Source organism: Ruditapes philippinarum, unplaced genomic scaffold (genome assembly GCF_026571515.1).
Source record: "Ruditapes philippinarum isolate M1 unplaced genomic scaffold, ASM2657151v2 ctg7946_1_1_1_1, whole genome shotgun sequence".
In the NCBI taxonomy this organism is placed as follows: Eukaryota; Metazoa; Mollusca; class Bivalvia; order Venerida; family Veneridae; genus Ruditapes; species Ruditapes philippinarum.
In genome coordinates, this window is record NW_026852257.1 from 1,626 (window position 1) to 73,714 (window position 72,089).

The window sequence follows — 72,089 nt, forward strand, 5'->3', positions numbered from 1 at the left end:
ATAACCTTCAATTTCCTACAAAAAATAAAAAATTGATACATATATATTTAGTAAAGGTATGCAACTCGCCGCTCAATTTTTCAGCACTCATCTTAATATGAACTCCATAACTTCAACATTTTTTCACCAATTTTCAATATATTTTGGTACCAAATGGTAGGGAATTGATTACTCTTAAAGGAATTAAAGTTGTCATTACAATCATTTCAAGTTATAAGAAGATATGTAATCTCGAAGTCACCGCAAGTGTAACTCGACAGTGATCTGACCGCTGGGTTTTCTTCAAAATTACCCGACTAAACGGCAGTTTATTCGAAATGAATGCATATTTCATTGTATAGCGCATATAAATATGATCAAATTATATTATTATTTGTAAAAACTGTTCAATCAAAACATCTTATAAAACTATAACAAACCTTTTTTCCTATATGTTAAATTCCAAATTATAATGAAAGTAATAGTTCTACAGAGTGCTCTCCCCTTCATTTTTTGTACGGAGTATTTTCATTGGTCTCAGGTTTTCATATGACCAATGAAAATACTCCATACGAATGCTTCCGTTTATACATGTGTACTTTCATTTTGGATTGGAGAATTTGGCATAACGGAAAAAAAGGTTTGTTATAGCTTTATAAGCTGTTTTGATTGAACAGTTATTACAAATAATAATATAATTTGATCATATTTATATGCGCAATACAATGAAATATGCATTCATTTCGAATAAACTGCCGTTTAGTCGGGTAATTTTGAAGAAAACCCAGCGGTCAGATCACTGTCGAGTTACACTTGCGGTGACTTCGAGATTACATATCTTCTTATAACTTGAAATGATTGTAATGACAACTTTAATTCCTTTAAGAGTAATCAATTCCCTACCATTTGGTACCAAAATATTGAAAATTGGTGAAAAAATGTTGAAGTTATGGAGTTCATATTAAGATGAGTGCTGAAAATTGAGCGGCGAGTTGCATACCTTTACTAAATATATACATGTGTATGTATCAATTTTTTATTTTTTGTAGGAAATGAAGGTTATTGAATTAAAAGCATAAACCAAATATTAAAACATGTTTCAAATGAAAAATATTGTATTTTACATGGTTTTGAGAGGTAGGAGGGCTGTAGAGTGGGTGTGGGGGGGGGAGGGGGCTGCGGGGGTAGTGACCAATCAACGCGCCGATTACCTATGGTCACGACCACCAAGCCATACCGATGTCAGCAAGTACCTGTTACAAAAAATATACCTGTCACAGGAAGTGTTCAATGCGCATGCACAATACACGTTTTACAGGAAATGAAACACCTGGACATTTTATCAATTATCAATTGTTTATAATATTTTTTAAACTTTTTCGTATATAAATATCTTTTCTACTCTTATCATACATATAATTCTGTTAAATTTTATACCTTAAAGTTTTTCTAATTAATATTCTTAAAATAATTTGTTCTTTGAAAATTGTTAACTTATTTGTTTGTTTTTTATGTTTTCTTGATCTCTAGAAATTAACTTTTTTTTCTTTTTTTTTATGATGAAATAAAGGAAATTTAATATTTATTGAAAAACTTATAAAGCTATAATATTTACCTTATGTCACTTTAATATTATTTGTAGAATAACAGTTATATTAACTGATTAAAAATTTCGAAAAGATTATCTTTACATTTAACAATAATTATTTTTTTTACTTATTAAAAACATTACAAAATTGTTGAAGTAAATTATAACTTACCTACGGAAGAGCATTAGTGCCAGGTGTATGTTTTTTATTAACTCGAAATTTCGAGTTACTAACTCGAAATTTCGAGTTACTAACTCGAAATTTCGAGTTACTAACTCGAAATTTCGACTTACTAACTCGAAATTTCGAGTTACTTATCTCGAAATTTCGAGTTACTAACTTGAAATTTCGACTTACTAACTCGAAATTTCGACTTAGTAACTCGAAATTTCGACTTACTAACTCGAAATTTCGACTTACTAACTCGAAATTTCGAGTTACTAAGTCGAAATTTCGGGTTAGTAACTCGAAATTTCGAGTTACTTATCTCGAAATTTCGACTTAGTAACTCGAAATTTCGAGTTATTAACATTACAAGAATGGCCAAAGTTATTAGTTAGATGGTATAAGATATAGTAGGCAGTGCCTTTGAACGATGGAGATGGAGAAACGAGTGCCTGGACAAAAACTATTGAAATTTAACTTAAACTTAGTAATGGCATGTACACACCCGACCTAAAAAAAACAAGGCTTCCTTTAATTTGTACGTTCAGGCGTTCTTCAGACGTTGTATTGTATCTCATCTGTTCGAACATATCTTTTCACTAATCATATTCTTCTCATCCCTGTAAATAACCGATCCTATACTTCACGTGTGGGACATCTGAGGAAAGTATCGCGGCGTGGCCAAAATAGGGCGTGCTGAGGCCTTTGTCAAAATTGTTGGACTGACTATATTTCTTGTAAAATCGGATGCTTTTAAATTTAAATTATTCCCAACATATATATAACAACAAGTATCACTTTTATCAACTTTTATCAACACAATATCAAAGTATTAGTAAATAATGAATAATGTTACAAAAACATTATTAGTATAAAGAAACGTGACAGACTAACTGGCGTTTACACGCCAATTAAAACTTATTTAACACATGATATTGCACAGTTTACAATAGGGTGGGTTTTGGACTTGTTGTTTCTCCACATGATGGTTGTATGTGTGCTTAAGAAAAAGAAACACCCGGTTAACACAGAAATGTGGAAAGTGTGATTTTACAAAGCCCCCCCCCCCCTCCACAAAAAAGCGAAGGATATGTTCAGTATGTGTGGACAATTTGACCCTATAAAATTGTTCTGTTAAATAAATGTTAAAAGTGCTCTGTCAATGTGCAACAGCTACACACGAAAGAAAGTATCTTGAATTCAATCCTTGCTTTCACCGGCAACCAATGAAAGTCGTGCAATGTAAGTCGAAATTTCGAGTTAGTAAGTCGAAATTTCGAGTTACTAACTCGAAATTTCGAGTTAGTAAGTCGAAATTTCGAGTTAGTAAGTCGAAATTTCGAGTTAGTAACTCGAAATTTCGAGATAAGTAACTCGAAATTTCGAGTTAGTAACTCGAAATTTCGAGTTAATAAGTCGAAATTTCGAGTTAGTAAGTCGAAATTTCGAGTTAGTAACTCGAAATTTCGAGATAAGTAACTCGAAATTTCGAGTTAGTAAGTCGAAATTTCGAGTTAGTAAGTCGAAATTTCGAGTTAGTAACTCGAAATTTCGAGATAAGTAACTCGAAATTTCGAGTTAGTAAGTCGAAATTTCGAGTTAGTAACTCGAAATTTCGAGTTAATAAAAAACATACACCTGGCACTAATGCTCTTCCGTACTTACCCGACTGCAGTATCCGAAAACTTTTTAAAAAGTGACAAGAAAATATATTGAGCGAATATTTCCGAATATTGTTTCCTAAGGCGTTTTTCTTTTTCAAAATAAAGTAACAAAAGTCGTTAGATAACATCTCTGACCGGACATCTCTGACCGGATATTACCTTAAGGATAAAACAGATGTCAAGTTGATTTTAGATTTTAGATTTTTATAATTTGTTAGAACGAGTTTGAAATGTTTGATATTAAATAATAACTTGTTCAATACTTTTTTTTTAAATATTTTTTTTATAAGTAATGGAGGAATTGTCGTATAGCTGGTTGCACAGGCTAATGAGTCATACACGCTATATTCAAAAAGAATGACAAGTCAACATGTATATACATATAATAAGGTTTTTATTTCATAATGTGCACTATGGAACATGACATGATTTATGAGTATTATAGTTCAGGATGCATACGGACTGACCTAATGTCAGGATGATTAAAATATGTAACTCTAAAACGTGTGTATTTATATACATTATAAAATGTCCTTAGGACAGGTTGATATTATATATACTATTCTCAAATGTCAGAGTGGGGAGTTCGGCTTTGGTATTCCACTCGTTCACATGTGTGTTTGTATTTGTATATTAAAAGTATGTAACATCCGTGACTTCTTCCTACGTTATACGACAAATACGAGGTAATGTAAGAACAGATTGGTACCTAAGAAATTTTTACATGTGGTCATTTACTCTATATTATCATCAATGTATAACCGCCGTGGGTTCGAATTCCGACAGGAACTTTGGATTCTTTCATGTGAGTGTGTCGGTGTGACGTAAAACCTAATCAAACAAAAAAAAAATCACTAATGTATATCGTGTAATAAGCAGCCACAATGTAAATCTTTTGATCACTTTACCGTTAAGCCATGACGTCGACACCAGTGTAGATGTACGCCTGCCTCAACTTTCGCATGAATAATTAAGCATTTTAATACTGTTCAAATTGTCTTGATTTAGTAAATGACCGTTCAAAAGTCAATAGTGGTGAAGTTCATTACTGTAGAACAGAAAATGTAAGATTGTTTTGAAAATGGTTAAAGGAATTTTATTCTTTTTAAAATATATGTATTTATAAGAATTTATTTGATAGAAGTAACAAAAAACAACAACAAAAAAAACCCCCAAAAACATGCACATTATGTAGATGGATGAGTAATTATTGCATTGTATCGTTTTAATCAGCCTATGACACTGTTAGGGTCAGGCTGTTTTCTGAGTGTAACAATGGTCTTACAGTTGGGATTTCCGTCTTTAAATTCGTTTTGGAATTTCAATACAAGGCAGATGGTGTAATACGTCCCCGAAGATAACTGGTAAAATGTGAAACTCTTCTGTTCTATCCCTAGATATGTTGTCTTTGTCCTCCATTCATTGCTAATTATCTCAAATTTTATTTCTGAAATGAAATTTAAATCGTCGATTGTCCATGTTACTTCTATAAAGTTTTCACCTACGTTATTGATAATGAGTTCAAATTGCGGCAATGATTGTGTAGTCAAGATGTTAGAAGTGGCGGACGTTGTTACTGGTATTGTTGATGAACTTGAGCCGTTCACAGTAGGTACATCTGGGCAGGCTTTTGCAGGTTGAGTCCCTGAGCACATTTCGTTCCTACTGAATTGATTAAAAAATTTGTTAGCAAGCGTTGTCGGTGAAGTACACTTTCCCATATCTAGTGCTAGGTGGTCTGGTTTGTTTTGTGAACTATACCAATCATATAGCCATACTAGATCACAATCACAGACAAGGGGATTTCCGTACAGTGTAAATGTTGGTATAGAGGGGAAATCGTTCACTACACATTTATCAATACTTTGTAACGCATTACCTCTTAGGTTTATTGTTTGAAGAAAGAGTCTTGGTCCGTGGAATGTGTTTTGTTTTAAAGATGATATGTTATTACCGGATAGTATTAGTGAATTCAATTCTGTATTTCCTTTAAATGCGTTATCTGGCAGATTGTTTATACCCGTGTTAGAGATATCTAACACTTTCAGGTTTGTAAGCCTTGTAAGATCTTTCCAAAACTGGTCCAAATCAAATCTATTGTTATTAATGTTTAAAATTTCTACCGATGCTTCAATTCCGAAGAATGAATTATTCTGAAAATGTATACGCGTATTATGCGTATTCTGATCATTTATTCGAAGGTCTACGAGAAACGGCATGTTCTGAAAAGCCCGGGTTGTGACAGAGTTTATTTGGTTAAAAGACAGATCGAGCGTATGAAGATTTGATAGGCCAACAAACATATTCTTGTCAATTCTTGTAAGACCGATATCCTGACAGTTTATATACCTTAAAGCAGGGGTTTCGCGAAATATACCAGGAATAAATGTTCTTATTTCAAAATTATAACCTATATTTAGCTGATATAAACTTGTCCAAAGGGCGCCTCTAAGGAAGTCGATGTTATCCAAGCTGTTGCTACTAATATCCAAGAAGACAATTGTATCTTTCACTCCATTAAATGCGTTACGAGCAATTGATTTTAAATGTATATTATTTAGTATATTCACTTCTTTCAAACCGTTCAATGGAGCGAATGAGTCTCCGAAAATGTGATCTATTCCTGTGTCGATAATATATAAAGATGACAGTTTTTGAAAAGTTTGTAATGCTGGTACAGGTAAAAATGTTAATGAAGGCATCTTTTCCAGACGGAATCTAGTTACGTTCTGCATTATACGTAATATATCCGGTTGAATAGACGTCAAATGTTTCCAGTTTATCAGGGATAAAGATTCCAAGTTTGGGAAAGGTAACACAACTGGGATTTGCAAGACAGCGGATCCGTAATTCTCCAGATGTAAAGATTTGAGATATACATCCAGCTGGGCAAGTGCTTGGTACGGCATTGTGTTCGAGCCATCTCCCTCTAGTAGAAGTGACGTCAATGTTGGTACCAGTGAGTTAAAAGCCGACATATCCACATCTGATATTGGGTTATTTCTCAGGTCAATTGTTTTAACCTTCAATTTAGCGAAAGCGTTCGCGTGTAAGCGCCTTATGTTGTTACATTTTGCGAATGGCTGACAGGTCCCAGTGTTTTCCAACGAGGTAAATCTAATCTCGTCGTAAATCAAGTGTGTGTCAGTAAATGTTGGTATCTCTGTTAGGTTTTTATACCTACAATTTATTATTTTCTTCCCTTCTGTCTCAAAACAGTCACATTTTGGTGTCGGCGAAACACATGTCTGGGAGAACACACAACAATGCATCAAGAGAACGAGTAAGCTGGAGATTTCCAAAGTCACAGAAACCATGTTAGTCTGTAACGAATGAAAAACGTGTAGTTCACTGTAATATCCAATATATATGCGATTATTTTCTATATAACACAGTTTATTAAACAACTTTTAATATCTATGACGATGTAATGGTTGCTATACTCGTATATTTTGAAAGTTTTCTTATCAGTGAATCCATGATAATAAATTGTGACACTGTCACTCACGTTAACAACAAGGGATGTTACAAAAGTATACAGTTTATGTTGTCATTTTGCTTAATATTTGTGTGTGCAAATAAGTATAAATGTTCCTTAAAAAAAATATGTTGTACAAATTGTGTTATGAACAGATGATTTTTTTCTATCTTAAATGTTAATGTTTCACATTTTGCTCCGTCCGCCTTCGTAAAAAGGAAAATGTAAAATATATCGACCTATTCTATATTCAAGTAATTTGTCGTATTTTTAAAGTGAACACAACTAAAAATACTTATTACATTGTACGAATTAACTCATCAAAAACTCAATTACGCTGTTAATGACCACAGACACTTGGGATTTGGAGCTCAAAACGCCTTTAAAATCCAAATAAAATGCATATTTGTCAATCCCAGCACATGTACTGATCATATATATCAAAAAAACTTAATATAAGCCGTTTTGAAAAAAATTCATATTTCAACATCTCATAGATGGATCGTCAACGTTTAGACGTGCAATAATTGGAGTACATCTTAATATTAAACTTTCAATACAAAAATTGAGCAGACACTTTTATAGGACCCACTTTTTGTCTTCTCTTCCAGGATATCCTTAAACTTAATAAGTTTTATATGACAGGTGATTAATTAACACATTAAATTAAAGCTGAAAGTACTATCCCTGAACCATCTAAGGATAAGGATTCTCCCGTTTGTTTGGTCACCAGTTTATATTGTCTCGCTTTTATTTGTTGTACTACTGTAGGTCTATGTCTGCACCAGTATAACTGTATCATTATGATGAACTTTATACAGTGAATTTTTATCATTTTCATAGAAATATTGGTGTATGTTTTTCATATCCGGCTTACCGTTATATATCACTGTTATTTTCTCACCACGACAAATATGTAAGCGACACACCTTTGTTGTTTGTTTATTTACTCATGACAAAGTGTTGTTCAATTTATCTCGTGAAACAAAATCAAAATCCACATGCTTATAAATATCATAGAAAATTTTTAATTAATGTTTGTATTAAAGCTGCACGCCTCCAGATGAGCCAAAATATTTCAAGAAAATCAATATTGAGAAAAAAGCACTAAACTTTTAAGAAAGGTAAAAACATTCAAAATCCAAGTTATATTTTACATGTGTGGTTTAAGACTGATTTGGCAGTATTACCATAATTCTACTACGTTACTAACCAGTAAGGGCTGTTTTTTGCACATGCTGAGCACGTTTTGTTTATTTTCGTGGATTGTAAGTGCCGATCATAACATAATGTTAACATTTTGTATAGCAATTTAATATACACGTTATTAATCATGGCATACAAATTTGCATATAAAATAGAGAAAAACAGAATCCCTAAAGAAAGCCCAACACGACAAAATTGAAAATGTTGCTGGCTCGGTTTGATTGAGCCTGTTCATGGACGGTAATGGAGAGTGCAAGTTACCGTCCACGTCCCCTAGCACCGGCTTAAGCAGAATTCAACATTTAGCACGAGAATGGCAAAATTTTGAATTTAGAAAAACATCCGCAGATGTGTTCATACGGCGGTTATCATAGAACCTTCAATTTGACACAATAGTGTCATTCCATGAAAAGCGGCATATGGTTCCCAAGTAAAAGAATGCTTGTGCCCTAAACGAGAAAACAATGGGCGGAACTAAATAAAATGGAATTTTGAAAGGGGATCTGAGGTTATGAAGCCTGCATATCACAGATAAGACGTCAAAAGACAAATTTAAAAAGCAGGCAACATATCCTAAGGGTGATTATACAGTATTCAAATTGGAATACTGGAACCACCCAAGTTGAAAAAGGCCAAATAGAAGAAACTAAAAGTACCACATGACATGTATACACAACAATAATGTCGTGCTGAACGATCTTCAAGGATCGAAAATATAACATCATTGATTAAATGTACGGGGAGACTTTTTACAGCCGCCACACGGCACAAATAACACGGATGTGACAATGAAATAGAGAAAAACATAATCCCTAAAGAGCCTAAAAATTGAAAATGTTGCAGGCTCGGTTAGATTGAGCCTGTTCATGGACGGTAATGGAAAGTGCAAGTTACCGTCCACGCCCCCTAGCACCGGCTTAAACAGAATTCAACATTTAACACGAGAAATTCATTTTTGCCATGCCTTTATCAATTGGACTTATGAATGATATATGTTTTGAAAGACAATAAATCAAAATAAATTTAATAAACAATAAAATCCGTATCCATTCATTTTTGTTTTGCATCCAAAATAACATAAACAACGTGTTTTACTTTATTACTTATTTTCTGTCAAACGTAGTTGATTTTTGCCTGTTATGATGTAATGAAATACTTGTAGTGAATAACGTTTCTTAGTGTATGTTCATGTGGAATTAGACAGAATAAAATGATGACGTGAAACAAGCGAAAACATACGCTTCCATTTCAAATTAGATTGCAACAATTAATTTATCTTGTATATTATTTTAAACAGTATGAAATTGTATGTGTTATTTTGTCAATGATATCACAATGAATGATTTTCCGGCAGATGTTCTCATAAACAACAACAATACATTCAATTCACGTAGGGCACAAAATGGGCGCAATTTAACGAAACACTTGCCATTTGTTACAAGCGTAACACTAAGTAACACCTATGTAACGCATGTGAATTGAGTATCACTTGTAACAAGTTAATTCTGATTTCTTACAATTTTAAAGGCTTGTGCTGTAATACTTGTAACAACCTGTAAAATTTGTAACAATCATGTGTGAAATTTTCATTTCATTCTCAACTCTCGTAACATGTGTAACAATGCTGTAACAACAATGTAACAAACTTGTAACATCTATAACCCCCAAAAAGGGATATCACTGTGGGTTGTGTCAGCTTGACTGTGTTCCCTGAAGCTATAACTGCCGGTGTTATTTTCATAAGGACACGCGAAAAAACATATCACCGTGGTTTCTGTTAGCTTGACTGTGTTCCCTAAGGCTATACCTGCCGTTGTTTTTGCCGTAAGGATCCCCCAAAAGGCATATCACCATGTGTTGTGTCAGCTTGACTGTGTTCCCTGAAGCTATAACTGCCGGTGTTATTTTCATAAGGACACGCGAAAAGGCATATCACCGTGGTTTCTGTTAGCTTGACTGTGTTCCCTAAGGCTATACCTGCCGTTGTTTTTGCCGTAAGGATCCCCCAAAAGGCATATCACCATGTGTTGTGTCAGCTTGACTGTGTTCCCTGAAGCTATAACTGCCGGTGTTATTTTCATAAGGACACGCGAAAAGGCATATCACCGTGGTTTCTGTTAGCTTGACTGTGTTCCCTAAGGCTATACCTGCCGTTGTTTTTGCTGTAAAGATCCCCAAAAGGCATATCACCATGTGTTGTGTCAGCTTGACTGTGTTCCCTGAAGCTATAACTGCCGGTGTTATTTCCATCAGGAAACGCCATTTTTCCTGATACAACCGTTTAAACATCATTTGTCTGATTTTAATGCGGATTCAATTTTGTACATGTTTTGAGGGTCTACTGTGCACAGTATAAAGCTCAAAGCCCTAACACAAGAAATACGTCCTAGAGATTTCCGCGTGGCATGGTCGTTTTTGATATCGGCGATTTGTTCTTTCTCTATATAATTGTATAAAAAAACACCATTTTCCTAAGCCAAACGTTTAAACACCATTGGTCTGATTCCAATGCGGATTCGATTTTGTACAAGTTTCGAGGGTCTTCTGTGTACAGTTTAAAGCCCAAAACCCAAGTAATATGTCCTAGAGATTTCCGCATGGCATGGTCGTTTTTGGTTTCGGCGATTTGTTCTTTCTCTATATAAATTGTATAAAAAACACCATTTTCCTGAGCCATGACCATGCCTTTTTAGACAAATATGTAATCTTTTATTCACATAGCATCAACTTTATAACTGACAATACGTAAATGTCTTTCAATTAATATAATTTCTGACAACTTAATATGTGTATTTAGCCTTTAACTTGGTTTTCAGCGTTACATTTATATATTTGAACAGCCTGGGGTTCGTTTCTTTGATTGGGTTTTATGTAACACCGACACAGTATAGGTCATATGGCGACGTTCCAGCTTTACTGGTGGGGGAAGACCTTAAGTGCCCTTCTGTGCATTATTTCAGGCACGAATGAACACCTGAGTAGAACCACCGACGTTCCGTAAGCTGAAGTTTATGTGCGCCGACTGTTAGGCTGCTAAATCGTTACTCTCTTATAAAACTTGGATTTTTATTGGAAGTAGTGCTTGTAGAGATTTGATTTTTGTTGTGGAAATCTATGAATATGTACTAATCATAGATATGATCTTAATTATTTGGATATTTATTACGTTTTTGGATTGTCTGTGTTTGAAACAATTCGAATACAACAAAGTAGTGTGTTGTAACTGGGTGAACACCATCTCAGTATATACCATGGATTATCCCGAGGGCACGATTAGACGATCATATAGTGCAAGTGAACTGATGAGATTTCGTTCACTCCCTAGGCAATGGATTATACCTAATCAAGAAGTATTGTCAAAATTAAAATATCTAGGAATATTAAACTTTAGAAGAGCGCGAGCAGGGATTAAAACACACAATGGACACCGAAGAATTAAAAAGCAAACTTGTGTAAATCTCTCAAATCTTATATATCCAAAACGATGTAATACTCTAAGCAATTTTACAGAGAATGTTACCTGCTTGACTGTAAATTGCCGATCATTAGTCAGAAAAGATGTACTTGTTGGACAACTGCTCCGTGAACAGAAAGTTGACTTTGCCATTCTGACCGAAACCTGGTATTCTGATGAAAAACAATATCAATTTGAGACCTCGGATCTGAACCAAAATGGTTACAAAATCAGTGTTTCAAACCGTCAAAACAGAATTGGCGGTGGTGTTGCCCTTACATGTCGTAGTGGTGTTAACATGCGTAGACTGCTTTCCGGTGCAAAATCAAGCTTTGAGTACGGAGTGTGGCAATTAATCTTCAAAAGCATTACAATTCACTGTGTTGGTATATATAGACCTCCATCTTTGGCAACACCAAATCAATTTGTGACAGAATTCTTTCAGTTCCTAGAAGACATAGTTCCGAAGTATTTAAATCTAATGATTATGGGAGATTTTAACTTACACATTCATGATGACAGTAGCGCTGTTTCAGAGTTCAATAATTCCCTGTTTGCTCTCGGTTTGCTACAACATGTTGACTTTCCAACTCATGTGCACGGCCATAGTCTTGATCTAGTGATCACCGAACTCGCAAATGGCGTTGATCTACTCTCATGTGAACCAGGTCCGTTTTTGTCAGACCACTGTGCTGTTAAAGTAGTCACGAGGGTAAAAAAGGAGAACATTGTGAGCAAATCTATTTCTTTCCGGCACTTTAAAGATATGGACAACGAGGGTTTCGCTAACGACCTTAATCAAATGGCAATATGTACTGATTCTGTGGAAAATTTTGTTGACCAGTTTGAGACTGAGATCGAGAAACTCCTTAATACACATGCACCTATGAAAGAGAAAATTCAAATATGTAGAGCACCGAAGCCCTGGTTCAGTGAAAGTATTATGTCCCTGAAACGAGTGATGCGTCGATCAGAGAGACTTTGGCGCAAACATCGGCAACCCAAGGACTATGAAATTTATAAGTCCGCACTTCACAAATATCACTATGAACTTAGAAATGTGAAACAATTAACACTTAGTCAGAAGGTAATTGAATCAAAAGGTAACTCTAAAAAGCTTTATCAATTTGTGAAAGATCTTACCGGAAGCAAGTCAGAAAACCCAATGCCACCCGTGGAAGATGAAAACACCCTTGCGGATAAATTCGCAGACCATTTTATGGACAAGATCAAGAAGATACGCGAGTCTCTGAAAGATTTTGAAAACTATAAACCTTTGGTCAAAGACGTACCACCGTTTGGATCTTTCGAAAGTCTTTCAGAGGATGAGATTAAAATGCTCATAAGTCAGTTACAAACTAAATCTTGTGAGCTTGACATTTCTGCCCACCAAAGTATTGAAATCATTTCTCAATGAACTTTTGCCTATGATTACCCAGCTTGTGAATCTTTCTCTGACGCAAGGTGTTTTTCCAGCTAAATGGAAAAAGGCAATAGTCAGGCCTCTGTTGAAAAAAATCTGGTCTTGAACTCACATTTGCCAACTATCGACCCGTCAGCAACTTGTCATTCTTGTCCAAATTGATTGAAAAAGCCGCCCTTCAACGACTAAACAAACATGTAAACGGAAACGATCTCCTTCCAACGAATCAGTCGGCCTATCGTCAGTTTCACTCTTGTGAGTCAGCCCTTCTTAGACTCGTAAACGACATTCTTGATGCAATGGAGCATCAAGAGGTCACTGCACTGATAGCTCTAGATTTAAGTGCTGCTTTTGATACTGTTGACCATAACATACTGTTAAATGTTCTTGAAAGTCAATATGGCGTCTTTGGATCTGCGCTGGAATGGATAGATTCATATTTGAGGCCGCGTAGCTGTCGAGTGAGTGTTAACTCGAATGTGTCATCAGAACGGGAACTTGACTGTAGTGTCCCCCAGGGAAGCTGTTTGGGCCCTTGGCTCTACTTGACGTACGCAGGAACTATCTTTGACATTGTACCTCCCTCCATTTCCGTGCACGGATTTGCCGACGACCACGTTGCGAATAAACGTTTTAAACCATCACCTACCGCAGAAGCAAGCGCAATTCGGGACCTCCAGGACTGTGCAGTGCATATAAATGAGTGGATGAACAGCAACAAGTTAAAAATGAACAATTCAAAGACAGAGTTTATTCTTTTCGGAAGTCGTCCACAGCTGAATAAGTGTAACACCAAAGAAATCAATATCTGTGGTAATGTTATTGAATCACAACATTGTATACGTTATCTTGGTGCTTTTTTGGATGAGTCTCTAAATTTCAAAGATCACATTAAAAGAAAGTGTAGAACTGCTATGTTAAACTATTTCAAGATCAAGAGCATTCGAAAGTATCTGACAAAGGAAGCCGCTGAAACACTTGTTTTATCTTTAGTAATATCCCATTTAGATTATTGCAACATCATTCTGTACGGCATATCTCAAAATGAATTAGCAAAACTTCAACGTATTCAAAATATGTGTGCCAAACTGGTGTTAGGTCGTTCCAAGTATGATAGTTCTAAACAGGCATTATTCGATCTGCACTGGCTTCCGATTAAAGCACGAATCAGTTTCATGATACTGACATACATGTATAACTGTTCGGTAGGAAACGCACCATCATATTTAATAGAGCTTTTGGTTCATCAAGTGTCAAAACGAACCTTAAGATCATCTGAATCCTCAGTTGGTTGTTATGTTGTTCCTTTTAATAAGAAGAGGACTTTTTCTGACAGAGCTTTTAGCACGATAGGACCAAAATTGTGGAATGAACTACCTATTAATATGAGAAAATGTGAATCTGTTGAAATTTTCAAAAGACAACTGAAATCATTTTACTTCAAGGACTTTTTTGCACTTTTTTAAGTGACGCTGAAGGCATTGTCTGTTCCTAATTGTTGTGTGCATGTTTGTATATTTCTAGTGTTTTTATTATTTTCATTTTATAATAATATAATAAAGTCTAGCCCATGTGTTATCATGTGCAGGGGTGTAGATTGTTACATGTTGGTGGGGATTGACCCAATCACTGTGACCGTCGCACTGCTGGGAGTATTGTGTATGGTAGCACTGGGAGTAGCACATTTAAGGTATATAGCTGTACAACGCCATTGAATATGTATTTTATATGTAGAAATAGGCGTTAAATCAAGTTTTCAAGTTTCAAGCTAGCTGGATAGCTTCCTCACATGAATGAATCCTAAGCACATGTAGGGATTCGAACTCACAGCGGTGAGGGGCAAGTTGTTTGAAGTCAACAACCTTAACCACTCGGCCACGACGCCCCACCCTGGGATTCAGAAACTCGAATCACACACATTTGGATTTCTTCCAGATGCATTTGCATCTCTGTGTCATTACTTCAAAATGTTTATTAAACTGTAATAAATTATCATGTTACATATAAGACAACAAAATATTTGATAGATAAGATATTCTTCTTTAATCATGATCATCAAGTATTGGTACAGATGGTAATGTATAGATAATACAGGTATAATTCAATCTCCATACTGTGTAGATTGGACAATTACATAGAAATTACAAGATACATGTACTAAAAATAATTATATAAAATATCACAGATACTTAGAACACTGCCTTTGATATAATATACAGAGAAAATAGTAACAAGATCTGTCTACCGTACAGTGAACTCGACTTTTCTTAACATATCATAGAAGGGTAAATGTGACTTTCATGTCTGTCTTTTGAAATGGTCTTAAAGGGGGGAATTATCCTGTTAAGATCCATGACAGATTGATTATCATGTTCTATTATCTTTAAAAGGGGGTAATGATCATTAGTTAGTATTCCAGGTTTCGAAGACGTTTCAACATCTGGTGCTTCAAAAACCTGTGCTGTAATTGCAAGGAAAAAGCTAGTGCAACTTTGTTATAATCAAAGCTCTTGCTTTCAAATGGAGATACGTGTAGCTATCTTGAGCATTTCAAAGTATAACCATAATGAGTTCAGAGAAAAAGTAGTGGTACAATAAAAACTTAACCAAGGTGTGACGCTAACATGAGCGCGTATATCAACGAGAGTAAGATAGCTCTTGGAAATTATTCCTGGTAAATGACTTGATATAAAACTGTTGTATCTCATACATCAATATAGGAGATAAAAGCTTTCTTGCATCAAGCCTACCATTTATGTATACATTTGCATATACAAAAATACTGATAAATGTAACATTTGTAGCAAGAACAAATCCCATGAGAAGAATCCCTGATAACATAGAAATATTTTCTTGAACACTAGTTATAAACTCTTGAATTTGACTGGTTATAAATAGACCAAAGGCGGAGCTCTATTTTAAGCTTCTTTACTGGTTTTTATCTAATTTATAATAATGACCACTAAAGTTAACAGATATATTAAATTAATAGACATATTAAAGCAAGTGGAAAAACAGTATTTTTTGCTCTGAAAACTGTATTAAATGACACTGGAAAACATGCGATTTTTGACCAAATTTTCATGAAAAGTATTGTCATAATTCAACAATATAAAAAATAAACAACACAAATACATGTATGAAAGTTGAGCATTTGAGCAAATGTGTAAAATATACATGGAAAAAAAAACACTAAAAAAGTTCAATTAAAAAAATCAAATTATTGAAAACTATCAAAAAAACAAGAGTGATAAAACAGCTTTGGAGCCACTCTTGGATTAACAGACTTAAAATTCTGATATGCAAACTACTATATTATAAAACTTATAACAAAAGTAACAACTTAATTGTACTTAATCATTAATTAATATCTGTTACTATACCTCACATAAACTTTTTACTATTTAACTGAATGTGACGTCACAGGTGTAATCTGATCTATCATTCTGGAAATGAATTTCACCCAATCAATAATGTTTTCCAATATTCCCAAGGGGCGAGTAATCTATATAGACTTAAGAAAACAATGTTTAGTTATCTTCCCTGGCCACACTGCTCACATGAACTTTTTACTGTATATTTTAGTTTTACTGTATAAAAATGTTGGTTTGGTAATATAAAAAAATAACACATGTCTCTAGGGGTAATACTGCATATTGGCAACCTTTGAACTGAAATAATACCGTCGGTGGTTATTTTCTTTGAACTATACCCTCGGTGGTTATTTCCTTTGAACTGAAATAATACCCTCAGTGGTTATTTCCTTTGAACTGAAATAATACCCTCGGTAGTTATTTCCTTTAAACTATACCCTCGGTGGTTATTTCCTTTGAAATGAAATAATACCCTCAGTGGTTATTTCCTTTGAACTGAAATAATACCCTCAGTGGTTATTTCCTTTGAACTGAAATAATACCCTCAGTGGTTATTTCCATTTGAACTGAAATAATACCACCCTTGGTGGTTATTTCCTTTGAACTGAAATAACACCCTCGGTGGTTATTTCCTTTGAACTATACCCTCAGTGGTTATTTCCTTTGAACTGAAATAATACCCTCGGTGGTTATTTCCTTTGAACTTTACCCTCGGTGGTTATTTCCTTTGAAATGAAATAATACCCTTAGTGGTTATTTCCTTTGAACTGAAATAATACCCTCAGTGGTTATTTCCTTTGAACTGAAATAATACCCTCGGTGGTTATTTCCATTTGAACTGAAATAATACCACCCTTGGTGGTTATTTCCTTTGAAATGAAATAATACCCTCGGTGGTTATTATCTTTTGAAATGAAATAATACCCTCGGTGGTTATTTCCTTTGAACTGAAATAATACCCTCGGTGGTTATTTCCTTTGAACTGAAATAATACCCTCGGTGGTTATTTACATTGAACTGAAATAATACCCTCGGTGGTTATTTCCATTTGAACTGAAATAATACCCTCAGTGGTTATTTCCTTTGAACTGAAATAATACCCTCGGTGGTTATTTCCTTTAACTGAAATAATACCCTCGGTGGTTATTTCCTTTGAAATGAAATAATACCCTCGGTGGTTATTTCCTTTGAAATGAAATAATACCCTCGGTGGTTATTTCCATTTGAACTGAAATAATACCACCCTTGGTGGTTATTTCCTTTGAACTGAAATAACACCCTCGGTGGTTATTTCCTTTGAACTATACCCTCAGTGGTTATTTCCTTTGAACTGAAATAATACCCTCATTGGTTATTTCCTTTGAACTTTACCCTCGGTGGTTATTTCCTTTGAAATGAAATAATACCCTCGGTGGTTATTTCCTTTGAAATGAAATAATACCCTCGGTGGTTATTTCCATTTGAACTGAAATAATACCACCCTTGGTGGTTATTTCCTTTGAACTGAAATAATACCCTCGGTGGTTATTTCCTTTGAACTTTACCCTCGGTGGTTATTTCCTTTCAAATGAAATAATACCCTTGGTGGTTATTTCCTTTGAAATGAAATAATACCCTCGGTGGTTATTTCCATTTGAACTGAAATAATACCACCCTTGGTGGTTATTTCCTTTGAACTGAAATAACACCCTCGGTGGTTATTTCCTTTGAACTATACCCTCAGTGGTTATTTCCTTTGAAATGAAATAATACCCTCAGTGGTTATTTCCTTTGAATGAAATAATACCCTCGGTGGTTATTTCCTTTGAAATGAAATAATACCCTCGGTGGTTATTTCCTTTGAAATGAAATAATACCCTCGGTGGTTATTTCCATTTGAACTGAAATAATACCACCCTTGGTGGTTATTTCCTTTGAAATGAAATAATACCCTCGGTGGTTATTTCCTTTGAAATGAAATAATACCCTCGGTGGTTATTTCCTTTGAACTGAAATAATACCCTCGGTGGTTATTTCCTTTGAACTGAAATAATACCCTCGGTGGTAATTTCCTTTGAACTGAAATAATACCCTCGGTGGTTATTTACATTGAACTGAAATAATACCCTCAGTGGTTATTTCCTTTGAACTGAAATAATACCCCTCGGTGGTTATTTACATTGAACTGAAATAATACCCTTGGTGGTTATTTCCTTTGAAATGAAATAATACCCTCGGTGGTTATTTCAGTATTCGTGCACCTCGAGTGTTATTTCATGTCTGGAGTCACTAATAAGCACTATTTCCCTTTGAGACATGTGATATTTTTATAATAACTACGTCTTCATATTTATGACAACTACTCGATCATAAATTCTCTTTAACAAGCATTTCTGTCATCAATTAATTAGAAGTCTTAGTCAAATGTGTTATATTTACCATAATTAAAAAGCTGCAAAATTTGTGTCAAATAAAAGCAACAAACGTTGATACAAAATAAAATATGTTTGAGATTTTAAAAAAACATATTCAACATAATGAAATGTGTCGTGCCAAAATTAATAGCGAACTCTTTTTCTACTCCTAAACAATGCATAGAAAATAAATCAAACTAATAAAAGTTCCATAACAGTATGTGTAAATTGTTTATCAAGTGGGTAAGGCTTTTATAGCATGGTCCATCCACTCACAGAAATTTTCCATTCATGTGCTTTGTTATAATATATGTTAGGTAACCAATAATTATTCTAATATTACCAACAGATAAATATAGTTAAACATCCTTTGTTATAAATACTTGAACACAATAGCTTATGTCTCAGTTAAATGTAAATATTTCAATGATATGATTATATTCTTCGAATAATTTTATACATTTCCTCAATTCAAACGTCTTTGGGGTTTATTTGATCAATTTCTTGCAGCAAAAAATTTCAATACCTTGAACAAAAATTAAATGTAAGAAATAAGAAATGCTTTATTTTCCTGCTATTTTCTTCAAAGATAGGAAAGACAATGTGAAAAATTATACTATGTATATAAATTATAAAGATATTTTAATGTAACAGTGTTAATATATCTCCTGAAGTAACATTTGATCAACATCATATCACAGTATATCTGTCTTATGTTGCTTTGGCAAACCCTGGAACCTTCTGCAGTATTTTGGATGCCCAGCTTAGAACCATGTTCCACAAGAGACGAGCAACTGTCACTCTCTTCACCAATAGTCTCCACACAATGACAAACACCAGGACGTTGAAAGCCAGGTGGATTCTTTGTAACCTAAGAGATATAAATTCAATGAAATAAATGCACATTAACTTTTTATGCATATATCATACACTAATGTTACCAGTACTGGTGTCAAATGAGGACTCAAAATTTTCTCCCTAAAAGCGAGGATCATATCAAAACTACTTGGCTAAAGATTACCTTACACATGAATGAAAAGTTTAAAAGATGAATATTTCATTCCAGTTCTTAATTAGTTAATCAACATCTTGCAGGCTAGTCTGCAGCCTTCATTTTCAAGTAATTTTGTTGTGAATAATGCTTCCAAGGGATCACTTTGTTTCCAGATTTCTATACTTCACAACAGCAGGTGTCAACTGCTGTGTGGCAGCTGTTAAAAGTTGCACCATACTTAATTTCAGTGTTGTTATATTTGTCTGGTCCTTCGGAATCATTGATGTCAGCACTATTAAGTGTTGAGAATTAAGTACCCCTCAAGCCAGTGCTAGTGTTGAACATATTCATTATCCCTCATGTACAGACTGAATCAAACCAAGTCTGCAATTTTCATGTAATTTTGTTATGATTAATGCTTCCGAGGGATCACTTTGTTTCCAGATTTTCAGTTTATAACTCGGATGGTGAATTCTTCAGGGTCTTGGCAAGCTTTTTGACATAAAAAGAATTCACTAAAATAGTTATACAGAATAAAAGAAAACAAAAATAAACATGTAACTGATTTATTAAAATACTAATATACCTGGCTAGTGCTTTCCTTGCATGAGGAAGTTTGGACAATTCTTCCTTCAGTACAAATTGTTTTGTTCCTAGACAAAATGCCTCCATATATGTGGGCCAGTGTATCACTTTGGGATTGAATGTGAAATTCTAAAATTAGAATAAAGTATAAATAATCTAGCATTTGATACAATATAAGCCATGAATAAAAAAAGTATTAAAAAAACCCATAAAAACATGCATATTATGAACCGCGTCACGACAAAACTAACATAGTGCGTTTGCGACCAGCATGGATCCAGACCAGCCTGCCCATTCGCGCAGTCTGATAAGGATCCATGCTGTTTGCTTACCAACCCTATTACAAGTAGAGAAACTGATAATGAACAGCATGGATCCTGATCAGACTGCGTGGATGCGCTATGTTGGTTTTGTCGTGACGCGGCTCATATGTAAGTTGTTTGAAATAAATCTTTATTGGATCACATAAATCTTCAAGATCACTAATGAAAACGAGTTTATACTTGACATATTTACTATCTTAAAGAAATTAATATAGGTTTGTCTGTGTAGTTATTACACCAATTTCTATTCGACCAGAGTGTTTGGTCTATCAAACCAGCTTTCCTGGACAACTAACCAGTAACAGCCAATTTCTCCACAAGTGACTCAATGTTCAATAATATGATTTCTAAATCAGGTGTGACAGACAAAAACTAGAACTGCCACTATGATGGCCTGAATACCCCCGCATACCACTTTGTCAGAATCAACAGTGGCCATTTAGAGCTCAAGGACAATCTCCCTGCCAAATCTGAGGTTACTAAGCCAGTGCAATGCTTCAAATGTGAAAATGTCAAAATCAATACATTGCGGACAGGACATTTACTTTAGCAATTGAGAAGAAAAGCTTTTTTTTTGTCAAGGTCCCTGTGACCTTGAACTTTGACCCAGTGACCTCAAAATCAATAGGGGTCACCTTATAGTCATGATCAACATCCATGCCAAATATGAAGACTGTGGGTCATAGGAATCTAAAGTTATTGGGCAGACAAACTTTTTGAAGTCAAAGTCCCTGTGACCTTGACCTTTGACCTGGTGACCTCAAAATCAATAGGGGTCATCTACTTATCATGACTAACCTCCATTCCAAATATGAAGACTGTGGGTCAAAGGAATCTTAAGTTATTGGGCGGACAAGCTTTTTCAAGTCAAGGCCCCTGTGACCTTGACCTTTGACCTGGTGACCTCAAAATCAATAGGGGTCATCTACTAATCATGACTAACCTTCATTCCAAATATGAAGACTGTGGGTCAAAGGAATCTTAAGCTATTGGGCGGACAAGCTTTTTGAAGTGAAGGCCCCTGTGACCTTGACCTTTGACCTGGTGACATCAAAATCAATAGGGGTCATCTACTAATCATGACTAACCTCGATGCCAAATATGAAGACTTTGGGTCAAATGAATCTTAAGTTATTGGGCGGACAAGCTTTTTGAAGTCAAGGCCCCTGTGACCTTGACCTTTGACCTGGTGACCTTAAAATCAATAGGGGTCATCTACTAATCATGACTAACCTCCATGCCAAATATGAAGACTGTAGGTCAAAGGAATCTTAAGTTATTGGGCGGACAAGCTTTTTGAAGTCAAGGCCCCTGTGACCTTGACCTTTGACCTAGTGACCTCAAAATCAATAGGGGTCATCTTCTAATCATGACTAACCTCCATGCCAAATATGAAGACTAAGGGTCAAAGGAATCTTAAGTTATTGGGCGGACAAGAAAAAACCGACGGACGGCCGGACAGCCGGATGGCCGGACGGACAAGCTGATTCCAGTATACTCCCCTTACAACTTTGTTGTGCGGGGGTATAATTACCATTAGACTAAATAAGCTGTGTCACAACAAAACCAACATAATGCGTTTGCAACCAGCATGGATCCAGACCTGATCAGGATCCATGCTGTTCGCTTACCAACCCTTTTACAAGTAGAGAAACTGATAGCGAACAGCATGGATCCTGATCAGACCGCGCAGCTGCACAGACTGGTCTGGATCCATGCTGGTCACAAACGCATTATGTTGGGTTTGTTGTGACGCGGCTCAAATGTGCAAGATTAAATGTCACAGAGAAATGTCACCTTGCCCTAGGATTAAACCAGTGACCATTGTATTACAAATCATCTATCTCTCCAGTGATCTAAGCAGTTTAATTAAGGCAAACAATGACAGAAATGTTCACTTACCTTCCTATCTTCAGGTGTTAATGCTTTCTCCAGTAAGTACATGTTGTCGTTGGAAAATGTCCATCCTTTACTTGTGAAGAAATCAAGACTGCTTACTGCCTTCTGCAGTTTACCCTGGATTCTCACAAACCTGAAATAAAAAATCATTTAATCCATAACCTGCTTCAAACAAAATAAGTTAGCATTTGCCACCAGTATAGAGCCAGGGGAGCCTGCACATCTGTGCAGTCTGACCAGGTTCAATACAGTTGACAGCTAATTTTTGTATTTTGATATTGTAATCATTTGAAGACTTCAATGGAATGTTCCAATTTTAAAGCAGGGAAAACCTATATCACATAATTATTATTCAAATGGGTTTAGAGTTAATTAACTTACCCTGCTTTAATTTTGACACTGTCCCAAAGTAATATGTAGTGAATACAATACAACGAAAAACTTAATTCACATCAACATCAACCAAAATAAACAATTATTACTAAGCTTTGATAAAGCAGAACATTCTTGCAAATATAAAAAGGGATTATCTAGAATCTTGTATCCAATAATCCTTCACATCATCTAGTGGTAAGGTAGATGCAGTTTTAATTTGGTACCCTAAAGTACAGAATTTAACCATACTAGTGGTCTTTAAAGGAGGCAAATCATTATCTGGGAACTTTTGGAAACAGAAACATGGTTTAGAGAGAAATGCCGTTACAATTCAGTTACAATATACAGAGAGTTATACATATAGTCAGTAATACAGGAGTTCTAGTCCGTAGAGATAAATGAGATAGTGATTGCTTTGTGTCTGCAGTATTATAAAAGAGGTATGCAATTTAAATGTTCAATATGAATATACTTACATGCGTCGTCTACCAGATATCCACATATAGAAGTCCATCATGTATGCTGGTAGCATATGGTCAAATAACACGTTCATGTCATGCCATAATCTGTACAGATACAAAACTTTTCTCAGAAAATGTTTCATATCAACCATTTCATAAACTAGGAAGGAAAAATCTTAACTTACCATATTTCTACAGTTTTCAGTTTAAAAGATGTTTTGAATGTTATTTGAACAACTTAATTGCAGGAAATATTGTTATTATGGTAAATGCTAAGCGTAGCAAAATATATTTGTAAACAATTTCATTTTCCCCACACAAAGACATGAAACATTTTCAGTTTATTACTGCATCACTGAATATAGTTTACTATCCAAACAATATTGCTACCATGTATGGACAACAGGTATACAGGTATAGAATACCAATGTTATTTACTATTTCAAAACCCCCTTCCTCCTTCTGCTAGTAGAACGCAGATGTTCAGAAAGCAGTGTAGAAATTATAATATTATAATATCATGTGAAAAAGATTTGAAAGCAATGATTTATTTTTTCAAACCTTTAACAGTTACATTCCTCCATTTACGGGGCATCTGTCTATTTAAAACCATACTTGTGGGGTTTATATTTAATGTGGGCCATACATAAGACCTCGCAACTCTACCATGTTTAAAATGACGTATGGGGGTGTAGGCTACCCTTCTAAAATAGTGCCCGTAAGCTGGTTTTAATAGTTAATGCTATATGCACCACAAATGTATATATTTTTATGGGGTTTTATGTTTCTTGTCAAAATGTTTTCACCTATTGTAAAATTAAATATATAGTTGATATATATAACTTAGTAACCCTTAGTTCTGTTGTTTGGAAATGTTCATTATATGCCAACATAGTGGCATATATAAAAACTGACTGTATGAAATAATGCCACTCAAGTCGGTCTTATATATGGGCCCCGTAAGTGACGGTATGTGTGAATATATAGACAGACTTTAATTCAGAGCTAATTCTAACTGCATGTATATGCTATTTAGCATTAAATATCCCTTAACACCATACTGATGCCTCAATGTATTACAATATAAAGAAACAGACATAACTTACACACTCTTGGTAAATCTTGGGTTAGGAATTCTTGCAACATTCTCTAGCGGATTTTTCATGAGATATTCATATGACATTCTCTCTGTAATACAACATGAAAAACAAAAATTAAATCTGACTACCCTAACACTGTATAATGAACTAGTCCTGTTGAAATTAAGAATAGCTTATTATAACTTCTAAGGGCTGTCAAATGCTGATATTTTGTAATGACTGTTACCCTGCTGAAACAGGAAATAATCTGCCTTTGCCATCAGTATAAAACCATGTCAGCTGGCACATTCAAACAGTCGGTCCACGCTCTATACTGACGGTGACCAATTTTCATATTTTGATATTGAAATCCCTTAAAGTTCAAATGAACTGTTCTAAATTCAAAGCAGGACAAATCTAAATATACAAATTCAGTAGATTAAGGTTAAAACAATTAACAGCATTGAGTTTAAACAAACTGAGAAAAGAAGCAGTTTTATCTGGCCTCTAAACTGGCAGCATAGGTAACTCTTTAATCCGGCCAGTTAAATACACACTTCTTTCAAGGCTTCACAAACAGTTCAGTAAAACTACAACTCTCCAATAAGCCAACTGAAAAACTATGATACATGTACATATATATATCTTTCTTGCATGATGCTAGTTAAAGCATAAATTTTAACAATAAATCTTCCCTGTTTTATCCTTATGCATCACATCACATTTCACACCAACACTAGATCATAATTATGACAGTTTCCCAGATTTTTGATAGTCGGTTACATCATGGTACTACATGTTTTTCTTGCATGTCAGACAGGATTATCTACCGTTTACACCGGTGCTAGAAAACTCTGTCTTACACCCCCCATGTACGACAAGTTGCATGTTTTAAATGACGTCATTGCCGTGCACCTTTTATGAATGAATTGCGTTCTTAGGATGACGTCATTTTACCATTATGAATGAAGTTGTAAGTTCATATGCTACTATCAGAAAAAAGTGTGTAATGAGAATATCAGTTTTCGTACTTTCCTGTTCTGAAAATAACTGATATGTAATATGCAAGAAAATGAATCAAACACTGGCTGCCGGTACAGACCAGAATATCTAGCTCTCGGGTAACTGTTAAGCGGAAACTCGGCAGAGCCTTGTTACCGCCGTAAACAGTCGAGCTAGATATTCCGGTCTGTACCGGCAGCCAGTGTACGATTCTTATAATACCATATTAAGTACAATTTGATATCTGGAAAAATAGGTCAAAGAATAAATTTAACAAAAAACAGAACTTACCCATCTGTCCCCATGTAAATCTGTTGATTTGCCCTGATGTACAGTTGAATACTTTCATTTCAGCAGGTCTGAAAACAATCATATCACTCAACTTATATAGATTATCATATCATAAAATACAATTTGTGTGTTGTTGGCAACAAAATAAGACTTGAGTTACTTAATTTTTATCAATATATATTTTTGTTTATATATGACTAGGATTCTTCAATCCCTAATGCACTCTTTTATTTGCTATATAAGGCTTCTTTTACATTAGCCTTACAACAGATGTACAAACGAATTTTGACAAAATTTATTGTGTTAAGTGAGGAAGCGGCAAAACATTCATACAAAATCTTAAAGGTTGCAAGGTTGCGTAACATTGCACACTGATTTCTCAACATGCACATTATTTCTGAGATTTTTTTTAAAGATTTTGGGCGTCTCAAGACAATTGTACGACAGACTCAATATTTCTAGAGGTTCCTGTGTAAAAATGTTTTGCATTTGTCTTGCCAGGAACAAAGATTTGCCGCACAAGCATCTTGCGGCTAATGCGGGCCGTAATCAAATGATGTCAACTGATAGATATACAAATATGTCTAGACAGACTGTAAAATTTCCTGCAACCTTTCTACGCACAGATTTCTATACAAATCATAAAAACCAAATTTTGTGCCGCTGATGTGAATTAGGCTTTAACTGAATGTGTATAATAGAAACCACAATTCTATATCTCGATCTAATATAAGTCAATATTATCACAAACATAGGATAAAATCTGTACAATTGTATAATGTTCATGTCTGTAAAGTTTCATTACTATCGATACATATTCAGCAAAGAGAGATGTGAGAATTCACTCCTGAATTGAATCTTAAAGTAGCAATTTTCGACTTCACAAATTAAACAATGACAAACATGGACTTCTGGGTATCATGTGAAACGTTGAGTGTATGCGACTTCAACAATTTCTGTCTGACCAGACTAATATGACCTACTACAGTATATAACATTTTAGGTTTTATTCAGTATACTTACTTGTGTATAGCAGTATACCATCCTATAGTAATGAGCATATTTGTAGCAAGATCTACAGGTATAATGTCAGCAGTGGCGTTGAAGTCTCCTTTCATAGTACGTAGCACCCCTTTTCCTATCTACAGATATAAACAAAATTATCTACTTATAACTAAGCGGATTTAGATACTAGTATTTTATTTATGATGAAGGTTCTGAGAGAACATTTTTGCTTTTATGTACAGGCTATCCAAGGCATCATTACATTTCTGTGTTGATAGAAAACCTACCAGACAACATAAATGTAGTATACGATAAGATGCAGTTTAAAAACTCAATTCTATTTGAAGCTCTGACAGTCTTTTATTACAAGGCAGATAAAACTGCAGCTATTTTTATAAAGATCATTTTCTCATCGAGTTTTCCTAAGTCTGCCAAGCTATTGAGAAGATTTCATTTAAAGACCTTTGTTTCATTAGCACTAGTGTTCACCATGTATAGCGATCTTAAAAAATTTCAGCTATTATATTTTCAGGACCACCCTAGGATTACTCCCGCAGAGTTTTATCAAAACCGATACCACAATGACATTACATTTAAGCTCTGGCCATCTTTTTCATTTTATTAAGCAAACCATGCCTATTCAAGTTATTATATTGTAAGGGACCAGCCAAGGAAAATTCCTATACAGTTTCATTAAAATCTACCATGCATTTACATGGTGGTATACTAAAAGCTTGTTTCTATTTTTAGCTGTGCCAGCTATATTTACTCCTTTTTCAAAGCACTACCACAAGTCATTACAATCAAATGTTGTTAAAATTCCTAATAAGTTTCAATAAAACCTACCTAGCTCAGGTGAGCTAAAAACCCAAGATAATCTAAAAAGCTGTGTTATTTTATGAAAATTAGCATATGATTTTAATCTTTTGTAACCTGACCTTTTAATTAATATAAAATTTAAGGTTTAATAAGTGAGGGACAAAAACATAACAAAAACAATAAAATCATTCCTTTACTTACTGCAGCAAAAAGTCCAGTTGGTCCATTAAGATTGTCTACCCAGCCCTGTAAAAATATAAATAGAGGATATTGAATGAGTGTAAGTTCAATACTGAATTTATTGCACGAGTTGAATGAAATTACATTATGCGAGCTTCTGGCGAGCATAATATCATTTGATTAAACGAGTGCAATAAATTCAGTAATGAACTTACACGAATTTAATATTCTATTTATCACATACCCAAAAATAAAGACTGTTTAAAGTGAAATAAAAGTCATTTTTCATTGAAGCGCCTATAGTATAACCCTAACATTTAGCGCGTCTTTACACTATGTTTGTATAACGCTAATGACGTCACGTCAAAATATATGCACGACCGTGCAATACCAATTTTACGGAGTCGCAAAATCGGCACAGGTGTGTGATAATAATATATAATATCTAAAGTTTTAATATTGATAAACAGGCAAGTAAGTACATCTTTGATACTTTTCTTTTGATTTAAATATATTTCATAGAAATATATAAATATACATGTATATGAAAGAAAGTCATGAGCGGGAAATTATACATAAAAAAAAATCGCACGAAAAATCGACACGCAGCAGCCAGGACTCGAAAGCACATGTATATACATGCATATATATATGCCTATATTTTTATGAACTGTAGCTTGTCTCATAAAATGTAGCTTGGCCCAAGTTGAAATAATATTTTGATAAATTCACTGTGAATTTTCAAAATATATATTAATTCACAGTTGTATGTAAGTAATGCAATGAAAACCATGTAATAAATACTGGTATAAATACAATGAAATAGATTTATAGTTAATACTAAAATGAGCATAACATAAATTTCAAATTTTAAAAAGATCTAACTTTTTATAGGTTACAAATGTGTCCACATCAAATCTGTTAATTATTAACAATGTTAATGTAAAATCCATTGACCTTTGACAATGGAACCTTTTATAGTCAAGGTAAATCAGAGCCGAAACATGTCAAAATAAAGCAATTGTCTTTGTCTTAATATGTTAAGTATACACATATAAACAATATTTACTTACAGCAATTGGTTCCTGGTATGTGGCACCAACTATTGACGGTCTAAAAATAGCAACAGGAAGGTCACGACACTCTTCTTTGAGCAGGGTTTCAGCAATAGATTTGGTAAATGTGTAGGTATTGGGTCGACTACCTACCATCTTTGGTGTCAGTATATCTAGAGTCTCTGAGTCCATCCATCTACAAAAATTAACATTGTCACGTCATTTGAATTTACCTTTATTCTCGGTAAATGGATTTTTCACTACTTTATTTTGGAACAGAAGTCCGATAATAGTTCCATGGATTTCAGTATCTCAACTACTATAAGTATGCACCTTGGGTTCTGTTTTTATTATGTTTTGTTTTTTTTGTCACACAGACAACAGTATAGGTCATTCGGCGACATTCCAGCTTTACTGGTGGAGGAATACCTCAGGTGCCCTTCCCAGTTTTATTTCAGACACGAACAACGTAAGCTAGCTGGATAGCTCTCTCATAAGACAGCACAGAAGTGCAGTTTGGCCTGGGTTTATAGTAATTCCTAAGTTGTATTTTTTGCACTAGTTCATCATTTTTAATCAAACAGATTAAGGCATTAAAAATATTCATAGATTATAAATTTTGAGTTATCTGAGACTGTGGATTCAAGCCTGTCAATAAATACTTAATAAGAAAATATTTATCAGATTTACGAAATTCTAATATTATCACCATATTCTATTGAAAATATTCTAATCCAAATTGTGAATTTAGTATTGGGTTGTACAAAGTGACAGTTGTAAAGTATTATATCAAACTCACCCTACGGCACTGAGGAGTTGTTTGGGCTGCATTGGAGGTGGATAGACCTCCTCTTTAATCTCATTCACATTGCAGTTTGCATAGGCAGTTGAGATATGTACAAAAGATATAAGGCTTGGTAATTTTCTACTCAGTTCTAACATTCTTTGAACACCCACTATGTTCATATCTACTGACAACCTAAAGTAACAAAAAATCATAGACCTGACCTTAGTAAGAATAAAAGACTGAAAACAAGCAAATAAACATAATAAGGCACTACTGTAAACATACAATTTCAGATAAGACACTTCTCTTATTATAAGGTAAACCACAAATAAATTTCAAATGTCTTATGTAAAATATGACAGAGTATATATTAGTTTTATCATCAAAATTATACACCATCACCCCCATCCCTGCCCCAATATTACAAACAAACCATCCTTAATTATACAAACAGAGAAATGGCAAAATAATTGGAACAGTTACAGGTAGTCAAGTTATACCTAGATTCTGATTACAATCAACTCCGCTTATATCAAATTCAATTTGTTATCATTTGGTTAATATTCGTACAGAGAATCGATAATTTGGTAATTATCGGGTATTTACAGTAATTTATCAAACGATGGTGCCAAGTTAAGTCAACTGTATTTATAATTATTGCCTTTCTTAAATTATAATGTCTAAAAATTTATTTTACTAATCTGGTTTGTTGCTTCTTAAATAAAAGTACATACTTCATAGCTTCATCAAATTTGATTGTAGCTGCTGAATGGAACACAACAGAGACCTCTTTGATTAGTATGTCTACTTGAGATTGTTCTATACCTAGACCGTCCTTCACTATATCTCCCTCGATAGCGACACATCTCTTTTTGAAGTCTGCATCTTGGTGCCGAATTTTATCAAATATCTACAACAAATCAGAACATTCTTTTGAATTCTTTAATCATAATGATATTTTAATCTCTTTTAAATCTTTTAAGCTCCCCCATGCATTGTATCTGGCACAAGCAAACATTTCTGTAAAAAGACCAACCTTAAACAAGCTAGCCTTGCCAGAAAGCTTACTCTGAATAAATTGAACATCTCCAGTGGGATTTAAACTAACAATGTTCAAGGGCTACAGACTTAATGCAGCTAACCGTAACCACTCAGCCAGTCTGTGAAATAATTTTTTAGGTTATAGACCCGAACAGATTATCACAGGCCCAAAACATTTTTTGTGCAAAATAAAGACAGCAGTTTATTTTGTGTTTTATTTACAACAAGGTTCAATAAAGTAACAAAACCACGGAAAATCAATCAGTCACATTTATGATATTCGGTTCTTTATTACTCTCATATGCAACCTTACTCTTCAATCTACTGCTTTTTAAAAAAAATACTGTTTCAGTGTTTGAAATGTGAAAACAAATATAAACAAGGGAGGCTGGCATTCAATGAACGATGCCCCCTAAACAAAACCCAGCCACACAATTTAATTCCAAATTTGGCTTTAGATGTGTAATGTAACTTATTCATGTATGTTGTTCACAAATGTAAACAGGTCAATCTAAAAATAAATGTATTCTAATGGAAATTTATCGTTTATACTTGACATTGACATAACCAACAAATATTTACAAATACTGTATACACTAACCACTCAATGAAGACAATAAATATAGATTACGAATATTTGCATGAGATATTACACAAATCTTACCAGATGTACATAGACTGATGATGTATTACACAACAATTTCAGAAGAATTCAAACTGAAACTAGCTTTGTATGAAAACACAGACATTCTGAATTCAAACACCTGCCAGGCTTTTAAACTTCGGAATTATGCAGGTTTGAATTGGGTTTAACACATCTCGAGCATGGGGCATGTGCCCTATTTTGCAGGCTGCTTAGCCACTGTATGACACCTTACAACAATCTTTTATCTTAATAGCAAACATCTTTAAAATATTTTGGGCATGTCAAAAGAACCTTTGAGAACATGAGACAATATATACATCTGTATCATTTTCTTTACGATTATTATTAGACTTTCTTTCTAGAATCTTTACAATGCTTTTAACATTCAGCACTATTTAACTAAATATTATATCTAAGAGTCAGAATAATTATTATCATGATATTTAACTATACCTTTGATTCAAAAATTTCTTCAAGTCGTTCTTGGATCTCCTTGCCCTTTTTCGGCCTGATCATCAGGTAAAGAGTACAATCCGGACAAGCTCGCAGCAACTTCTCCACTAATGCTTTACCCAAGAACCCTGTTGCACCTGTGATAAATATGCCACGCCCAGCATAGAACTCAGGGACTGATGGAATGGATGACATCTAAAAATATTCAAATTATGTCTAAATATTGTTCTGTTAATAAAGATAAATATTCAGATTATCAAGTTCTTGAATGATTATTATACATAGAAATTATATTACTATTCATGTACATTGTACATTATTTTATTGTTTTAAATATGAAGCAGTCCTTAGTATGAAGCAGTCCTTTCAAATACAACTATCAACAAGTTTTGACAAGATGACCAGCAACAAAGTACTATTCATACCAGTCAAGAGTAATATTTGCTGTATTTTAGCTTGTGATATACATGTATATTAGTACAGTATTATACTACTGTAAATATTGGTCATTTTTGATTTATAATTATCTTTCCCACATCATATTTCTATATATCAGTTCAATCATGTGACATTATAGTTTCTATTGAAAGGTCTTATACTATTTTTGTGACAATATAATATTAAACCTAATCATGACTTAACAGCATTTGACTTATATCAGCTAGAAGACAGAAAACTGTCCCTATTATAAAATAGCCACTGCTATGTACCATGAATGTTAATTTAAATTGAAAATTTTATAAAATGTGTGGGTGAATTCCATTCACAGTTGTTAGAATTTTGATTTCAGATGTCCCACTTTCCTGATTTATCACAAAAAATTTTCCTCTTCAGAAAGCCACAGGTTGTTTCGAAAATTGAGAAAACTAGAAATGTGTCCATAGGACACGGATGCCCCCACAGGCCACTGTTCTGTCAATCTTATGACTCTAGGTCAAATATTTTTTGGACTACATGTGCCACAAGTTGAAAACTAAAAATCAACAAATGGCCATAATTCTGTTAAATTTGGTCGCAGCAAAAATACCTTCCTTTACTACCATCTACACATTAAGATTGTGCATCCCTGGAAGTTTAAGCAAAATCTGCCTTCCGGTTTAAGAGGAGTTGCGTTCACAAAATTTCTACATAGTATATAGTGAAAAATTCAACAAAGGGCCATAATTCTGTTAAATTTGGTCGCAGCAAATATTCCTTCCTTTACTACCATCTACACATTAAGGTTGTTCATCCCTGGAAGTTTAAGCAAAATCTGCCATCCGGTTTAAGAGGAGTTGCGTTCACAAGATTTCGGGACGTACGGACAGACGGATGGACGGACGGACAGACGTACGGACACTCGGACGGACAAGTGCAACGCTATATGCTCCCACTCTGTGGGGGCATAAAAATCATTTGTCAGTAACCAGTTAAAAGCATGGTAAGACTGCACTGATATACAGATTGGCCTGGTACTATAATAGTTGCCAAGACTAACCAATATCAGTTTCAGAAGTGTAATGAATAACCAATACCTATTACATATAATTTAATACATATTAAATATCATGTGGCAGACAAACATATTAAAGATCATGTGGCAACAAGCAATTATCATAGTATTGCAAGCAATCCATAAGTCCCCTATCGGTTTGAGCCCCAGCAACATTCTGATGGGCCATTCAATTTTACCAGTGAATGAATGACATGAATGAACTTAAATCTTTTGAGTTCTAAGTTTGTCTATATCACTGTAATGTGTTAAGTTTCCATGCCTAGTAAGGAAATTATGTTAATACAACCTTGTCATATTATTACGATGTGGGATTTTAAAGTAAATCCTATAAGGAATGAAGAAGTTGGAGTGAAAAATACCAATTTCTCGAAAAAAATCTAAGTTCAAGGGGGACATAATTCTGGAAATAGTCTTGCTAGAGTATTTAACCTTCTCAAAAATGTTGAGTGATAATAAGAAACATATATATGAAGTTTGAAGAAGATACATTAGGAAATAAAATAAAGAAGTTATTTAAAAAAGACAACATTTTTTTTCATAAAAATTCTAAGTTCAAGGGAGGTAATACTGATAATTTTTGTGTAAGAGTTGTAAACCTTGTCACATATGATGTGGTTGATGACCAGAAACTAATATTTAAAGTTTGAAGTAAACACCTTAAGAAATAATGAACTTAGTGAAAAAGCTGAAAAATTTAAATCCGAAATCTTGAAATTCAGGCTATTTGTTGCCATAGCAACCAGAATTTTCAACATAGGAAGAAAAGAAAAAGATGTGCATAATCTCCAGACTGCCATCTACCCATATTTTAAGTTTCATAAAAATATTTTCAGTACTTTTTGAGTTATCACTGGATCCAGTTTATGTGTTAAATTTGCCATATTTTCAGACTTTTTGTTGCCATAGCAACCAGAATTTTCAAGATAGGAAGAAAAAAAGAAGACGTGCATAATCTCCATACTGCCATTTATCCATATATCAAGTTTCATAAAAATATTTTCAGTTCTTTTTGCGTTATCGCGGGATCCAGTTTTGTGGACTGAGGGACTGACAGACGGACGTTCCTACGAATGGGCATTAATTGAGTACTTCTTTTGTTTAATAGTACCCAATATTAGACAACAAAAGTACCCAACAATACTGACGGAATGAATAGAATTACCCAACAAGTGTCCATTCGTGTGTTCAAGGTACCCAACAAGTGTCCATTTGTGCGCCCGGACAGATGGACAGACAGACGGACGGAGAGTCCTAAAGTCCCCTCTGGTTAAACTGGTAGGGGACTTAACAAACATATTAAAGATCATGTGGCAGAAAAACATATTAAAGATCATGTGGCAGGGAAACATATTAAAGATCATGTGGCAGAAAAACATATTAAAGATCATGTGGCAGGGAAACATATTAAAGATCATGTGGCAGAAAAACATATTAAAGATCAATTGTGGCAGACAAACATATTAAAGATCATGTGGCAGAAAAACATATTGAAGATCATGTGGCAGAAAAACATCCAAAAGATCATGTGGCAGAAAAACATATTAAAGATCATGTGGCAGAAAAACATATTAAAGATCATGTGGCAGAAAAACATATTGAAGATCATGTGGCAGAAAAACATATTAAAGATCATGTGGCAAAAAAAACATATTAAAGATCATGTGGCAGAAAAACATATTAAAGACCATATGGCAGACAAACATATTAAAGATCATGTGGCAGGGAAACATATTAAAGATCATGTGGCAGAAAAACATATTAAAGATAATGTGGCAAAATATATATCAAAGATCATGTGACAGAAAAACATATTAAAGATCATGTGACAGAAACACATATTAAAGATCATGTGGCAGAAAAACATATTAAAGATCATGTGGCAGAAAAAACTTTTCCGAAATGCAATCATTTTCATTTCTAAATTGTTTAAAATTTCTGTATCTTGTTACAGTTTCCAGAAAGTTATTCATTAGCAAAATCAATGAACTATATTTTAATTCTTTTGCTCTCTTTATTTGCATAATAGTGATGGGTGTATAAATAATAAATGCTGACATTCAGCTTCCCTTACAACACATTACAGCATGTATAGTGCTACTTTTGTCAGTCATGCTCTTAATTCATTATTAAAACATTATTAAACATGTTTGACTTTTCTTATTTTGTAAAGTATTGAAAAAATATTGCTTTCTGTGGCACAATGTGCCTTCAACTGCTTTTCAATTTTCTTATTTGGCCTTTGATAGCTACTTCATAATCATAAGAAAATATTCACAAGCTCTGCTGAATAAGAGAACTTCAGTAAAAAGAATGTTTTGGGACAGATTTTAAATGAAAAGTTGATGTTATTTGAGTTTTTTGACCTATTAAACAGTTTATTTAGTTTAACACAAGAGGGCCATGATGGCCCTGAACTCACTCATCTGTATATAGGCCATTGGGGCGGGGCTAATTTTAACCCAGGGACTTTTCTTTTTAACAAACTTGGTAGACACCCATTAGAAGATGTTTCATGATAAATATCTAAGTTCTAGCTCTCTGGGTTTTTTAAATGAAGTTGTTACTAAAGACATATAAGGAAAATCAGATCCCCGGGCGGGGCCAATTTAACCCTGGAGCTTTTATTTGAACATATTTGAAAGACACTCACTAGAAGATGTTTCATGCTTAATATCTAAGCTCTAGCTCTATGGGTTATTTAAAATAATTTTTTTTAAAGTTTTTACTAAAGACATATAAGAAAATCAGTACCCCGTGGCGAGGTCAATTTTGATCCCAGGGCTTTTTTTAACAAACGTCGTAGACACTCACCAGAAGATGTTTCATGCTTAATATCTAAGCTCTAACTCTTTGGGTTTTTAAAAAGAAGATTTTTTTAAGTTTTTACTAGATACATATAAGGAAAATCAATGACCCCCCAGGCTGGGGCTAATTTTGACCCCAGTGCTTTTATTTGAACAAACTTGAAAGACACTCACTAGAAGATGTTTCATGCCAAATATTCTTTAAAAGAAGATTTTTAAGTTTTTACTATATACATGTAAGGAAAATCAATGACTCCCTGGGACAGGGCTAATTTTGACCCCAGGGCTTTTATTTGAACAAACTTGGTAGACACTCATTAGACAATGTTTCATGCCAAATATTTAAGCTCTAGCTCTTTTTGTTTTTTTTCAAAAGAAGATTTTTTAAAGTACTGATTACATACATATAGGGAAACTCACTAGAAGATGTTTCATGCCAAATATCTAAGCTCTACCTCTTTGGGTTTTTTTTAAAGAAGATTTTTAAGTTTTTTCTTTTGGTTGCCATGGCAACCAGAGTTCTGCATGGAATTATATTCTTTGAACAAGTTTTAAGGTGACCACCAAAGGAACATTCCTGTGAAGTTTGGATGAAATTGGCTTAGTTGTTTATGACGAGATGTCGTTTAAAGTAAAAGTTTACAGACGCCGGACAGACAGACGCCGGATGAAAAGTGATCACAAAAGCTCACCATGTCACTTTGTGACAGGTGAGCTAAAAATCATTATATTCTGTACTGCTTTAATATTACTCGGTGACCATGCACTTAATTTTTGAAAAACAAAGTTACTACAGATATTTATCAAGTGTCAGGGTTATCTATGTGGAGTTATCCAGTATAATTTATTTTTACACTTCTAATAAACTTAAGATTTCAGTGTGCACACATTTAATGGGCTAATCTTTTAAAAAAATATCCAATTGCCTCTCAAAGGAATGTCACTTAGTTATAGTAAATGTCACTTTGAAATTATTCTGTTTACAATTAAAGATTTTAAGTACTGAAAAGTACAAGATCTTGTGACAGTAAAAAGGTGAAGACACAAGAGCAATCTGTGATCACATGTGTCACCTTATGATAGCTATAATAAAGCAGTTGTATTGAGAAGAGAACTGATTGAAAAGTTTGTTCCCTATATGACATACATGTAGCTGCTTTAAAGCATGTTGCAGCAACTGTATTGCATGAAACACAAAAAATCATTAACAAGCCAAAATGCTTTTTTATTGAATATTCAAGGCCATAACTCAGCCAAAAAAAAATCATTCAACCTGAAAATCCATTTAATATATGATAGAATTTGAGGTACCTATCAATCCTGTGAATTTTACTTAAATTGCATTAATGGACCTTTCCGGTTTTCGTAGCGGAACATTTAGCCACACCTTTTCCATTCATTGCTAGGTCAACTGCTCACAAACAGCATCACAAACATAAGCACGTGTTCTTTTTTTCAGTCAATCTGTAATAATTTGTTTTCGTTCATAAATTAAGGGAGGACAACTTCTGCTGCCTTAAATGAATATTTTTGTTTTAAATATTTCATCGGTTGAACGCCTCAGTGTAAACTTAATGCAGACGATTTAACATTGGCAGTTTATATTGGCACCCCTTGATTTTGAAAATCGCCCCCTTTTTTGAAATAGAGGGGGAAAATCACCCCTATTTTTAATTCCTAGAATAGACACTGTAAATATGCGACTTGGATAAAAGCCCGACAGTCGAACAGATCTGGAATAAGAAATCGTTGGACCTAATCAAAATTTATCGGACATGTCTGTCGGACCGACATATTCGGGAAGTCGAAGGTAGATCTATGTTAGTTTTTTTTATTTTTAAATAGAAAAATGTTTTTTAAGATTATTTTTTTCTACCATACATAACTCAATGCATAATAACGTAGCTCATATACAATAAATATAACCCTTCTGACTGTTACAATTACACATAATGCCTTGAGACGCTTCAGGACACTAAATTTCTTCCAGACTATTTTTAGTGAGACTGGTTTATAAAATGATTTTCTTTTTCATTGTGTTGTTTACTTAATTTTATGATTGTAGTGTAATTAATTGTTTAAATGTTTATCTTGTATCTTTTTGTTTATAAAGACTCTGAAATACTGTAGATTTTGATGTAGCGGTCATAAAAAAGACTCATATCCTGGATTAGACGAGGAGCATTATAAGGTTCATTCCGTTTTCTCTAGTGTATTATATATACAAGTTTTACTCCTGAAAAATACATAGGGGTCTAAACCAGGAAATTGCCGAATAAAAAGCAGCCGATGTAGAAAACATAAAAATAGCAAAAAATTTCGAACGTGGGTGGGGTCCTACCTGTGTCTGGCAAAATTCCTGAAGAAAGGCCTGTAGTCAATGTCGCGGCTACTCTTTAACTAGTGTTGGCAGACATTGTCATATAAATACAAAAAATTATTTCCAGGTCTCTCAGATTCATAATTCTATGGCTAATGTTATAGGCGATTTAACGACTATCCGGATTCTCATGCACTTACTTGGATAAAACAAAAACACTCTCATTATTTAACAACATGAAAAAAGATTTTTCATTACTATAACAGAAAACATTTATTACAAATATTTAAGGCATAAAACATATTAAAAATTTCAACAAGAAACACAAATATCTTACTTTTCACAGAGCAATTTTCGTTCAATCTCGCACCTGTCACAGGTAGTTTGGAAAAGGCTAAAGTTCTTATTTTAATCGTTGTCGTCCACAAGCAGACAAAAGTAGTTTGTAACTAGTACGTTAGGCAAACTTATTTCTAGTACAATATTATACTTCTTTTTTGTAATTTCATCTGTAGAAACTTTAACTGGATGATTAAGAATAACAAATTCAAAAAAGAAAGAAAAGAAAACCTATTTAAAATAAAGTTAGACACAGCGTTTACAAACATATGTAAATTAGCTTAAATTTGCTTGTTAAAGGGACTTTAAAATAAGGTTAGACACAGCGTTTACAAACATATGTAAATTAGCTTAAATTTGCTTGTTAAAGGGACTCCACTGAGGTTTAAAAGCCTAAAAGCATAACATTTGCAAGTCTTACATAAATGAGTTGGGGCACTTTAAAGAAAAATATATGCAAAGATGGTTAAGAAATATACTTTGAAAAAAATTGAAAATCGTATTTTTATGCTTTCCTCAGCCCGATTTGAGTGAAAAGCGTTTAATCGCTTTTCATTTTGGGTCATTTTTTTTACAATTTGAATAATTATACTAGAAAAACGAAGTGCGCGAATGATCCGAAATTTTGCACTAAGATTAGTTGTCTAAACCTACATCAAATGGTACATTTATCTGGAAAAAATATTTTCAGTCCCAAAATTTCAAAAAACCTCAGTGGAGTCCCTTTAAAGAGCATAGATCATCCAAAGTTATATTACAGTGTACGGTTGATAAGAATTTATAATAAACCTTCCTATTTCATTAGAATTTCGAAAAACACACAAATGAGAAATAACAAGAAAAAAATCGAAACACATGCAGCAGTAGAATATTCAAGCGCTTGTTTATTCAAATTGGAAATTGTTAAAACAAAAATATTTTTGGTAAAATTTTAAAGATTACAAATGAATGAAATGACTGACATTTTCATTGCACAGTTATGTTAATGTTGGTTAAATCATAACACTTATAACGTTTTTGTCACAAAAGAGTCGTGTATACGTAGAAGAATCGGAAATATCTATTGCTTGTGTCCAATAATCATCCGACATTAAATGGAGCACACCATTTTTCGCCTTCGTTTTTCTTCATATCGGAAAGTAATCTGACCAATGCTTCAAGTTCTGTATACGATTCAACATAGAAGAGATGCTCGTTGATAGGCGCAGATACATAGGCAGTCAGTTCGTCTTTGCCACGCTTTGTGAAACCACCAGTCATAAGTCCGTAAACGTCAGCTACCTTACGAAGCTCCTCGACAGCTTTCAATGTTTCATGGCGATTGTTAGATTGGCCATCGGTGAGTATCAACACTTCAGGCTTCACTTCGGATGACTTTCTAGCACCTTTAATGAAATAAATACAGTACAATAATAATCCCAACGGTAAAAATGATTTTGCAATGCATTTGTTGAGTTTTTTCCCCGCCGATTTATATGCATGTCAATAATTGAAAACATTTGCATTGATAAACTATTTAAAATGTTGCAATAAAAAGTCTTTGAAGTAGGACAAAATGTTTGCAACAATGTTATTTAGCTTTTCACACAAATATCGCAAAAATCACAACATTAAAAAAAAGCTGAATATTTTTTATGAATACTCACCTTTAGAAGATTGAAACATCTCAATGGCTTGCATGAAGGCTTCTGCAGTGTTTGTTCCACCACCATTATACATAGCTTTTGAAATCGCCCCTTGAATATCCTCGGTGGTTGCATGGTCATTAAAGTCGAAATTCTGCTCAACTGTCGAGGAAAATGTGAGCATTGTGGAAGTGGTTTCGTATATTTGAAGTAATAATACAAAGGCGTTGTGTAGGTTCGATCTGTATTGACTCTCGATTTAATGTGTACAAAATCTCAACAGTAATATATAAACAATAACAACATACGTCAGAAGTGACGTTGACGTCAAATAGCGCGGTAAGACGTAACGTAGATAATAGCGTAAATATATGTAGTTTTCTTGCGGACATACTGGGGGCCGCGAAATGTTTAACACTTATTACACAAAGATTTAAGAATATTTAAGCAGTATGTTCAGAAATAACTTATCAGCAATATCAAAGAGTAATTTAAATAAGTATGTATCGTCTCTAAGCATTCATTTGTCAAAAATATTATGGTTATTATCGTTATTAATACAGTCTTTTGAAGTGTCACTATGCATGAATATTATTTCATAGTTAAAGTTCTGTAACTTCCAAAGGAAAAAGTTTCACTATCGGTCTATTGGTAACACCACTGTCTGTTCTAATTTTCGCCGACCGAACGAGTCCATCTCTCCCGTGCACGAGTTGTTCAACGACCGCCAATTTCCATTGTGCACGTGGTACGTCATCGTGAACTTGTACTACGTCACCAACTGATATGGATTGTTTATTTTTCCCGGAAGTACGATGTTGTTCACGAAGAGCAGTTAGGTAATCATGTCTCCATCTCTTACGGAAGTCTTCTATGATTTTAATCTGAACTTTGGCACGTTGTGTAATGTTCTGTTGTTTCCCAAGGCTCAAACTTAGGTCCGTTTCATCAACAGTGTCATGATACGGTAATGTAGTAATTCGTCTACCATATAAAAGATGGGCTGGGGTCAATGGTTCTGGTTTTGGGCAATTGCCGGACGAGACATATGTTAACTGACGGTCATTCATAACGGCTTCTATCTCGGTTATGACAGTCTGCAAAGAGTCGTATGTAACGTAGGTACGGCCTAGGGTTTTCTTGAGTGCTGTCTTTGTGAGTCCAATCAACCTTTCCCACCATCCTCCATACCAAGGTGCACGCTTAGGAATGAATTTCCATGTGGTACCATGACTGGTAAGTGTGTGATGTACATGTCGGGACTCGAACAAACGTGTTATATGGTTGGATGCAGCCATAAATGTTGAAGCATTATCAGAGATCATGACATGTGGTAAAGATTTTCGGCTGCTGAATCTTCTAAATGCTTGTAGAAAGGAGTCTTCTGTCAAATCTGGCACGAGTTCTAAGTGTACCGCTCGAGTGGAGGCACACGTAAATAAACAAATATATGCTTTTGATTCCATTCCGTCTTTAGTTCTGACATAAAGTGCGCCTGTAAAGTCTACACCTGTCACTGTAAATGGCACTGTATCTTCTACTCGATATCTGGGTAACGGAGGAGGATCTGGGGGTGAGTATGCTTGGCCAACGACTTTCCGACAAGTGACACATTTTCGAAGAATTGTCTTTACACATTGACGAATAGCAGGTATCCAAAACTTCTGTCGTATATAGGTAATTGTAGAATTTACTCCAGCATGTAGTATTTTTTGATGGTAATGAAGTACAATCAAACGGGTCAACTTATGTTTTGATGGTAACAGGTAAGGGAATTTCGAACTCTCGACCAATGGGGCATTGTGAATTCGACCTCCGCAACGGATTCCGCCATCGTTATCTAAAAATAGTCGAAGTTGTTTGACAAGCTGTGAGCGGGATTTACTTGATCTCATGTTGCTGATCTCTGCTGGATAAGTACTGGACTGACAGTCTATTAGCCATAATTTCTCAGCTTGAAGTAATTCATCGGGGGACAGGGGTTCGAGTCTCTTTTTAGAACTTTTGCTGTTTTGTATGAATCTCATCACATATGCAGTAACACGTAATAGTTTCTGGTATGAACCGAATCTGTCAATATCAATAACTCTATGAATGCCTTGCTCGCTAGTTGTGGTAACAGTACTGATAGTGCTAGGGTCTGGACCGGAAGTATTGGTTTCATGACCGGAAGTGTCATATAAGGAAGCTGTGAGCACTGTTGCATCTTTTGGATTCCATGTAGGCCATTTTAATTGATTGTTGATCCAGGATGGTCCATATTGCCAAAGGCTGTTATTGACAAACTGGGTCGCTGTTATACCACGGGTAAGTAAATCTGCTGGGTTAAAGTTGGTTGGACAGTATTTCCATTTCCGGTCCCCGGCCAGTTTTTGTATTTCTTCGACTCTGTTCCTCACGAAGCGGGGTAAAGTTTTAACTGTTTCTAACCAATGTAAAACAATCTGACTGTCTGACCAAAGATAGAAATTTGTGTGTTTTAATGTCTTCTTTATGTGGCTTAAAAGTCGAGCACCTATTACAGCTGCCATTAATTCTAGTCGGGGTAACGTAAGTTTTTTAAGAGGTGCCACACGATTCTTTGCCATAATTAGTGATGAATTTTGACCATTGGAAAGGTAAGCTGCAGCTCCATATGATGACTGGCTAGCATCTACAAACACGTGTAAGGTAGTATGTGAATGGTCGTCTGCTTGTCTAATTTTCTCGTCTGCTCCGGGAAAATAGCAACGTCTGTATTGAGTGGTGGATAGTGTAGTCAAATCTGCAGCAAGATTTTTCCACCTCTTTTGTATATTTGCTGGAAGTGGAGTATCCCAATCGAACTTTTCTTCCCAAATTTGTTGCAATATAATCTTAGCACGTACCGTAACCGGACTAAGTAGACCAAGAGGATCGAACATTTTTGACGTCTGTCGCAAGATTTCTCGTTTCGTTGTAGTATCTGTGACTGGTATATAGGTTTGTTGGAAAGTCAACATATCTGTCTCTGTATTCCATCGCATTCCAAGTATCTTTGTGATTTTATCTCTATCTTGTACGTCGTAGTTTAAGGCTAAATTTCGTAGTTTCTGGCTATTTGAATTCCAAGAGCGTAAGTTAAAATTTGCAGACGACATAAGCTTTCGTGAATCATGGAAGTAAGCAACTGCCTGGTTTTCATCTTCAAAGCTTGACAAAACGTTGTCCACGTACAAATCTCTTCTTAAAATACTACTGACCCATACATCACTGTTACTTGCTAGATGTTTTAAGATCGTTGCATTAAGAATGAACGGGGAACATGTTGCTGCACCAAACAGAACTGCTTTAAACCTGTAGGTGATCAAAGTACTGTCGGGATTTTTGGGGTCACTTAACCAAAGAAATCTTGTAAAATCTCTGTCTTCTTCTGCAAGCTGTATTTGTAGAAAAGCCTTCTCTATGTCGGTAGTAACAGCATATCTTTGTAACCGAAAACGGATAAGAATTTGAGTGAGATCGTTTAGCTCTGGTGGCGTAGAATTCAAACAGTCATTTAAGCTTGGTTGGTTACGTGACTGATGACAACTACAATCATATACGATGCGTATCGGTGTTGTGACTGAGTCTTTCTTGACGCCGTGGTGGGGAATGTAATGTATCTTGTGTTGGGGTGTGATACCTTCGTCTACCTTCTCAATAAAACCTCTCTTTTCTTGATCATTGATTATTTCTCCATACGTTTGTAGACTACTAGGATCTTGACGTAAACGTCTGATTACGTTTTCAGTGCGTTTCTTGGTGATGTCATAATTCGTTGGTAAGATAGCGTGATCTTCTTTCCAAGGCAGTTTGGCTGTGTAACGTCCGTTATTGTAGGTGATTGAATCACGCTGGTAGTTTTCTAGGTATGTAGCCTCAGGGTTCTCTTCTTCTTGAGATATACCAAGAGACTCAAGCTTCCAAAATCTCTCAATATCAAAGGAATCTGGGGAGGACGTTAGAATTCAAACAAATGGGTGGACGTTTCTTGTGCGGGAACTGGAGGCTGTTGGGATGTGGACGCTGTAAGTGTAGAAACCGGAAGTTGGTGTTGTATTGACGCTGGAAAGTTGGAAACCGGAAGTGGACCGGATAAAAGATATCCAAGTCTCGACTGCACCGCTGTTGGACCATTCCCTCGGACTACCTTATCTTGAACAATTTTCCAATATGAATCTGCTCCAATCAGTAACGATATCTCAAAATCTCTGTCATTTGTAACTGGATGAGCTAGCTTTAAAACCATGCAAGTATGGGAGGGCTAATATATTCTGATTAATATTTCGCAGCGGTACGGCTATCTTTGGAACAATCAAAACATCAATGCATATTTTCTCATTGTCGTCTGTAATAAGTTGTATACAACATTTCCTCATGTGTCGTACTCTTTGGCTAGTATCACCAAACGATGCTAAATGAACGACTTCATTTCCGGTCTGCTCAATTTTTAGTTTCTCCGCTAATTCTTCAGTGATAAAAGAACGCTGAGCTCCCTCATCAAAAAGAATATTTGTTTCCAATGAAACGCTGTTAAAACATATCTGTGCAACGGCTGTCTTCAGAAGAACGTCATGTCTTAGCTGAGTGGTAGAGTGTAGAATTGCAGCTTCGGGTTGATTTGAAACACCGGAAGTAGCTGGTATGGTGAAACTTGCGGCATTGGGATTGAGCTTTGAGTTTGATTGCTTGGCAGATTTGTCACAGATACTTGAATGATGTTTGCGCTGACAGTGACGACATCTATTTGTGGAACGACATGCCGATACTTGATGTTTCCGTAAACAGTTAAAACACAAATGTTCTCTTTTTACAATGTCTATACGCGATTCATAAGATGTAACCTTTCTGCACTCGTTTGGGGAATGTTCATCATTACAAAAAGGACAAACTTTCTTGAAAGTTTTCCGGGAATAGACGTCTTTCTTACGTTCATTTTTACGTTCATTTGTACTTTGTCTAGTTCCAGTAAAGAATGACGCTGTGGGAATATGAACATCAGGTTCACGGTTGATAATATCACTAGTAGAAATACCTGCTTCCATGAAAGAAATTTCTTTACAGATAGCTGACCTTAACTCTTGTAATTCCCAGTTTACACTGCGATGTTCACGTGCCATATTTTGCTTCATTATGCCTGGTAACTTCTCTAAGATTATTGGTATTAATAAGCTACCGTAAGATTCCTGTGACTGCCCAAGTGATTCTAAACCTCTGATAAAAGTTTCCATTTTATCATAAAAACATTGTAAACTTACTACATTGTTGTTAGGTCTTGGAAGTTCAAGCAAGGACTGCATGTATCTATGAATTATCTTCTGTGGTTGTCCGAAGCGCTCCCTTAGTAGACTCACTGCCTTTAAATAGTTCGCATTCGTCAAAGGAAACCCGTCTATACACCGTGCTGCTATACCTTGAACCAGAGATCGCAAGTAATTGAATTTCTGAACGTCCGATAACGTAGAATTCAGATGAATAGATGACTCATAAGAGTCCCAGAAAGTCTGCCAGTTGGTAAGATCTCCGTCAAAATTAGGTATGGTGAGTTTTGGGAGTTTATGTTGCGTAAATGTACTCGAACTCGTATGTCTCGGTACCATAGGGTTATCTTCTTGATCAACGGAACTATTGTTTGTAAAGTCTTGAGTCTGTTTCCGATAAGTCTCGCTAAACTTCTGAATCCTCAGATCCAAATCGTATGAATATTCTTCACTTTCCACGATTTCTGTTTCAATATCGTCACACTGATTAATGATCTTTTCATTCAGTCCTTTAATTATCGTAGCTTTTTCTGTCAGATAATCTATGAGTGAAGAAATTTCTAGCGACGACATTTCCTCATTTTGATCAATTGCGGCTAATTTTCTCTGCACAATTCTGCGATGACCTTCTCTTGTTGAAATAAGCTTCTGTAGATTCATGATTAGTCAATAGCTATACAAACGGCACCAATGTGAAAGTGGTTTCGTATATTTGAAGTAATAATACAAAGGCGTTGTGTAGGTTCGATCTGTATTGACTCTCGATTTAATGTGTACAAAATCTCAACAGTAATATATAAACAATAACAACATACGTCAGAAGTGACGTTGACGTCAAATAGCGCGGTAAGACGTAACGTAGATAATAGCGTAAATATATGTAGTTTTCTTGCGGAGCATAGCAGCTTGATTGTACTGATACTGACCATTCTCCTTATTAAATGGATTTTCTGGGCAAAGCAAACCTATCAATGTGCCTATCTCCTTGTTGGCCTTCTGAAAATTACTCTGCCCTATACTTCCAGAGCTGTCCATGATGAGCAGAAGGTCCCGGACACTTCCTTGATTCGTCTGTCGTCGTTTACGTGAATTACTTGAAAACGCTCTAATGAAATACTGCTCTACATTTTTAGCAGTTTCAACAACTGTAGGCTTTGTGTCTAAAATAACAGAAACAGGCTCTTTTAAATAAGACCAGCACCAAATTTGTTTAAAAGGCTGTAAAGTTTGTCAATTGACTTTTAAAAAAAATATCTTTGATTTATTACACATATTTTACATCCATACATGACGAAATATCGGATGTAAACTTAATGAATAATTCTTTCCTTGAAACGAACTATAGTTCAAAGATACATGCATTAAAATCTATGTTGCAAGAATATTCTTGTTTTTTTTTCCGCACATTATGATATTCATGGTTTAATATAACTTGTGATTTTTCGCATCTTACCTATGTATCTGTTCTCGACAAGGTCAGGACACTGGTTCCCTGCTCCCATGGGATTCTGTGTTACATTTCTGGTTCTTATCTGTTGTCCGAATCCAAAATTTCCTCCCCATTCTGACCATTGTGAAACTTGGCAGTCTACATCGGTTTCTGTTGAAAATTGTTGATAAATAAATGTAAATAATACTTAACTTTAAATAAACGAGAGGTGTAATACATTCTATAAATGATTAAACCAGCTAACTTTCAAATACAAATAAATCTACAGTGTATTAGGTTAGTCAGTAGGGCAATATGTAGATGTCTTAAAGAATCTATTAAAACTTATGTTAAACATATCTTTTTTAATTTTATGTATAAAATATTGTCGTTTTCATTATACTTGTTATTCATCTAAAATACTAAAAATAAAAAGTTATACCTCTTGTTTCAGAAAGCGGTGGACACAATGATGAACCTCCAGATGGCACCCGCATTATTCTTCTTGTTCTAGATTCAGTATATTGTCCAGATGAACTCCATTGTGTCCATGTTGTGACAAGACAATCATCTCTGAACATAAATGAATTAACAAACCAAACGTTTAAAAAAAGGACAATCGCTTGATATCCGAATATACGCATTTTAATGTTTCGAAAGTTCGAATGTTGGTATATAACTGATTAACAATGCTACGAGCTCGTATTTATTTAATAAAATGATGTTAATAGATACGTTTTCCAATTCTTATAGCAAAGGATGTGAGTTTATAAAGTTAACGAACCAATAGAATCTAAATGCGTGTACGATACCATCTGAAGTCTACCATATCCGTATACAGGAAGAATATTTTGCTTGAGACACATTTGCCAGCTTCCAACTGAACCAGTTAAAGTACACGACGTATGGAGGGCGTTCGTTGCCAAAATTCCAGACATGTAAAGTGTTCCTTTTGAAAGCTACTTTTGAAAATACGAAGGTTCATGTCTAGCATTTTTGATTGTATTCTTGCACAGCAAATAATATACCTCTTAATTGAAGGCATCCGCTTTAAATAACAAGTTTACATGTAAATCTTAACAACTGACTTAACATGGAAAACAACAACAAATTTACAAGTTCGTATCTTCCATTGCATATGATTTATAAGCATGTTTTCACAGTTACAGATATCTATCTTTACCTGAAATATACAAATGAAATGTAAAACTCGAATACAGAAAATAGAGTTTAAGAAAACGTGTTTCCAGTTGTAGAACTACAAGAGTACGTTTACACAGTACCATGTTTAAAATGACAAAAGTAGATTCACAAAGGTAAACGATTTTAAGTCATGTATGGCGCCCCGCCCCTCTCTGAGTATTTACGAACTTCTATTACGGAAACATCTTACGCCTCTCTCCTATTTCTCAATAAAATGAAGTAAAACACGGCGTCCCTTCTAACTTTTTATAAAAAAGTCATTTTTTTGGTATCAAATGAAAGATTACTCCATAAGCTTTCTATGAATGCCTCAGAAATAAAAATGAATTAAATAGATGTATTAAAATTTTTGTTTCAAAACGCAACTCCTCTTGAACCGGATGGCAGATTTTGCCTAAACTTCAAGGGATGAACAAACTTAATGTGTAGATGGAAGTAAAGGAAGGAATTTTTGCTGCGACCAAATTTAACAGAATTATGGACTTTGTTAATTTTTTCACTATATACCATAAATATGTTGTCACTGGGGGAATCCGTGTCCTTTGGACACAGTCCTAGTTTATTTCTTGATCAATTTTGATAATTTTAGACTCAAGTAAAAGAATCCTTCATGAACTTTCTAGGGATGCCTTTAAAATAAAAAAAATAATTACGTAGAAGTATTAAAAATTTTATCGTTGTTTATTTTTTTCTCTCTTAAAACCACACTCATATATTCGGCAAGAAAATCAAGTCGCTCCCTTTAGATACTTTATCAAATAATCAATTTTTAAAATAGAAAATGAATATTGAATGAAAGTTAAGACCATAAGCTTTGAACCAGTATATTAAAAAGTATTTATTTATACAGAAAATACCTTATTAAAGATTACACATATGTGCTACGGATAAGTACTTTCTTGATTTTGGAAAGGAAATTTCGGTGGCCGCTTTAAAATCCTATTTTTTCAAATACTTGCATAGTTTTTGTTGAAAATGAAATTTGTGCTAATACATTTTTCAATGATACCAACACAAATATTGGGTGGTTTTTAGATTATGAATAAAATTACTCTCTTGGAAGTTGGTCATTGTTTCCTCTAAAAAAATTCCAAATCGTTTCTCAGGAAAACATAGATAAAGATGTTTCTCAGGAATAATAAGTTAGTTTATAAGTTAAATTCATCATTTTATATCAAATAAATGGTAAAATCAGAAATTTTCAAGTGATGTAGCTAGTTACAAAACTTTTGTAACGAATGTAACACATATATGTTAGGAAAAATGCGGCATGTTTATTTTTTTATTCAGTTTTATTTAGAAATAGGGGAGAGACGCCGTTTTATAAAGGTTCGTTAATACTCTGAGAGGGGCGGGGCGTTATGCTTGACTAAAATATCGTTTAACTTTGTTAATCTACTTTTGACATTTTAAACATGGTACTGTGTAAACGTACTCTTGTAGTTCTACAACTGGAAACACGTTTTCTTAAACTCTATTTTCTGTATTAGAGTTTTACATTTCAATAGTATATTTCAGATCTATAAGTGTGCAAACTTGCATATGTATTGCACGCATTGGAAGATACGAACTTGTAAATTAGTTTTTGTTTTCCATGTTAAGTCAGTTGTAAACTTGTTATATAAAGGCAGGAACCTTCAATTAAAAGATTGAATGAAGAGACATCTTATGCGCTATGCACGGGTACAATAAAAAATGGTAGGCATACAAGTTCGCATTTTCAAAAGTAATTTTTAAAAGGAACACTTTACATGTCTGGAATTTTTGCAACGAACGCCCACCATAGGAGGGTCTGGTTCATGTTTTGTTTTGCTGATGTTACCTCTTTTTGCAAGCAAATTATCAAAACATCCTTGTTTGCTTTACGTTAATTTTGTCACGTAAAAATTTAAGTAAAAAGAGTAAAAAAAGAGAAGAACCGAACATCCAATCTTGGATTACTTCACAGATCCAATGTCATGTTTTGTTTATTTGTCCACTTCATGTATATCAGAGTTTAAAATGATACAGATTTTAGAAAATATCTCAATAAGAATACTTCGTTTTTACAACATAAGACGACATTGTTTTGTTCTATTACAAATTTCAATTTGTAGCCATTGGAGAGACATAACCGAATTGTATATCAAATCACTTCAAAATGACTATTAGAAATATGCATATTTAATTATTTATGAGCTTACAAAAATATAACAGCAATAATCAATACGCTACAACATTGAGGTTATTCCCTAATTCACAATACGCTACAGCATTGGGGTTATTCCCTGATTCACAATACGCTACAACATTGGGGTTATTCCCTGATTCACAATACGCTACAGCATTGGGGTTATTCCCTGATTCACAATACGCTACAGCATTGGGGTTATTCCCTGATTCACAATACGCTACAACATTGGGGTTATTCCCTGATTCACAATACGCTACAACATTGAGGTTATTCCCTGATTCACAATACGCTACAGCATTGGGGTTATTCCCTGATTCACAATACGCTACAGCATTGGGGTTATTCCCTGATTCATAATACGCTACAACATTGGGGTTATTCCCTGATTCACAATACGTACGCTACAGCATTGGGGTTATTCCCTGATTCACAATACGCTACAGCATTGGGGTTATTCCCTGATTCACAATATGCTACAACATTGGGGTTATTCCCTGATTCACAATACGCTACAGCATTGGGGTTATTCCCTGATTCACAATACGCTACAGCATTGGGGTTATTCCCTGATTCACAATACGCTTCAACATTAGGGTTATTCCCTGATTCACAATACGCTACAACATTGGGGTTATTCCCTGATTCAGAGAGCTCTTGCGGAGGAGAAATTTTGAAAATAAGTCGATAACAGGCCTTAATGTACAATTTATTGTAATCAGTTTTATTTTACTGTTGTTTTTTTTCTAGATGTATGAAACTGATGCAGGGCGTATGAGGCTGAGTGGTTAAGGTTTCTGATTTCAAACCTCTCACCGTTGTAGGTATGTGTTCCTGTTTTCTTTCATATAAGAAAAACTATCCAGCTTGCTTGTTCTACTCATTTTGTCTGAAATAATGCACGGAGGGACCTGAGATCTTTCTCCTCCAGTAAAGCTGGAAATTCGCTATATGACCTTACACTGTCTTGATCATGATGTTAGTAGACGGTTAGTACATTGTTCGGTTTTGCTAATCTTAAACGTTAGCTGTTTCTAACTACCGTTGACATCTTTATTTCTACCTTTATATAGATTGTCATTCAGTGCGCATGGTTAATAATAAGGCAAAATATGTTTGTCACAATGGTCCTAATGGGACCCTATGAAATAGTGAAAAACAGAATCCCTAAAGAAAGCCCAACACGGCAAAATTGTAAAATTTTATTGAGCCTGTTCATAAACGGTAATGGAAATTGCAAGTTACCGTCAACGTCCCCTAACACCAGCTTAAGCAGAATTCAATATTTAAACACTAAAATGGTGAATTTTGAATTTAGAAACATCCGCAGATGTGCTCATACCGCGGTTATCATGGAACCTTCAAAGTGACACAGTAGTGTCATTCCATGAAAAGCGGCGTATGGTCCCCAAGTAAAAGAATGCGTGTGCGCCAAACGAGAAAACAATGGACGGAACTAAATAAAACACAGTATTTATCGACTTGAATTTGTCGAGTTTTTGTGTTTTCGTCATCGTGTCTTCGCATCTTCGTATCGTACTTTCGCAAGTATTGCTTATGTGCGAAAAATTCAAAATTCACCTACATTCATTTGTCTTGTAAGTCATATGTCAATTTGCAGTATATGCATTCGAATTGAAATTCATCTGTGACATCAGTAAGATCATCAGAAACACTGGTAAAAGCGTCTGAAATAATCGTGTTCTCTTTCATGTCCTCGTAAGGTTCCTATAACAGCATCTTGGCACTTACTCACCCAAAACAGATGAACGTTTACTTCTTGTCTGCTTTTCTATTTCACATTTTGTCTTTTTTGTCTTAATTTGACCATTGTTCATTCATTCATTCATTCATTCATTCATTCATTCATTCATTCATTCATTCATTCATTCATTCATTCATTCATTTATTTATTTATTTATTTATTTATTCATTCATTCATTCATTCATTCATTCATTCATTCATTCATTCATTCATTCATTCATTCATTATTCATTCATTTATTTATTTATTCATTCATTCATTCATTCATTCATTCATTCATTCATTCAAACAATCATATTAGCATGTAAGTATATTATATACCGGTATGGTCCTTCATTATTTAAGAAATGTTGTATTTGTTTATTTATTCGCTCGACCTTTTCTACCTTTACTTTTTTTCTATGATTTAATATATATTTTTTTATTTTCTTTATAATATACCTGTTTCAACATTATGACACGGCTTAGATGCGGGTTTAAAACATTATGTTTTTTTGTCAATAAGTATGCCCAAACATAAACATAAAAAAATAACGAGGAAGTCGGCATATCAAACGTGACTGTGAGGAAATAAACAAATTGTTTTTCTTCCTTATTATGGAGGCGAGGGGGTACAAACATCATGTTTACAGGTAGCATGGAATTTAAAATGTCTATATTTGAACAAAACAAATTGTTTTGGCCATTGCACGTATTTTAAGAGTTCTTTTGTTTATGCTATTGGTATGTTTGAATAAACATTGACTTTTTTTCTAACCAATTATATTTGTACATTTTTTTCCTTTTAAAGTGAATTGTATTGTAAAAAGATTTTGTACTATGGAGGATAGTAAAACTATAGCAGACATATATTGAAGCTATGTGAACAAAAGAATACAAATTTTACGCAGATTCCACAAATTTTAGCACTGTACCATTTCAAAATCGGAATGTTTCTGTTTAAAATTATATTTTCTATTACATATTTATGAATCATATGCAAACTTTATCATGATTTTTGTCATGTTTTCAAATTAGATACTGCAGCTAGTATTGCTAAGTGTTATAACTCGTCGAACACATCATTACTTCATCTATAAGATTTCGAAAATCGTTTCGTTTAAAAAAAAAAATTGATATCGTTTTCTTTCTGAACATTTTCGTGAACATTTTCTGGGGAAATATGTGTACTGAATATTGAATTATACCGAAGCAGTTCACATTTTTTGTGTGGCCATGTTAACTCAGAAAAGGGTGAGTAATTCTGACCTTTCCTAAGAATTGACATAAAAGAAAAGACAAACGAGGTAATTATCCTGCCCTTACACTCTCGACAGCCATTATCAAAACTTTTGAATATATTTCATTATTAACATCAAAGTGAGATTATGTGAAACTTCAATCGTGTTCGTCTTTTATGAACGCGATAGTGAAATCCTAGCAAGTGTTTTTAATGAATCACACACCCCTTTTTGACAAATAAAGATGCCGTTAATAATGTAATAACTCGAGATGGACATACACTACTCATATCACTAATAGTGTAATTACTCTGCTTGATTAAAATCTTATTTCTATCTTGTTTTATTTACAATGCTACAATTATCATGGCTGTAAGTTATAGCGTGTCTACAACTGGCATCCCATGTCTCTTGTAGTCACATCGTGTACCTGTGAAATGTATGCACCGTTTTGAACTCAACGTATTTTCAAAATCAAAGGACATTGAACGAGTACACCTGAAATTCTGTAAATCTATATTCAGAGTGAAACAAAGTACTTGTAATGCTATCAAAAGGAAGGTTAAACTTGTATGTACATTTAAAAGAAAACTACGTGACAAAACTTATGACAAACACGGATGTGTTGATATTTCATTTGAAACCTGTACACGATAAAATCTGTGGATTCTTTTTATTTTTTATTTTATTCAACCTTTAGTCAGAGCTAATGTAACACAAACATTTTTTTCCTGTTTATAAAATCATGAAACATTCTTAAATGGCATAACACGTACACATGTATTTAAATTCTATTGGTTTGTAACTTCAACTTTGTAACCTGTGGAAGCCATCAATCATCAGCTTTAAATATTCGTGGAACAAGTTTTTGAAATATTAAATATAAAGCTTTTCTGTTAGAAAACAACTTTTGAGACTTAAAAATGAGTTTATTTGGATATAAAGCTGTTATCCTTTTGTTAAATGTTTGGATTGTAAATTCATCCATGTTTAGAAATGACTGTCATGTTACGACATGGACAGAGTGGAGTCTTTCGGGACAATATACGGAATCAAGATCAAGAAAAATAATATGGCTGCCACCTGGAGGTGTCTCATTGTGCCCACCACTTTGTGAAACAAGAGGTTAAAGTGTTTAATCTTTTAAATCTTTTAGAAAAACGTTATTATTCAAATAATTATATTGTTTCAAACATATTTTACGAGACAATCGGTGTGCTCTATAAAGTGGTTTTGTGTTGTTTTACCATAGATTTGTTTTCTAAATTGCTTTTATCTTTCATTAAATAAATCATGTTTTTATTTTTCAAAGACAAACTTTGCATAATATCTTTTTGCACACATTTTCCACAGAAATAAAAGCAGACTGCAAAGTTTCAGAATGGTCTGAATGGGGAGGAAATTTTGGATTCGGACAACAGCTTAGAACCAGAAATGTGACACAAAATCCCATGGGAACAGGGAACCAGTGTCCAAACCTTATCGAAAACAGATACATAGGTAAGATGCGAGAGAGAGAGACAAGTTATATTAATGATATTAATTCAAACGACATTTATCAACATCAAAATCAAAGAATCTGTATTGATCAGGATCTTTGTGAATGTACAATAATAAATAAAAAAATATTGTTTGTTTCAGAAAAAAATGTTGTTTCTGTCTACATTTGTTATTTAACAAGATCACCTTTTCACATTCCACTTATTAACGTGAAGTGTGTTTATTTAACTAACATCTATCCAAATCAATAATTTGTCCATTCCCTTGTGGTGATACAAAGAACTATTCTATATTCATTTAGATAAAACACCTACAGTTATTGAGACTGCAAAAAATGTTGAACAGTATTTTATACGAACAAGGTCTAACCCATACCCTGGTGAATGGCTACATGCACTTGTGCGACGACAGACCGCTCAAGGAAGTGTCCGGGACCTACTTCTCATCATGGACAGCTCTGGTAGTATAGGGCAGACTAATTTTCAGAAGGCCAACAAGGAGATAAGCACATTGATAGGTTTGCTTTGCCCAGAAAATCCATTTAATAAGATGAATGGACAGTATCAGTACAATCAAGCTGCTATGCTCACATTTTCTTCAACTGTTTATCAAAATTTCGACTTTGATGACTATGCAACCACCGAGGATATTCAAGGAGCGATTACAAAGGCTAGGTATTATGGTGGTGGAACAAATACTGCAGAAGCCTTCATACAAGCACTTGGGATGTTCCAATCTTCTAAAGGTGAGTATTCATAATCAACATCTGATTGTTTTTTTTTTTCTTTTAAGGCTTGTTTTTTTTTAAATAAGATTCATCATATATTCGTTGTATTCAGATTAAGGCGTACCTTTTTCATACATTTATTCCTACTTTGAGATTTCTCCCACTTCATAACTAATTGCTTCAAATTAAGCAGAAATGATACTTTTGGTTTAATTAAAAGATAAGGAAATTTAAAAATTATACGTAATAAAATATGTCAACGAAGAAACTTCAAAAAATGGGAGGGTTGCAATGTTGCATTTGTTTTTAAGGTTACAGAAATTCATCCGAAGTGAAGCCTGAAGTGTTGATATTCACCGATGGCCAATCTAACAATCGCCAGCAAACATTGCAAGCTGTCGAGGAGCTTCGTAAGGTAGCTGACGTGTACGGACTTATGATTGGTGGTTTCACAGAGCGTGGCAAAGACGAACTGACTGCCTATGTATCTGCGCCTATCAACGAGCATCTCTTCTATGTTGAATCATATACAGAACTTGAAGCATTGGTCAAGTATCTTTCCGATGAGAAGAAACAAGCAGGCGCATGGTGGTGTGCTCCATTTAATGTCGGTTGAAAGTGGACCGCAAACGATGGATTGATTGTTATAGAAATATATACAACTTTCAAGATGTGGACAATTTTTAACAAAAACATACAAATGCTATTATTTAACCAACATAAAGGAACAGATCCGTTACTAGAAAATATTCATTTATTATGTTTTGATATTTGTTAGTTACATCTTTGTATTAATCAATTAAAGATAGTTTTAACTGTAATGTTTTATCTTCTCGTGTGTGCGATATTCCTATGTTGTGGGAAAGTTCTTGAATGTTCCGGGAAACAGAATAAATCTACGCGAACTAAAATATGTATTTCTCAAAAATCAAAGAGGTATATACAAGAAAGCTTCTCTTATCTGTTTCACTATTTTAGTTTATTTAGATTTTTATACTCAATCATATAATAAAACTTTTTATTACAGAGTATAGGTGTGCCAAGTTGCATAACTGTTCAATCTTAATATGATAGCATACTACTACTCATGAATGATTTTCTTTCAAATGTAACTTACAAGTATGGATGATCATCACTCTATGAAAAGTACAATATGTGTGTTTCTTGCTGCAATATGTTTTCTGCATCAAATAACCAAAATAAATGTTTTTTTACAGAATACTTCAAGGTATTTTTACTTTAAATTTGTTTGTGTATGACTTCCATACCCAATTCCCTCCTCAATTTCTAAAGGAGACAGTCGGATCCAGACAAAACCAAACTATTGATCGAATTATTATTTTTAATTATTTTAACATGTCTAGTGATTTTGTCACTACACACAAAGAAGAAAAGAGGGTGTTAACTGACGATACACACTGGTTACGGGCTAAAAGAATGTGTGCCAGTTTCATTTTCTCCCTCCGATATAACGGCATTTTCTCCCTCCGATATAACGGTTGGCGCAATAATAATAACAACGCATTTTTATTGATACTCGCATTTTCCGTTCTTAAATGTTTTCCTTTCATATGATGCAAAAAATAACATCTCACATACAAGAACGCCACAGGAAATAATCTCCGCTTGAAAAAACAAAAGATTAGTGATTTTAATTTCCCTTATTTTGTCTTGTTAGAATCGGAATAATATCGGTCTCAGTGGGGTTTATCGGCTATTTAACATCAGTTTTTTTTCGTTTTGATGCAAATAAATAATGCTCCTCAAAAAATCTCCAAACTGGTGCCGATAAACACCCATGAGACCGATATTATTTCTCAAATAAAAAATACACTTGGCCATTGCAAAGTGGGAATTGCGTCAAAGAAATGTTTCTTTATGTTATTATTTGTACTTAAATGGATAGATATATAAATCTAAACCTTAAGGGTAATCTTTTTCTTAATATACTTATACAAGAAATTTAAAAATTAATCAAAATTTCTTTGTACAAGGTCGACAGAACGCGTTCGAAATAAACATTAAAATATTTACGAATGTAGTCATTCGATGTTTAAAGGCATTTTATGCCTCAGAAAAAACATTTTCTTTCTTAATAAAGGATAAAATGTGAGTATTATGTGATTTAGATAATAGATTTAGAGCTTGTGAGATGTTTATCACATAGAAAAGGTAGTTTTTTTCTAATACCAAGTTAGTGTTGTGAATGTATTGTATTAATTTTACACTACTTAATAATACGAACAGCTGTACATTGTGATACAAAGATGGTTGTAAATATTATTAAAAGCGCCAATTTATGTAAAGGTACAATTTTGGAAATATAAGAAGAAAATGAACACCGTTTTCACATAAAATTCGAGCACCAATGGTCATATTAATGTAATGAAATTAGTCTCTGTTAACAGTGCCTGAGATAGAACACGTTAAATACGGGTGTTCACTTCAAACGTTCACCAACTTACATGGACACTACGACAGATCCGTAGTGGGCAACTTCAATTAGTGTTTGCAAACAAGAAGATGTAATACACGCGCTATATTTTCACATTTCTTTCAGAATTTAGTTTAATAATATTTTATTGCATATATAAATATACATCGATTCATTTACATTAACAAAATTACACAATATACAAAAGGGTTGGGCCAAAAGTTTTTTTTTTCTTCCAGAATTATATCTTCCATACAGACTGTAGCATACAGTGTATAGCGTATATAGCGTAAAGCGGTTATCTGAAAGTTAAACATTTATACTTTCAATAATAACATAAATACAAACAACATACAAACAGTTCATATATACAATGGTATCTGTGCCCGACACTTAGTAAATTAAAACGCACAAAATTCGTACTTTACATTCCGGAATCTTAACTTCAACTGCAACTTAGAAAGGCGGAATTTTCTTGCATTTGCATAAAATTATTATTTCTAGGGACAGTAGTTACCAACCAAAATGCAAAATACGCCCTAAGTTATTAAAAGTAAAATTGCATTTTCTAAATATGTGGATCATTAATTAGTAGGGATCGCTTAGTTCTGGCAGGGACCAGAGCGCACTAAACTAACGCCTCCGTTTGAACTTATTCAAAGATGGCTGTCTGCGCCATATGAATTTCCCCCACACTAAGGGGCTTACTACTTACCTTACTGTAAAAATTTCGTCTTTGGGGGGATTTTCTTAATTAAGAAAAACTTAAACGCAGTAGCCAACCGGCTGCATGCCAGTCGGAGAACTTACTAAGTAACGTATTCATACCCGAATTATACTTACTATGAGTGTTTAGTACACAAGCCTGAGGTTTGAGCTCTATGTCATCCTCATTTACGATTGCGTTACTGACCTGCTCTGGCCACTCGGATTAACTCCCCTTGACGCAATGTCAGCAGGGTTACTCTTTGAGGGTACATACCTCCAGTCATGTGGTGACGTCACTTCTTGAACTATTGCTAGTCTATTTGCAACGAAAGTTTTGAACCTTTCGTTTTATTTCTTATGTACCCAAAAACAACCATAGAGTCCGTCAAAAGTACTTTTCAGTAACCTCGATGTCAAGCTCCTCCATGAAAATCTGGTACAGTTTTACAGCAACTACACCAAGACCGCCAGAATTACTGTTAGTAAGGTCAGGACCTTGTGTCAGATTGTCATTCAGTGATGTGCCATGATACTTAGCAGCACAGGCAAAGACAATCCTTTTCTTACCCGGCTTCTTTGAGGTAGATACCAAATACGGCCGGGTTCGAATCCCGTTCTGGTATCTGATAAGGAAGCATAGTCCTTTTCAATACACCCATTTCCCTTTACTTTATACAGCTTTATTATCTCGCTTCAAATAAGAAAGTCATACCGTAGCCATCTTAACTTTATTTTGAAGGCTTACGTGTGGGTTTCTCAACGGATTCCCAATTTGTAATGACCGTTTCCTTTTATTGCTGTAACTTTCTTTACGGAAAGTGCACGACGATCTTCCTGTGACATCCCTGTGCAACTCTTGTCATCTGGGAAGCTGGTTGCTTATAACGTATCGATTTGCAACAGTGTACTAGATGCAAACTGAAAATTGATACTACCCTATCATTTGATGATTCATTATATGTAGGTCCGATAATACTCCAGCCTTATATCGACTTGATTGCAAAGTCCTCCCCTCTATTCCCCCTTCACTACTCCTCTACCTAGAATACATCTGGGATGTCGCTTCCCACAAGCAACTCAACTTTGTTTACACCCATTTTCGGTAAATTGATACCATTAAGGTGCTTCCACTTACCTGTCTTAACTGTCACAGACCGGTCTGGTAACGACTGCAATGATATAGGCAGGGTTTTTACCTTTTAAGATCAATAACCTGACCCCAATTGATACACTTACCTGTAGTTGTACTTCTTTGCCATTATTATTTTGACCAGATTTGTTCACTGAAGTTAACGTGAACTTACAAGGTTTACTTTCAACCCAAAGCCTTTTTACAAGGCTATCGCTACAAAGTGTTACATCACTCCCTTCATCAAGGAGAGCATAAGTTTCTACTTGTATAGTTTTTGTTCCTACGACGACAGGAACTGTGCGCAAACTTACCTGTTTACACCGCAATTCGGAAGCGGCAACATATTTATCCTTAACACTTTTAAATTGTTGGCTTTTGTCAGAATGTCGGTGAAACATTGTATTGTGTTTCCCGGTACAACATGATACCTCACAAAACTGTTAGATCTACAAGTTTCGGCATCATGTTTGATACAGTTTTCACACATTTCATACTCTCTGATAACCCTCGGCTTTGAATCAATATCAATTGACCGAAACTCTGCGCATTCCCTTAATTGCTGGGTCATCTTACAGTTTACCTGAGTTTCTCTTATCAGAGCCAGTGGACAACGCAAGCTGTGAAGGTTTTAGTTGAGAATTTCGATGCGAATTCACCGTTTGTTTACTGGACTCATTCGCAAGATCATAACCATACATTGTATTTGTTACAATTGACCGTTCCTTTACAAAGGTTAGAAGATTACTGAAACTTGGTTCGAGCCCCTGCTCTATCAGGCGACTTGCATGTTCGAACAACTGGATCCGAATGTGAAGCATAAGTCTCCTCACTATTGTTCGCAGATTTTCTATATTATTTACATCGGATACGAAACCTAGCTGAGTTAGAGTTATGTGACATTTCTCCATATGGAGTGACAGGTTCAGTAGACCTTTTACGTCATTATTCTTTATGGCACTGCCATTTACCAAATAACCTACATGAGACCTGTAAAATACACATTCTTCAATACAATATTTGGCTGAATAAATAATTTAATCTTAATCTATTATCACTTAACCCTAGCCTCAATATTCATTTCGAAGTTGCTGAGTAATTTACAATAAGCATCAAGATACCCATTAAATTAAATTAGTTCATATTAAGGTTAACCATAAACTTGTGAAGATATAACTAAGTTACAAACGTTCTCACTACATGTATTAATATTTCTAGGTAAGTCCATTACGTAATTTTCTACTAGGACGTCAGTTGCTATGGCGTACGGTAACGTAACGCGTATCTTTCGTTGAAAATTAATTTCTCTTCCTCCAGCTTAGCCAGTTCTAGTTCGTACCGGGCCGACTGTAGTTCAAGCTCCCGACGAACCTCCTCGCTTCTTCGTTTTGCTGCTTGCTTTTCCTTTGACTGCAGTTCTGCCCTCCGCTTACATGAGGCTGTAGAGCTACATGTTACTACAGAATTTTCGCGGTGTTTCATCATACAGCCCATAGCATACAGCGTATAGCGTATATAGCGTATAGCGGTTATCTGAGAGTTATTCATTAATTCTTTCAAAAATTGCACAAATACAAACAACATACAAACAATTCATACAGATAGATAGATAGATAATTTATTGACGTATACATTCAGTACATAGTCATATTACACACATTTATATAGTACAATCAAATACAATATCATGGTACATGAACAAAGTTGTAGCACAAATTTTCAATTTACATAATTATTTTTTGAGAATGAACGTTAACACCATTTAGTACTAAAGTGAGCTTATCTATTATAAAGCGTTTACATTCTTTAAGATATAAAAATAATGGATTTTAAACTTAATCATATGCTGTGATAAGATTCCATTTAACAATGTTTCATACTAGACATATTATCAAGTTATTTCAAGAAATAACAATATCACTTTTGAATATAAAGAGACAAATTTATACATTGATTTACAGAGCATTTAGTAGTTCAATTCGATGTTTTGTAGCATAATAACAATATTTACCTAAACCTATTAATTCAGACTTCTTTTCAGTACTTAATAATTCAATCAATTTGAACATACTTGGTCTTCTGTAGTAGTATTGCTTAATGTAAAGAGAACGTATATTAGAGTAACTATTACAAACACATATAAAATGGAATTCATCCTCTATTTCATTACTATCGCAAAGCTGACATATGCGTTCCTCTCGGGGTAATCTATTAGCACCATATCTACCTGTTTCAATCCGAAGTTTGTGTGACGATAATCTTAATCTTGCTATGCAATTTCTATAAGTTCTGTTATGGAGAATTTTCAGGTAGTTTGCCATTTCAAATGAGTTATGCAAATGTACATATATATTACTTAACAATGGACTGTTTGAAATATCGCTAGAAAGTTTTTGCAAAAAGCAGTCAATCATCCTTTGTTTAAAAAGTTTAACAAAATATTTGGCTTCGTATTGAAATGGGTTGTTCCAAACATCAGAAAACCCGTACTCATTTAACATTCCATGTACTTTAGAAGCCCAACATTGATTGTTATTTTCATGTAATTCAAACGAAGCGTACATAGCAGTTTTCAAAATGATATTATCGCTATTAATTATTTTAAGCCAGTATGTAATAATTTGCACATATCGTTTAATAAATAATGGAAAACGACCTAATTCGCTATAGATAGCTGCAGTACAAGTACTTTGTTTCACTCCTAATATAGATTTACAGAATTTAAGATGTAATCGCTCTATATCCTTTGATTTAGAAAATCCCCAAACAGCACTAGAATAGCTGAGCACTGAACCGACAAAAGAGTCAAAAAGCTGCAACGCAATGCTAGGGGTTAACTCATATTTATTGATGCTTTTTAATAAAACAGACATTGCCTTTAAACCTTTACCAATTACGTATTGATTGTTAAGTGTAAAGGACCCATTGTAATTAAAAACTACGCCTAGATAGTTGAAATTGTCAGCAATTTCTAATAGAATATCATCATAATACCAATTTTCATTATCTTTTAAAGGCCCTCTTTTCCTAAAAACCATTATTTTGGTTTTATTTGTATTCACCTCTAAACCCCATTTCATACAATATTCATATAATTTATTTAAACTGTTTTGTAAATCCATAGGAGTTTTAGCAAGAATAGCCATATCGTCTGCAAAAAGCAAAATAATTAAACACAAATCGGATAATGAAATACCACAATCAATATTTTCTTGTAGAAAAAGTTCAATATCCTCTAAAAACAGAGAAAATAAAATTGGCGAATTATTTATGCCCTGTTTCAAACCTAGCGAAATATCGAAAAAATCTGTAAAAGTGTTACAATGTTTTATACATGACTTCACAGTAGCGTACATTGCTTTGAATATTCTAAGTATTTTTCCATCCAAACCAACCTTACAGAGCTTAAACCATAAAGCATTCCTGTACACAGAATCAAAGGCCTTCTTTAGGTCTATAAAAGCACAATAAAGGCGTAACTTTTGTGATAAAAAATATTCGATTAACGAATTTATAATGAAAATCGCGTCGACTGTACTTGCACCGTGACGAAAACCGAACTGAGCATCCGAAGATATGTTAAATTGACTTGACCAATTTTCAACACGCTTTGTTAAAACACTAGTGAACAATTTTCCGAAGTTGCTATTAAGTGTTATTCCTCTGTAGTTATTGGGAGCATTTTTGTCCCCCTTTTTATAAATTGGGACGATATAACCATATGACCAGGCTTTAGGAAAAAGACCTGAATCGAATATCTTATTAAAACAGTCGGTTAGATGCCCTGCAAGTATGTCTGCAGTTTCTATAAAATACTCATTAAGTAAATTATCAACAGGACATGAGGATTTATTACGATTCATACGACTTATTGCTTCACGAACTTCTTCTGTGGTAATTGGGATATTCAAAGACTCAAACGTGGGATTATTTACGTTAAAATCATTATTATTTACAAAGTTTTCGATTTCTTCAATCTGTGTCGCATGTAATTCGTTAAACATATTTGAAAAGTACTCATGAAATTCTGCTGGCGTAATATTGCTTGTATTATCCTTTTTATTTTGTTTAAAATGTTTCCAGAAGTCCCGGGGTTTCTTATGTCGTAAATCACTTAATTCTTGAGACTTACGTAACTTAAATGCCCTTTTCTTTTCTCTTATCAATGATTTATACTTGCATTTAGCATTACATAGTAAATCCCTGTTCGATTGCGTTTTATTAAGATTAAAGGAACTGAGAGCCTGTTGATACTCTTGTCGCGAAACTCTGCATTCATTATCATACCATTCTTTGTTACAATTGCTATAAACATTACAATTCGAATAATGTTTAAAATATGGATCAGCAGTACTTTGAATAAGCGCAGAAAAAGAATCAACCATTTGATCAATATTATCATTACTAATATTATCAGTGTTTATTTTAGACAAAATTTCATTAAATTGCGGTAGCTTAGCGATAACATCATTTCTAAATGCAGATTTATGCGCAGCATTCCACTTATAGTGTACCGTTGTTTCAAAATTGATATCACAGTTTTGCTCGGTTTGATTACTGTTTACTTTTAGTGAGAACGTTATCGGCGCGTGATCGCTATACAGATTAAAAGGTAAGACAGTGAACGAATCAATCAGTGGAAAATCTCGTGCAGATAGAACGAGATAGTCAATAGTAGTGCACGTATTTCTATTATAGTATGTAAAATCGCCAATATTATAATCGTTACCGATTCTACCGTTAGCAATACGTAATGAGGTTGCTTTGCAAAATTCGAGCATTTGTGTACCGCGCGAGTTACATATTTTATCGGAAGAGGCCGATTCATACATACTTACAAATTAGAAAAATTACAAAAGAATTCAAACTTAACAATTACTCTAAGTAATTTTAACAAATTTATTAATTGATAGAATTACAGATTATCAACTTTTACAGCAAAACCTTAACTATGATACAGTTTTATTGATCTTATCATAAAATTGTAATTGCATTTACCTTTACAATAATAAATGTAGTTATTTTAGAACAAAATGATTTAAACAATAATTTTTCCGAACACGGGAAAATAAAACAAAAATAAACGTATTGAACAATTGTATCTGTGTTCGAAACTAAGTAAATTGAAACGCACAAGATTCGTACTTTACATTCCGAAATCTAAACTTCAATTGCGCCTTTGATTGGCGGCAAATCTTGCATTTGCATAAAATAATTATTTCTAGGGACATATTTGACCAATCAAAATGCAGGAAGCGCCCTATAAGAAAATAAAGTAACATTTAATTTTCTAAATATGGGTATCATTAATTGCTAGAGAACGCTTAGTTCTGGCACGGACCAGAGCGCACTAAACATTGCGCTGGACAGTTGTTATGATTTTTTAAAATCAAAACAATTATCAAAACCTTGTAAATTGGTATCTGACAAATAAAACGATCCCCGACATTCGGAGTCTGGAACAAACGTAAATCTTAAATGAATGAAACTATGCATGTTAGGTTGAAGTGTAGCATTGAATTAATACAATATAATACATATCACTTTACATATGTATATATATTTGAAAACACTATTACGATCTTTTTATATTATAGAATCATTGGACGAACCTCGTAAAAGGTGGTGCAGTAATCCTTCACTAAGAAACTGTTGTAAAACAACCTACTCGCTGGTTAAAGAGTACTCAGTGACCTATTTCCCGGACTATATTTTGGTGCAATTAATATAGTGCCAGTGATTAATTATATATTATATTTGTATGGAAGACAAAATACCACTTTATATAATTTTACTACTTTTGTGACAAATGTGTTACTTTTATGACAAATTTGCTACTTTTATGACAAATGATTTCACATGCAGCGGTATGTTCTTCGGGTAGTAGAGCTCTAAGCATCTATCATGTCTAAAACCGCTATCTTAACACTATACGATGAAAGTTTTAGTCGTGTCTGACACGTTTAAAAGTAAAACTATTTATCCATTATTTACATATCGAATATTGTACGTTTAATTACAGCAAAAAACACTGGTACTTAAAAGTGTTATTGTCCATCAAAGTGTAAATGTTGGGAATATAAGTAAAAGTTACAATTTGTCATATTTGCTTTCAATTTCATATTTTACTTTTAATGAATATCCAATAACTCATGTGGCACAACGGAAATTATATAGATGTCCTTCAGAATGTATCTGTTTCTAGTATTCTCAATGGATAAAAAAGGGCGGGGTAATCGTATATATTACGCGGTCTTTAACATTTCTAATTATCAATTATGGGTCAATCACAGTCCAAATAGTCAATCTTTTGAATTAAACATCTTATTCAACTTAACTTTTAATTTATTCGCATTAAAAATACATAAAGAGTTAAGAATGTGTCACAGATTCATTGTAAAATAGTTACATACTATATCATGTACATGCTAGCGGGAAAAAATAAGTACACGCTATATAATTTTATAATTTTCGAAACAATCTGTAAATATCTTGCTACTATGTTTGTAATAAAAATATAATTATTTTAAGAATAATTTGGATTTTAAAGAAACGAAACTGCAGTAGAAATAATAAATATCTACAAAGGAACATATTACATACACATACAAACATGAACTATCACATGTACCGGGGAGGGCCAACCGCTAATGTTGTAAGAACTTGGGCTCAACCCGTTTGCTTTTGCTGTTTAAAATACATATGAATTTTGTATCTGTATTGTATATACATGTATATAGCAATAAAGTATGATTAAACAAAAAAAAAAATATCACATGTAGATGTATCCGCCATTATTTTGATTATATTAGATTGATTTAGCTGTGCAGCTAAGGAAAATCATAGGCACTTACAACCCATACAAATACCAATAAAGAGGTCAAAATATGCAAAAATAGTCCTTAAGTACTGTGTTAGTCACGCCAATTGTCCGTTAAAATATGAACATCATATTACAATAAACCTTGTCCCTATAAATAGAAAGGCCATGTTACATGGTACAGGTAATCTATGTATTCTATGTATGCCATTATAATTATGCACTACCACGTGACGTGGTGTTGATAGGGTTGACTTATGACGTTGTAATTGGTGTCGTCAGATGTTTGACCATCGCCCAAAGAGTGTAGAGGCGGGAGACCTGATAAAACCCGATTACAAAGAAGATAACATAAAAACTAAACATAATAAAAACTCTCTCTTTACAAAGTTTGAATATTTGTTTTGAAAAGAAAATGCTTTATTCATTCCCCAAGACTACATATCAGTATTTTATTTGTTCCCATATCAAAGAAAAAAATATTTGAAAAAAAATCTGTTACATAAAATGGTCATATTATAACAGCTATTCATATCAATGAAAACTAAAGAAGGGATTTCTTTATATTAGGATAATGGTTTTCCTTTACATTAGAATAATCTAAAAACTTGAAATCTAAAATCGACGCATCAGTCTTAAACAAGTTATTTGGTATATCATCGTAATCAAATAACTTAAAATCTCGAGAATATATTTTTCTGATGTCATTGATAACATTAGAGGGAACACTTTGATATGCTTCCATGAAAGCGTATTCTTTTTGCCATTGCCTTTCTTTAGACGTCGTTCTAAGCCTTGTCTTCTTAACAAGTTCGATAAACTGTGTTTCATTAATTCTCTTAGCTTCTCTGTCACTTAGAGGAAATGCTTGCATACCAATCGCCCCTCTTATCTGTAGTTTTCTCCATATTCTTTGTAAAGCCTCGGCCCATGGAATACATTTTCGTATTTTATCCTTCCAACTAAATGGACTTGTTATTGAATCGTCGATTGCATCATCTGCATGTAATGAACTAAACTGCTTTTCAAAAATGGCCAATGTTTCATTTTGGTTGCATTTCGACAAAATATGAAATGTATCCTCTTTAAAAGTCTCCATTTTCCCAACAAATGTATAGTTCATTACACAAGGTTCACATGCATCAAATGTCTTCACATGGCAGTCTAGTGTATTGTTTAACTGAACTGTCTGAACAATATTTTTTAGAAATTGTCCAAACTTGAGGTCAGCACCACACAATGTGTTAATTTCATCGTTATATTCAGGTTTCGTTTTAAATGCATTCCAAAATATTGGATTGGGTCCAACAATTTTGTCAACAAATGCTGAAAACAATATACTGAATGGATTTCTAACAAATAAGAATTTAAACGAACCTTTAGCGTTTATTTTACTTCTACTGCCGTGTGATCTTTTGATGTATTCGCTAGATGTGTCAAAGTACAAATCACTTCTTGGAGCGTCTGAAATCTTTATTTCGTAAGGATGCTTCTTAGATAATGCTCTTTTTTCATATTCAAACGTTTTAAAAGCACGAGTCCAGAATGTTGATGCTATTTTACAAAGGGGACAATAAAGAATGTTATGTGCTTTATTATAAGATACTCGAACTCTCGCATGCAGATTTCTAACAATGGAAGAGCATTTTTCCCGGAGTAATTCTGCTCTTTTATATCCCTCTGTAGGGTATGTAGTTATTTTACCAAACACCTTTTTATTACTGTTTGCTGATTTCTGCAAAAGAATGTGATAGGAGTAGTAGACATTTCCGAAACAGCTTGTTCAACAACCAAATGTTGTTTTAAATAGCTAACAGATTTCTTGGTTGGTGCTACATGAGTGTGATATTCTGTTAAGAAATGTGATATATAATCAAAGAAATATCAAATGACGTTAAAATATATACTGCTATAGAATTCAGCGTCTTTTGACAAACCAATGCACATGTCACCGGATTTTACTCTATGGACAACCAAAGATAACAAACTGACCAGCGTATTCGAAAAATAAATATAGGATATTTAATTGCAAGTGTAGGTTCAATACTAAATTTATTGAAATAGTTGAATAAAATTTTATTCCATGCGAGCCGCTGGCAAACATTATATTATATGTTATTTTGGTTTTGAAGTGATATATGTGGATACATGTATATTACCTGCTAAGATTTTATATCACCCGAGCCGTTAGGCGAGGGTGATATTTTATCTTGGCAGGTAATATATCCACATATATCACTCCAAAACCAAAATAATAATTTTATTACCCTTCCCCTGCCGAGTTTAAACGATTTTTTAAAAAATCATTGCTGTTTCAAATGAAACGTCGAAATAAGATTCCCTTTAGGTTACCTCTTCATCACAACATGACGTCACATAAATACATGACGTATTTTCCCGTACCTAACGAATGTAAACAAGAGAAAAGGAGTAGTCTATTGAAAGCACTTTTTTGTAATTATTATCAAGCTTTCACAAGGTCATATTTGTTTTCAATACTGATGGGAATTTGCATCATTACTCTACTTTGGTAAATATTTATCATTTGACAGTTAAAAAGTGCTTGTAAATCGGAATTTACACCGCGTAAAATCGAACCGTACGCGCATCACCTCAGCGCATGTCGTTTACAACGTTGGGTACCCAACGGGGAAATTTAATGTGTATATTACCCGTCTGGCTCGGTTATATCAATTTCTTTCGGGTGATCAATATCCAATCAAAAAGGCGGAAAAATCTGGAAGGGTAATAATATTATTTGTGTGAACGATTTTAATAAATTAAGTTATGAACCTACAAAAAAAGGAAATAAAAATTCTATTCATCACATACCTAAAAAGAAATATTTTTCAGTAAAAAACAATGATTTTTTCATTGACGCATAACATTCAGTGCACTTTTGCGTGACGACGGTATGGACATATAAGGTAAAATGTTCCCAAAACATACTTAAAATTGACTTCGGAGAGTTCATTGAAAAATACCGCTTAATGTAGATACAGGACTGCGAAACTTTAAAAATATTTACATATTAAAAAAAATGTAATACAGATATAAACTATACTTTGATGCGTTCATTGAATATTTTCCTCACGCTGATATCACAAAAAGGCAAAAATAAATATACTATCATTATGTATTGCGCAATGAAAATTCTCTCAATGTTTACTTTCAATACTTTCAGCAAAATCCCTTAAACTGCCTGGACGAATCTGTCACCCAGGTTATATAACAGACAAAGGGCACCAAATGGCAATTAACTGTAAATAAATAAATAAACCGACAACCGGTGAATAATGAACACCCACCCCTCCTCCAGGTAGGGAGACTTACTTTGCCATTTTTATGAATTCAACTTTGAACAAACTTCGTGGAAATGGTTCGGGCAGAGAAATTAAATTTATCAGGTTAAGAAGGGACCCTTCTACATTTCAATCATTCCTTGTAAAGGCCTGAAGCTGCATACCATACTTATAAAGAGGAGAGTTTATTTTGCAGTACAAATAGAATGAGGATCATACAGATGAATCACTGAAGCAGAACCTGCACAAAATACGCTTAACTTTCTTTAGCAGTTAAACCGTCTATGAAGTTCGAATTATCAATATATGAGAAATCATAATTGGTATTACTTTTTGAGAAAGCAGCAAACTCGAGTATACAGCTTATATGCACATAACAGAAGTGGAGCTTCATATGAGCCGCGTCACGACAAAACCAACACAATGCGTTTGCGACCACCATGGATCCGCGCAGTCTGATCAGGATCCATGCTGTTCGCTTGCAAGCCCTATAACAAGTAGAGAAACTGATAGCGAACAGCATGAAGCCTGATCACACTGCAAGGATGCGTAGGCTGGTCTTGATCCATGCTGGTCGTTAGTTAAGTTAACGCATTACGTTGGTTTCGTCATGGCACGGCTCATATGTAGATTAAATGAATTCAAGTCAGTGTTTATTATGAAAATAATCTTTATCAAATCCCAGATTTACTTTAAGATTCATTTTTCAAAAAGTAAAATACTATCTATATTTTATTTTTGATGTCCAGTTATAATCATTGGTCATTTAACTGAACCATCTTTTATTTCTAACATATGTACTTTTTGGCAATTAGTAAAGTGAAAGTGATTTAGTATTTTGTATGGAAGTCAAACTACTGCCCTAATTGGCTACTTTGTAAGAACAAATTATTTAACATCAGCGCTATTTTTTTTCTGTTGATATTCTCTAAAAGTATCATTTAAACATGATAAACTCATCCTTGCTTTTTCTAAAGAAGAAAAAAATGTTCTCGTTTCTTAAAGAAGTTCCTTTTTGGTTAAAAGCCTTAACACATGGAATTGGATATTCTTACATTTCATTTCATTTTGGGGTCACTTTGCACAATAAAAATAGTCTTGAAAGAAAAATAAAATCGTGCCTTGGGCATAATATGAAACATAATAAAAGCGCATCACTTTGTGTAAATTCCTGTATAAAAATGTTACTGATGTACACAATTCCTTTTGGAAACACTTAAGTTTAACACTACCTTTGAAGTTTCGTTGATTTTCAGTCAGATGTTGCTGAGAAAATAGGATAGTAAATTCCTAGACATATCTTAGAAGCTGCCATTATAAAACATTCATGTTCATGAACATAACAAACTTAACTTTTAAGTCAAGGCACGTCTCTTTTGGATAAATTTGTCTGGAAGACAGTTAATCGAGTATCTAACCAGTTTGGTAATTTTACTTAAGATTTTACCAAAAGCTGTACATGATGTACAGTTACAGAAAGAAAGACCATTAGTTTGTTAAGTGCCGACCATGAATATTTTGTTTAAAAAAAATCTAAATTCTTTAAAACATAAAAAATAATTTAACGATATTAACAGAAGAATTAGCCTGGTTTTCAAAATTATAAATGTTTACTAGTATAAAAAATCCATGATTTAATTAGAAGATACCGTTTTTTAGATCAGGAAGTCTAAATGGGAATAAATCTATTCATTGTAGCTAAATACATTATATTAAAAGCTATTCAACACTATATTTGACTGTATTTCGCTTAATTGATATAAAAAAAACAATTTACACTAATGTTTGATATGAATAAGATATCTATAGTAATAATCTGTTTTTCCAAGTCTTCAGGATACGTTGGCATTTCAAAATGTTGCAAATAAATATAATTGTCTTAATGAAAATAATTGCCAATGGTTTGAGCCCATTAGGGTGTCGATGAATAAAACAATTGCTAGATTATGGAGCAGATTGGTGAAGAATTTAAATTAATGGGATTTAAAATTCAATTTTAGGTACAAACTAACATGTGACTTCTCTGTGGTATTCAGATATGTCGGCCAATATCTTGATTCACCATTGTGTGTCCTGATTGTGCGTCTGTTGAGGATCAAACCCTGTACATCGTTACGC

The 72,089-nt window shown here is 34.1% G+C and overlaps 7 protein-coding genes and 1 long non-coding RNA gene across 8 annotated transcripts in view; 3 read left to right on the top strand and 5 right to left on the bottom strand.

Annotated features, from left to right (window-relative positions):
* Positions 1 to 4,133: 4,133 nt before the first annotated feature.
* Positions 4,134 to 6,891, bottom strand: LOC132754423 (slit homolog 3 protein-like). Its single transcript, XM_060745054.1, has one exon. The coding sequence runs from the start codon at positions 6,712 to 6,714 to the stop codon at positions 4,627 to 4,629; it is 2,088 nt and encodes a 695-aa protein (XP_060601037.1). The 5' UTR covers positions 6,715 to 6,891; the 3' UTR covers positions 4,134 to 4,626.
* A 4,441-nt stretch (positions 6,892 to 11,332) lies between these two features.
* Positions 11,333 to 12,952, top strand: LOC132754414 (uncharacterized). The gene has a single exon (XM_060745043.1). The coding sequence runs from the start codon at positions 11,333 to 11,335 to the stop codon at positions 12,950 to 12,952; it is 1,620 nt and encodes a 539-aa protein (XP_060601026.1).
* Positions 12,953 to 18,519: 5,567 nt separating this feature from the next.
* Positions 18,520 to 38,795, bottom strand: LOC132754435 (fatty acyl-CoA reductase 1-like). Its single transcript, XM_060745066.1, has 13 exons — positions 38,677 to 38,795; positions 31,721 to 31,915; positions 30,315 to 30,490; positions 29,593 to 29,772; positions 28,812 to 28,989; positions 27,760 to 27,804; positions 26,758 to 26,876; positions 25,735 to 25,802; positions 24,469 to 24,550; positions 23,378 to 23,467; positions 22,530 to 22,659; positions 20,306 to 20,433; positions 18,520 to 19,596 (listed from the first exon to the last, which is right to left on the bottom strand). Exons 2-13 carry the CDS (start codon positions 31,913 to 31,915, stop codon positions 19,437 to 19,439), a joined length of 1,551 nt encoding a protein of 516 aa, XP_060601049.1. The 5' UTR covers positions 38,677 to 38,795; the 3' UTR covers positions 18,520 to 19,436.
* A 45-nt stretch (positions 38,796 to 38,840) lies between these two features.
* On the top strand, positions 38,841 to 39,398 carry LOC132754455 (uncharacterized). The gene is made up of 2 exons (XR_009629083.1): positions 38,841 to 38,923; positions 38,994 to 39,398. It is a non-coding gene; the product is annotated as an uncharacterized LOC132754455 (long non-coding RNA).
* A 138-nt stretch (positions 39,399 to 39,536) lies between these two features.
* On the bottom strand, positions 39,537 to 47,789 carry LOC132754446 (collagen alpha-3(VI) chain-like). Its single transcript, XM_060745077.1, has 5 exons — positions 47,436 to 47,789; positions 47,018 to 47,164; positions 46,459 to 46,724; positions 40,325 to 40,481; positions 39,537 to 40,063 (listed from the first exon to the last, which is right to left on the bottom strand). The coding sequence occupies exons 1-5, from the start codon at positions 47,635 to 47,637 to the stop codon at positions 39,759 to 39,761; spliced, it is 1,077 nt and encodes a 358-aa protein (XP_060601060.1). The 5' UTR covers positions 47,638 to 47,789; the 3' UTR covers positions 39,537 to 39,758.
* A 2,609-nt stretch (positions 47,790 to 50,398) lies between these two features.
* On the bottom strand, positions 50,399 to 51,973 carry LOC132754396 (circumsporozoite protein-like). Its single transcript, XM_060745022.1, has 3 exons — positions 51,952 to 51,973; positions 50,801 to 50,986; positions 50,399 to 50,730 (listed from the first exon to the last, which is right to left on the bottom strand). Exons 1-3 carry the CDS (start codon positions 51,971 to 51,973, stop codon positions 50,399 to 50,401), a joined length of 540 nt encoding a protein of 179 aa, XP_060601005.1.
* Positions 51,974 to 54,108: 2,135 nt separating this feature from the next.
* LOC132754463 (collagen alpha-5(VI) chain-like) lies at positions 54,109 to 56,799 on the top strand. The gene is made up of 4 exons (XM_060745094.1): positions 54,109 to 54,476; positions 54,705 to 54,851; positions 55,153 to 55,596; positions 55,890 to 56,799. The coding sequence occupies exons 1-4, from the start codon at positions 54,275 to 54,277 to the stop codon at positions 56,192 to 56,194; spliced, it is 1,098 nt and encodes a 365-aa protein (XP_060601077.1). The 5' UTR covers positions 54,109 to 54,274; the 3' UTR covers positions 56,195 to 56,799.
* A 9,816-nt stretch (positions 56,800 to 66,615) lies between these two features.
* Positions 66,616 to 72,089, bottom strand: part of LOC132754403 (uncharacterized) — a 6,367-nt gene continuing 893 nt past the window's right edge. Inside the window, exons 2-3 of the mRNA XM_060745033.1 lie at positions 71,984 to 72,089; positions 66,616 to 68,404 (exon numbers count right to left, since the gene is read on the bottom strand). The exon at positions 71,984 to 72,089 is cut by the window's right edge and continues 4 nt beyond it. Coding sequence (XP_060601016.1) covers positions 67,214 to 68,404; positions 71,984 to 72,089 — 1,297 coding nt within the window. The 3' untranslated portion in view covers positions 66,616 to 67,213. The remainder of the gene's footprint in view (positions 68,405 to 71,983) is intronic.

Bases quoted from the DNA above. Each gene is read 5' to 3' on its own strand.
- LOC132754423 (XM_060745054.1), bottom strand. From the start codon at position 6,714: ATGGTTTCTGTGACTTTGGAAATCTCCAGCTTACTCGTTCTCTTGATG.
- LOC132754414 (XM_060745043.1), top strand. From the start codon at position 11,333: ATGGATTATCCCGAGGGCACGATTAGACGATCATATAGTGCAAGTGAA.
- LOC132754435 (XM_060745066.1), bottom strand. From the start codon at position 31,915: ATGTCATCCATTCCATCAGTCCCTGAGTTCTATGCTGGGCGTGGCATA. The intron at 29,773-30,314 runs GTATGTACTTTT...TTGTTACTTTAG, and splicing joins AAATTTGATGAAGCTATGAA to GTTGTCAGTAGATATGAACA. The intron at 19,597-20,305 runs GTATATTAGTAT...TATATCTCTTAG, and splicing joins GCAAGGAAAGCACTAGCCAG to GTTACAAAGAATCCACCTGG.
- LOC132754446 (XM_060745077.1), bottom strand. From the start codon at position 47,637: ATGCGTATATTCGGATATCAAGCGATTGTCCTTTTTTTAAACGTTTGG. The intron at 46,725-47,017 runs GTAAGATGCGAA...CTGTTATTTTAG, and splicing joins TGTCGAGAACAGATACATAG to ACACAAAGCCTACAGTTGTT. The intron at 40,482-46,458 runs CGCAAGAAAACT...TCCACAATGCTC, and splicing joins ACAATCAAGCTGCTATGCTC to ACATTTTCCTCGACAGTTGA.
- LOC132754396 (XM_060745022.1), bottom strand. From the start codon at position 51,973: ATGACTTACAAGACAAATGAAT. The intron at 50,987-51,951 runs GTAGGTGAATTT...CCAATGTTGTAG, and splicing joins GACTTACAAGACAAATGAAT to CGTATTGTGAATCAGGGAAT. The intron at 50,731-50,800 runs GTGAATCAGGGA...CCAATGTTGTAG, and splicing joins CCCCAATGCTGTAGCGTATT to CGTATTATGAATCAGGGAAT.
- LOC132754463 (XM_060745094.1), top strand. From the start codon at position 54,275: ATGAGTTTATTTGGATATAAAGCTGTTATCCTTTTGTTAAATGTTTGG. The intron at 54,477-54,704 runs GTTAAAGTGTTT...CATTTTCCACAG, and splicing joins ACCACTTTGTGAAACAAGAG to AAATAAAAGCAGACTGCAAA. The intron at 55,597-55,889 runs GTGAGTATTCAT...TTTGTTTTTAAG, and splicing joins GATGTTCCAATCTTCTAAAG to GTTACAGAAATTCATCCGAA.